Source organism: Oncorhynchus kisutch, linkage group LG28, assembly GCF_002021735.2.
Source record: "Oncorhynchus kisutch isolate 150728-3 linkage group LG28, Okis_V2, whole genome shotgun sequence".
In the NCBI taxonomy this organism is placed as follows: Eukaryota; Metazoa; Chordata; class Actinopteri; order Salmoniformes; family Salmonidae; genus Oncorhynchus; species Oncorhynchus kisutch.
The window spans coordinates 41,250,446-41,321,669 of NC_034201.2; the positions used below are offsets into that span (position 1 = coordinate 41,250,446).

At 43.1% G+C, this 71,224-nt stretch overlaps 4 protein-coding genes across 7 annotated transcripts; 2 read left to right on the forward strand and 2 right to left on the reverse strand.

Annotated features, from left to right (window-relative positions):
- Window positions 1–1,975: 1,975 nt before the first annotated feature.
- On the reverse strand, window positions 1,976–5,552 carry LOC109873140 (PLAC8-like protein 1). Of its 2 annotated transcripts, XM_020464703.2 has the most exons (5): window positions 5,462–5,552; window positions 4,958–5,178; window positions 4,558–4,802; window positions 4,071–4,207; window positions 1,976–3,345 (listed from the first exon to the last, which is right to left on the reverse strand). In XM_020464703.2, exons 2-5 carry the CDS (start codon window positions 4,990–4,992, stop codon window positions 3,214–3,216), a joined length of 549 nt encoding a protein of 182 aa, XP_020320292.1. In that variant the 5' UTR covers window positions 4,993–5,178; window positions 5,462–5,552; the 3' UTR covers window positions 1,976–3,213. The 2 variants fall into 2 exon arrangements, with proteins under 2 accessions (XP_020320292.1, XP_020320293.1); XM_020464704.2 differs by having other exon boundaries at window positions 4,958–5,480.
- Window positions 5,553–8,011: 2,459 nt separating this feature from the next.
- On the reverse strand, window positions 8,012–34,091 carry LOC109873366 (leucine--tRNA ligase, cytoplasmic). Its single transcript, XM_074933797.1, is given in 37 exon segments — window positions 8,012–8,258; window positions 8,663–8,797; window positions 9,175–9,259; window positions 9,261–9,292; window positions 10,730–10,766; window positions 13,176–13,291; window positions 19,169–19,184; window positions 20,863–21,031; window positions 22,677–22,727; window positions 22,945–23,027; window positions 23,515–23,715; window positions 25,666–25,711; window positions 25,714–25,803; window positions 27,078–27,255; window positions 28,425–28,478; window positions 28,480–28,506; window positions 28,589–28,669; window positions 28,671–28,720; window positions 28,806–28,860; window positions 28,998–29,035; window positions 29,038–29,073; window positions 29,549–29,606; window positions 29,608–29,638; window positions 29,773–30,017; window positions 30,240–30,278; window positions 31,112–31,144; window positions 31,146–31,176; window positions 31,258–31,366; window positions 31,687–31,852; window positions 31,969–32,041; window positions 32,043–32,100; window positions 32,144–32,213; window positions 32,256–32,262; window positions 32,327–32,401; window positions 32,498–32,585; window positions 32,588–32,618; window positions 34,083–34,091. Coding segments are annotated over 37 exon segments (2,931 nt in total). The 3' UTR covers window positions 8,012–8,030.
- A 70-nt stretch (window positions 34,092–34,161) lies between these two features.
- On the forward strand, window positions 34,162–50,967 carry rbm27 (RNA binding motif protein 27). Of its 3 annotated transcripts, none has more exons than XM_020464067.2 (21): window positions 34,162–34,421; window positions 35,302–35,420; window positions 35,575–35,702; window positions 35,792–35,874; window positions 36,139–36,329; window positions 36,579–36,866; window positions 37,621–37,851; window positions 38,476–38,637; window positions 39,343–39,489; window positions 41,075–41,219; window positions 42,245–42,428; window positions 42,591–42,815; window positions 42,976–43,107; window positions 43,233–43,361; window positions 43,531–43,605; window positions 45,150–45,320; window positions 46,920–47,024; window positions 47,903–48,115; window positions 48,323–48,406; window positions 48,517–48,636; window positions 48,758–50,967. In XM_020464067.2, exons 1-21 carry the CDS (start codon window positions 34,360–34,362, stop codon window positions 48,845–48,847), a joined length of 3,084 nt encoding a protein of 1,027 aa, XP_020319656.1. In that variant the 5' UTR covers window positions 34,162–34,359; the 3' UTR covers window positions 48,848–50,967. The 3 variants fall into 3 exon arrangements, with proteins under 3 accessions (XP_020319656.1, XP_031663941.1, XP_031663942.1); XM_031808081.1 differs by having other exon boundaries at window positions 42,979–43,107; XM_031808082.1 differs by lacking the exon at window positions 38,476–38,637.
- A 4,279-nt stretch (window positions 50,968–55,246) lies between these two features.
- pou4f3 (POU class 4 homeobox 3) lies at window positions 55,247–57,767 on the forward strand. Its single transcript, XM_020463790.2, has 2 exons — window positions 55,247–55,475; window positions 55,790–57,767. Exons 1-2 carry the CDS (start codon window positions 55,356–55,358, stop codon window positions 56,684–56,686), a joined length of 1,017 nt encoding a protein of 338 aa, XP_020319379.1. The 5' UTR covers window positions 55,247–55,355; the 3' UTR covers window positions 56,687–57,767.
- Window positions 57,768–71,224: the final 13,457 nt, after the last annotated feature.

The following is a 71,224-nucleotide window of genomic DNA, read 5'->3' on the forward strand; positions in this document are numbered from 1 at the left end:
AAGAGCAGCAACATCAACGGGACCAGGACCTTATGAATCCTGTATGTAGAGCTAAATTAAAAAAACACTTCAGCTTGGAGGTGTGAGACAAGATGATGCAGAGAAGGGATAGACAGATGGGGTCCTTTCTAACCAACTACTGTAGCCATGCCTGTTCTCCAATCCCTTCGTAAGGCTGGAGGAGGGGAGAGGAACCAGAGGAAATGGATTCCACAAGGAAGCAGCAAGGTCATGCCCCTAAGCCAAGACTGATGCAGTGGACCATGGCAGAGGAACACAGAGGACTAGCCCTCAAAAAGCATGCCAGCGGTAAATAGACTAAATAATGACCATCACCCCCTAACTGCCTTGGGGCGGCTGTGACTGACTATACATGCATCACTAGACTATACACACACACCCCACCCCAAAATATTCAACAAATGTAAATCCCCTCCACTCCTCTTGCCATGTATACAGTATACAGAAGTTGCTGGCTGCCAGGCTCTTAACATCTGAACAGTCCTTCCCGTGTTTGTGTGTGTGTGTGTGTGTGTGTGTGTGTGTGTGTGTGTGTGTGTGTGTGTGTGTGTGTGTGTGTGTGTGTGTGTGTGTGTGTGTGTGTGTGTGTGTGTGTGTGTGTGTGTGTGTGTGTGTGTGTGTGTGTGTGTGAATGTGTATGTGTGTGTGTGTGTGTGTGTGTGAATCTGCCTGGGAAGCGAACTCTGTTATGTAAGCCCCAGGTGGCCGTTGTTGTCCTGGACAGAGTTATCACCAAGGGGACAACTTCCTAGGTCCCCCTGCACCACACCTCCTTTTCATCCCACGTCATACGCTTGTGAGAGGCTGAGCGACTGAGACATGCTCTGTAGGAGGGATGGTATGGCAGACAAGAGGAGTGTAAGAAATGTCAATAAATCCAGGGGCCAACTCCTCTTAAAGCATCCTTTAAACTGAATACCTAGAAGCTGGAACGGTTATGCCAACAACAGAAGCCGTCACAATGGCTTCACTGCATGGAAGGGAAACGATGAGACAGTGGGTGTAAAATACAAAACTCATTACTTAACAAACCTACCACAGTGTGAATGTATGAGAAGAATACACAGGCAGGCTGGGTATGCATCTACATTATCACCCCTGTTGTTGTTTTTTCCCCCTTTCCTCTCCTCCCTCTCTCTTCTCCTCCCTCCCTCTCATCATATCCTGGGCTCTGCAGTGGTTTGGCTCCAGCAGTCCCGCCCCCGAGGGGGTCTCACCACAGACCAACAGCATCATCTGCACACCTGGTGCACCAGGCGGGAGGAACACGCAAGCAGCTTTCTGGTCCCTGCAGAAGCCCAGGAGGCAGCAAGAGCAGCAGTACTGCAGTTCAGGCAACACTGCCATCTACTGGTAGACATATGTAAATGGAGCTGGGCTGATGACACGGTCACTAAGGCTGTCCATCTGGTTAGAACCAGATTGCCATTAGACAGAAATATTTTTCCATAATGAGAGCATGATGCTGATTGTTCTTAGAGAATACATTCTGATGAAATCACAATACTGTATTAGCTACCATGCTACTATCATCAAGCTACTATCACCATGCTCCTAGCTAGCCACCCTCTTCACAGGTTGTCATTCATGCATATTTCATCTGGGATCATACAGCATACAAAAGTCAGGGGTCAAGAGGTCAAGCAAGGACTGCTGTTCTACAACAGGGAGATTAAATGTGAAGGATTGTTGGAAACTCACACTACCTCTTATGAACTCACTCAGTTGGATCAATGTGCTTCTAGTATAGACTCTAAAACAACTGTGTTCTGTATTTGATGGATAATGCTGAATTAAGCAATAAACAGCAGTTAACAAATTGCATATTCAGCCTTTGGATACATCCTGGCTTGGTGTTGGTTGGCATTTGCGTTTCAGAGAGGGACGTGCAAAATTAGCTTACTGTGATTGTCAGCCGCAGGGTAAGGTCAGAAATAGAATAATACAATAATAATACAAATATGCAAATAGGTTTTATTATTTAATGGCTTAGCCTACATGGACTGTTTCATACAATTGGTTAGGAATTTTATTTTACTTTGCAAATATTTATGAAACATTGTCTGGTAAAGTATCACTGATGTTCCACATCCTACACAGGCTCAAATACTAAGCCTAAGTCCCCATCCCCAAATACATTCTTAACTTAAATAACTTTATTTTACATATGCCGACTCATCTTAAACAGGGATGTCCTCAGAAACCCTAGAATGATCACTAGGCCTCTCATAAGACACCAAACGGGAACCTGTAGTATGATGACCCCCATAGAGACCTGTAATAATCACTATTTAGACGGATGTGGCAGTAATCTGTAATAGTAATCATCTATCCATCTGTGACATAGTAATCATCCACCTGTGACATAGTAATCATCCACCTGTGACATAGTAATCATCCATCCATCTGTGACATAGTAATCATCCACCTGTGACATAGTAATCATCAATCCATCTGTGACATAGTAATCATCCATCTGTGACATAGTAATCATCCATCCATCTGTGACATAGTAATCATCCATCCATCTGTGACATAGTAATCATCCATCCATCTGTGACATAGTAATCATCCATCTGTGACATAGTAATCATCCATCCATCTGTGACATAGTAATCATCCATCCATCTGTGACATAGTAATCATCCATCTGTGACATAGTAATCATCCATCCATCTGTGACATAGTAATCATCCATCTGTGACATAGTAATCATCCATCTGTGACATAGTAATCATCCATCTGTAACATAGTAATCATCCATCCATCTGTGACATAGTAATCATCCATCCATCTGTGACATAGTAATCATCCATCTGTGACATAGTAATCATCCACCTGTGACATAGTAATCATCCATCCATCTGTGACATAGTAATCATCCATCCATCTGTGACATAGTAATCATCCATCCATCTGTGACATAGTAATCATCCATCTGTGACATAGTAATCATCCACCTGTGACATAGTAATCATCCATCCATCTGTGACATAGTAATCATCTATCCATCTGTGACATAATAATATGCAAATATCAGTGATGCACCAATGAAATGACATGAGCCTCTGAAGGTTCTATACACAAGCGAAGTTTGCTAGAGGTACCAAGGTTAGATCATGAATATTGTAATATGAATAAGATGTGGTCCTGACCTGGATGAATGAATCAAACACACAGACAGACATGTTGTCAGGAACACTGTAGTGCAGTGGATACCTTGTAGGTTTGGCTCTTCATCCTCCTCTTCATCTCTCGGATCATCTGACAGATGGCCAGGGGGTAGCAGCAATACACTGTAGTCCAGTCCTCACAGACGCTGCCCTGCGCGCACACGAACACACACACACAGCACTCAACAGGGGAAAGTTCACATCTGGTCTCAGACCAGTCTTTATTTCTATCTGAAGCCTGGCTGCTGAACTAAATTAGTCTTTACATAAAATATCAGAATGAGTCTTTACATAACAAATCAGAATGAGTCTTTACGTAACAAATCAGAATGAGTCGTTACATAACAAATCAGAATGAGTCTTTACATAACAAATCAGAATGAGTCTTTACGTAACAAATCAGAATGAGTCGTTACATAACAAATCAGAATGAGTCTTTACGTAACAAATCAGAATGAGTCGTTACATTACAAATCAGAATGAGTCGTTACATTACAAATCAGAATGAGTCGTTACATTACAAATCAGAATGAGTCGTTACATTACAAATCAGAATGAGTCGTTACATTACAAATCAGAATGAGTCGTTACATTACAAATCAGAATGAGTCGTTACATTACAAATCAGAAACAAATTTCCCACCGCATGCAATACAAAATAAAATATGGTGCACAGCCACGGATGCAAAGTAAATGTGAAGGAGTGAGTGACACATCATTTGTTGTACATGATGTGCAACCTACATCTCTTGAAATAAATTGTGATACCGAATTGCTCTGAGAGAGCATTGCTTTGGTCCCCATGACACCAGCAGGTCGTTAATGGATTCTAATAACACCCATTAACCCCCGTCATTATTGCGTAACAATCCTCACCTGTATCTTGTATCTCTCCCTGATGCCCACCCGCATGGCAAATGTGGAGCCAGGGAGCAGACACAGACACAGACACTCCCCGTACTGGTGGGCCAGACTCAGGTCCAAGCAACAGGCCCCAATCTCCCCTAAGAGGCCTGGGGAAAATGAGAGCGATACAGGGCTTAGGAAAACTAATTCTCCACAAGATAGTAGCAGTCGGTTATGGAAAACGTTTCCAATTTGAATACATGTTTAGCAACCCTACAGAGTATTGTAGATTGATATGGTATTATGCAAGAGAATCGTCATCTTTACAAAGTATCCTCTCTTTAACATTGGGTAACATTGAATGTCCTTAATTAACATAGGTAGAGCGTAAGAATGTAAGATAGCAGGATAGTCATCTACCATCTGACTATGTCAGTTACTCAAACTGACAACTGTGACTTTTACACTTGAGTGTGTACAATGCAGTGTAATGAGCCCAATGCTCTGTCTGCCTCACATGTGGTCCTGTCTCCACACACGTTGAACAGACTGCTGCTCCAATCCCCTCCCGTCTGAGTGATGGTGGTCACTGTTGTCGTGGTTACCCCCAGGCCAGGCTGCGTGAGCACAGGGAGTTTCATCGCAGCAGAAGCGGCACTCTGTGTGTTCCAGCTTTCTGTTCCTATGTCCCAGCCCCCGGCTTCCTCGTCCTCCTCATCACCTGGGGCCTGCTGCTTTGCAGCTTTGGTGACTGGTGCACAACTGAGATAAACAAGAAAGGAACTATAAAATGTAGAAGTGAATGTAGGCTTAGCTGTGTTGCAATGCTGCTTAAGAACATCAGGCTTAAGAACATGTTGGAATGATTCATTACACCCAACAATGGTGATCTCTACTGATAAGGGCCTAACACTTACTGGACTGTGGTGACTATGGCTGTGGTATCCTCCATGCTGACGGCTGCTCCCAGCCAGGGAAGGAAGGGGAGACTGGTTGAGTTTCCCACTGAGACGGGGTGTACTACTCCAGAGAGGGCTGGAGCTCAGCGGCTGCTCCCAGCCAGGGAAGGAAGGGGAGAATGGTTGAGTTTCCCACTGAGACGGGGTGTACTACTCCAGAGAGGGCTGGAGCTCAGCGGCTGCTCTGGGAAGATAAGACATTTTGGGCCTCCTCTTCTAGGGGCTCATAACACCCTCTTAGTACAGCATGTGCGCTGCCACAGCAAACAAGGACAGAGCCGGCCTGTTTAAGACTGTCTGGAATGGAGCCTCTAATTCAAAGCGCAAATGCCACATTTCCACAGTGTAGGGGCCAAGGCCAAGGCAAGCCAGCGGATCAGTAAGTTCATACTCCCAACACATGCATAAACGGGCAGCAGTGACAATGAGAAAATCATTGTCAAATTAAGAGGCAACACTTACCCGAATCACAGACAACAGCAAAGTGCTACCGCTTAGTCCTGGACACAAGTGAGCTGTCTGGCACACATCCACCTGATCACTTCTGCTTTTTGGTGCACAGTGTTGGTATGAGAATCGGCTGGGGGAGGCTTGTGGTAAAATAAGAAACATCTCACCCGGTTTCTCTGAACAGCCGAGGACATTTCCTGCTGAGTGAGAGCAAAATGAAGAACATCTATTGTGTAGTGTTTATAGAAACAGAGGCAGACTGGGTTTCAACTGCATGACTGATTTACAAGGGGGATTTAATTAGCAGTGCTCATACTGCCAGTAGATGGCTACAGTCCATTACAGAGATGTTTTTCATGTGATTCACGCCAAACTGGTAACCTAGAAGACCACTGCAGAGGGAGTTTAATGTGGCCGTATGTCGCAATATGAAGGAAAATAAAGAAATGCACCACCCAAATACATAAAAATGTGTTTATTCAAACTTTGACAATTATGCCAGAATATTTTTTGTTTTGTTGACACATTTGTGGAAATTATTAATTGTATACGGTAGTTACTGGACATATAAGTACCACTGAAGAGATGTTCAGAAGACACCTTTGCCTGGAACCCCTCAACATATGAATACAAAACATATGGCTTGTACCTAGTGGAAAGAGACCGTAGGCAGAGGGCTGTACAGGTAGAGAAGCTTTATTCCGTCTGTACTTTAGCACATAATGGCAGACACTGAGCCGCTGAAACAACATAACTACATTTCATTTCACATAAGATGAGAGGATGAAGGTACACATTCTATGGTACAACCACTTCAATAGAAAAGGTAAAGGCAAAGGACTTGTGCCTGTGTCACGACTTCCGCCGAAGTCGGCTCCTCTCCTTGTTCGGGTGGCGTTCGGCGGTCGACGTCACCGGCATTCTAGCCATCGCCGCTCCATTTTTCATATATCCATTTGTTTTGTCTTGTTCCCTGCATACCTGGTTTTCATTCCCCAATCTACCTACATGTATTTATTCCTCTGTTCCCCATCATGTCTTTGTTTGTGTTACGTGTGTATTGTTGACACGCCAGACTGGCTTGTTTTTCCGGGTTATTTTTCACAAAGATGTTTATTGTTAAACTTTTTTTTTTTTTTACTGTTTTGGCCATTTTTCACTTTTGCCTAAATAAAGTGTGCACCTATTCACAATTCTCTGCTCTGCTGCACCTGACTTCGCTACCAGACGCACACATTCTGACAGCCTGGCTATACGTCACAGAGCTGTGCATGTTATCTACATAGACCTCAGACACAGCAGGAAAATAGTGTCTTGTCATTCTGCTACAGCCCCAGCGGTTCAGTCCCACCCCTCTACACAGAGAGCAGGGCCCTGTTCAAATACTGTTAACATGCATCCTTCCTACCTTCCTAGAAGGTAATCACTGATATCTATGAGACTAGATGATCCCTTGTCAGACCAGTGATAGAAGTAGTAAAACAAAATCAAATCAAATTTTATTTGTCACATACACATGGTTAGCAGATGTTAATGCGAGTGTAGCGAAATGCTTGTGCTTCTAGTTCCGACAATGCAGTAATAACGAACAATAACGAACAAGTAATCTAACTAACAATTCCCAAAAAACTACTGTCTTATACACAGTGTAAGGGGATAAAGAATATGTACATAAGGATATATGAATGAGTGATGGTACAGAGCAGCATAGGCAAGATACAGTAGATGATATCGAGTACAGTATATACACCAAGTGGCGTAGTTAAAGTGGCTAGTGATACATGTATTACATAAGGATGCAGTCGATGATATAGAGTACAGTATCTACGTATGCATATGAGATGAATAATGTAGGGTAAGTAACATTATAAGGTAGCATTGTTTAAAGTGGCTAGTGATATATTTACATCATTTCCCATCAATTCCCATGATTAAAGTGGCTGGAGTAGAGTCAGTGTCATTGACAGTGTGTTGGCAGTAGCCACTCAATGTTAGTGGTGGCTGTTTAACAGTCTGATGGCCTTGAGATTGAAAAACAGCTTCTGTCTCTCGGTCCCAGCTTTGATGCACCTGTACTGACCTCGCCTTCTGGATGACAGCGGGGTGAACAGGCAGTGGCTCGGGTGGTTGATGTCCTTGATGATCTTTATGGCCTTCCTGTAGCATCGGGTGGTGTAGGTGTCCTGGAGGGCAGGTAGTTTGCCCCCGGTGATGCGTTGTGCAGACCTCACTACCCTCTGGAGAGCCTTACGGTTGAGGGCGGTGCAGTTGCCATACCAGGCGGTGATACAGCCCGCCAGGATGGTCTCGATTGTGCATCTGTAAAAGTTTGTGAGTGCTTTTGGTGACAAGCCGAATTTCTTCAGCCTCCTGAGGTTGAAGAGGCGCTGCTGCGCCTTCCTCACGATGCTGTCTGTGTGAGTGGACCAATTCAGTTTGTCTGTGATGTGTATGCCGAGGAACTTAAAACTTGCTACCCTCTCCACTACTGTTCCATCGATGTGGATGGGGGGGGTGTTCCCTCTGCTGTTTCCTGAAGTCCACAATCATCTCCTTAGTTTTGTTGACGTTGAGTGTGAGGTTATTTTCCTGACACCACACTCCGAGGGCCCTCACCTCCTCCCTGCAGGCCCCAGACCTGTGCTATTGTAACATTGTCTGTCATGAGGACCTTCCTGTTGGCCAGGCTGATGCTGAAGGAAGACTTGTCAGAGATGGGCAGCTTACCCTGCTCCTCCCTCCCCAGGTTGGGCACCTGGCGAGGCCCCAGGACAGGTTCCTCAAAGCACATCAGCTCCACTTTGGACAGGTCGGCATGGGGACCGAGGTGACATGTAGGAGGTCAGGCACCATGGTTACATTGCAGGGTTAAACAACAATAACCTTGTCGATGCCTCACTTCAGTCAGGTCTGCAGGACATAACAGGGGACGTGTGTTGAACTGCAGCCTAAAGCAACCTCATTCTGCTGATTGTATGATCAAAAGTTACTGTGTGAAAACTAAGAGCAGAGTACTCGTCTAAATGACTACTAGACACAAACTATTTGTACATCTTAAATACAACCCTCAGTAAAACTAACTTTTACATTTAACTAAGGGAATGGCAATAAGCCAAGGCAGGCAATTCAAAAAACATGATCAAATATGGTTAAATTATACGCTATCAATAGGAAAGCATTGAAGTCGCAAGGTCTTTAGGGGATTAGAAATATACCTTTAATTAGCCTGATGGCTTTGGATAGTCTGCAGATGATGTCGTCTCTGCTGTCGCCCTGTCAGATGTTGATGGTGATGGTAAATAGACTGTTGGATGGATGGGGGTTGACGAGGAACACTGCCACACCAAGCTAGGAGACACACACAGCTCACTGGTCTGAACTATTCTCATAATTCATAAAGTGTTCAAATCATTTTACAGACAGACATACATGTTGTCATAAATAATATGTTGTGTCAAGTGTCAAGTTATTATTTATCAGCGCTTTAAAAATGTTTAAGTAAACATTTAACATGGACTGATTGAACACGTTTAGTGGTAGTGTTTTCAAGATAAAATAATTAATAATAAAGAGGTCTCTCTGGAAACTATGTTGATGTTACTATAATTATTCTAATAGCATCTAAAATGTCCTGTCTGTTTCTGTGTGGGGGGCTGATCAAGCAGAAATACAAACTAGTGAAACAACCGACAGGAGCGTCTTTGTGGCAGAATGGCAGCTCAAACAAGAGGATGTGTCTGTCCATCTTCCTCAGATCTGAAGACACTGAACGGTTTCCCAAGGCAACAGTCCTCCTTTATTGTGTCATCTCTCTGATGTGAACACAGCATCTATCTGATCAAGCTGGGGAGAAAAAGAAAAAGGAGATGTAGGACAGGGTGGAGAGAGAGATAGGGAGAAAGATTGAGGGAGAAACCATTAACACAGTAGTTTAATATTTGATAGGGTCAGTGTGACATGCAGAGTGTTTGGAGCGTTGTGAATTCATACTGTGGGGAACAGGGGAGATGGTTGGCATTAGCCTGAAATCCTCATGCGATTGGTGCTGCTGAAAAGCTACCCACATTACACATTCAAGGCAACTGTTGTTGTTTCAGTATAATTAAGACTAGAGGGTTAGAGAGGGTATTAGAAACTAGATACAGTTAGTTAGACAGGCCTGGTGTGCCAGCAAATGCCCCAAATAAACATCACAGGCTGGCTGAATCACTATGGTCGCTATGGGAGTTATGTAAGGGATAATCAACAAGGGGCTATGCGTTCTATGGTAAATAATGAATGACGTGGAAAGGGTGTTCCAAGATGTTTTAGCAGAGTGCCGCCAACCTTCCATGGAGTTGCATTATTTTCCAGAGAAAGCATAGAGCCATGGTATAATATCACAGAACTAATAACATAGGTGAGATGAATAAAACACATTGGGCTGTATAGATGGACAATAGTGCTCTTAAAACAGATAGAAAATAGCTGTATTCAACTCTGGAGGTGGAGGACAAACTGAAAGTCAAACTGAAAACAGTCAATTGGGAGAAGAAAAAGAAAAAAAAGAAACGCTTGATAGATGTTTCAGAGATTACCAGGGGGCGGAGTTAAGAGAATGAATGGCAGGTTGTAGAGCCTATCCTTCACAACTCATTCCATGAAACTGTTGTGCCCTTGAGTGAGGACCCAAAAGCGATTTAACAAAAACAGAGTCCTTTAATGTAAAAACACAGGGAAGACATAGATCCTCTTCAGATGTAGAAAATGGCAAAATAGACAACCCTCAGAGAGGGCGACAAATGAAACAGAAAGTCCTTCTGATATTTACAAAAGAGTCCCCTTCTTAGCAGCAGAGGAGAATAGCTGGGTTGCGGCGACAGACTGCTGGTCTCTCTGGGTAGGCGCGGGTCGTAGCGGACAGAGGTACCTGATCACACGTAGCATCAGAAGAACAGGCAGATTCCGACAGGATGGGACAAGGGTGAAGCAAACAAGACGATAGTTTGGTTCTGGCATGAGAAACTCAAACGAGAATCTGACAAAGAAAGAAGCAGGAACAGAGAGATAAATAGAGACCTAATCAGAGGGAAAAAGGGAACAGGTGGGAAAAGGGTGAACGAGGTAGTTAGAGGAGATGAGGAACAGCTGGAGGAGGAGAGAAAGAGAAGGTAGCCTAATACGACCAGCAGAGGGAGACAGAGTGAAGAGAAAGAACAGGAACAAGACATAATATGACAAGACATGACAGAAACATGCATAGCTGGGAGAAAGTGAGGGAAGAGTGTTTGGTGTAGCTACCTCCAGAGAGTTTGTCAAACTATGTTCTCCAGGAGCACTGCACCCGGCCATTCAGGTCAGAGTGTTCTCATCGTCCGTAGGAAGAAGACGTGCATTTCTCAGGACTTTTTATTGTCGACATTAACACCAATGTCTGAATGTTGTGCGGGGGGCTGTATGGCTGTATGGCTGTTGCTATTCTCATTCATGTTAGATTTGCCAATACTGCTCTGCTTGTTGTTTATCTATGTAGTATTATTCCATACTGCCATAAGCGTTATTATTCCATTAGTTGCACAATTAGGTCATTTCTTTTCTCTCTTTTGCACAGAAGTATCTCTTGTACATCATCTGCACATATATCACTCCAGTGTTAATGCTAAATTGTAATTATTTTGCCTCTATGGCCTATGTATTGCCTTACCTCCCTAATCTTACAACATAGATTTTTCTATTGTGTTATTGGCTGTATGTTTGTTTACCCCATGTGGAAACTGAGTTGTTGTTTTTGACACAGTGCTTTGCTTTATCTTGGCCAGGTCACAGTTGTAAATGAGAATTTGCTCTCAACTGGCCTACCAGGTTAAATAAAGGTGAAATAAAATGTAAAAAATGAATTGTTGTATTGGTAAACATAGTATTTTGCATGCACACGCTACCACAGTGTTTTCCATAGTGGCTTTTATTAAGGCGTTTTATTGGGCTGCCATGTGCGAGCTTCTAGAGTCATACCAGAGGGTTCTTGGAGCTTGCTCATACGACCCTGTGGTGCCAAGACATTTCTGATAAGAGCTCAGCCTGGCAGAGAGAGGGTGTCATAAATATTGACACTTTGTCAATCCAAGTAATTTGTTTATCTCTCTCTCCAAGAGGTGAATGTTTAAGTATATCTTTATATTGATGCTGTGTTTATAGCCCTTTATAGACTTGTTGTAATTGTAATGCCATTTGTCATTTATTCATGTACATATATGTATATTTCATATTGATAACCCTTGCTGTTTAAATGTGTGCATATATTTTCCTTATAGAACCACAACAATAAGATTACCAAAATCATACAAACATCTTCAAATGGAAACAGCTGTGTCTGTGTGTGTGGTAGTGACTTTCAGCACCATAGTGGGCTAAACCAAACCATTAACTATATAGTGGGGGAGGGCATTCACAGCCGACCACTCAGACGGGTGAGGGCATAAGAGTGGCCTAAGAGCCTTGATGTTCACAGCTATTTAGATTGGACATATACAGTAGGGTTTTACAGTCCCAACACAGGCAATCATCTGGCTTGGAATATATTGTTTGTTGGATATTTGATCACTTTGATGCAGTCATACCTCTAGCAATACCCATGCTAAGCTCTGAACCACTGAGAAAGGCTATCCAATATTGATCACTGTGGTGCTGGCGCGGTAGTGAATATGGGTCGCGATGGCCAGGTAGTGAATATGGGTTGTGATGGCCCGGTTGTGAATATGGGTTGTGCTGGGCCGGTAGTGAATATGGGTCGTGCTGGCCCGGTAGTGAATATGGGTCTTGATGGCCCGGTTGTGAATATGGGTTGTGCTGGGCCGGTAGTGAATATGGGTCGTGCTGGCCCGGTAGTGAATATGGGTCTTGATGGCCCGGTTGTGAATATGGGTTGTGCTGGGCCGGTAGTGAATATGGGTCGTGCTGGCCCGGTAGTGAATATGTCCTCAATGTGCTTACCAGCTGTACAGAGCCATATATGTTTTTAAAAAGAATGCAGAGAGCCTAGCAGAGGTCAGCCAAGGGTCGTGTTATAGTGAGGCCCTGGCCCCCACCACAGAGACAGACCAGGGCCCTGGGGGGTGGAGAGGGGCCAACTCTCCTGTCCTCAGCCTCACCTTGATCACAGCAAGGAACAGTATACCTCTCTCCATCTGTTTCTAGAGCTCTGGCAGGGCACCCAGCTCCATGGCAATGACCTTGGTATCAGGCAGAGTGCCCTTGTTGCTCTGAGAACACACATCCAGGGAAGAACAACACCCCCCCCCACACACACACACACATACACACACACTACACGTGGGAGTGTCAGTCTATCATCAGGGGGATTCCAGGCCGTCAGCAGCATAGCGACTTTCTCTGCCTGTGGGCGGATCACAGCTCACAGTAGGGTCTCTATATTCTGTAGCCACTCCTCCCCAAAACAACAGGAGGGACAAGCTGAAATACAGATACGTTTCAGAACCATCTATTTCTGTGTCTCAAATTGCACTCTATTCCCAAGCTGCATTTATTGACCAATCAGATCAGCTCTTCAGTCAATAATTGGGCAAAATAAGCACAGCAATAAATTCAGCCATTGTGCACTACGTTTGACCAGAGCCCTATAGCACACTATTCCCTATATAGTGCTATTTGGGACATAGAGTCAAGTTCATAGGCTCACTCGGTCTTCCCGGTCTGATTCCCAAACAAGCAGATTCCTGGAGGTTAGTACTTGTAGTGTTTTCCCAGCAGAGAGAAGGCATTGTGCTGCCAGGAGGGGTACGTCTTCTTCTGCACCACGTAGATGGTGCAGTAGAAGGGCTTGGCCGGGGGTTTCACGTCACTCTTCTGTAAAGGGAGGGAGGGAGACGGAGTAATAGACAGAGAAACAGACAGACAATAGAGAGATCAGTCAGTCTGCAGCCTGCTAGCACAGCAGTAGTGTTAGCCTGGCTGTGATGCTCATCAGAGGAGGAAGTCCTGACCCAGCCAGACGTCCATTAGCACCTGGGCTAACATGACATGACTGAGAAATGTCACTCTCTAGTTAATGCTGCCAAGTCTACTGTGTTATATAAGATCCTAAACCTATCTGGAGGATGAGTATTCATTGTCCCCCCTCTAAGAGCTACTGTGTGAACTAGTCTCAGTGCCAAGTGGAGCCGGGCATCCGTGAACTCATTTAACATGACAGCTGTCGACTCTCTTCCAGTTACCACACGGGACACTGCCGCCACGTTCATTTTTCTCTCTTCTCAGAGTAGTGGAGGGTGTGTGAGCCATACATTAAAGATGCTGTCTAGTCCCTATGGCAGAAAGCTACAGCTAGGCTAATGGTCTGTAAATAGGTCTCTTTGAAGAAGAGCTGTTTTCACTGACTGTTACCAACTATCCTACTCATAGGGGATGTGTTATAGCCGTGTCTATGTTTTCTATGGAACAAAATAATTTCTCTTTACTACATGCACCCAAAAATATAGACAGTGACTGAAGAGCCATCTGTCGAAGCTGGCAGAATACAGCCTCACGTTGTCAATACACTCCTCGCCTTAGAATTACATGTGGAACCATCTATGGAGATGTACACAAGATAGGCTACAAGATCAGAGTAGTATTTTAACTTCTATCTAGGACCCCAGCCACTTGACTGAGAACTCATTGGTCTCTGTGATAACATTAGAATACAATGAGACCTAAATGTCACCATTGGGTAATTCCTGTACAACTTAGTGACATACGTCTCTATGCAAAGCTGCTTGGTATTTTCAGGGTTTAATGAAGAGACTTGTTTTCTGGCTCACTGTGCTGTGTGAAAGGGAGAGGATTCCGCAGGACCATTATGTCCCATCTAACAATTAAATTCATCAACATTGACCACAAAGGTACATTTCAAACTTAGTTCAGCTCCATTAACCCTTTATACTCGTGGGGAATTGGCCTACATAGAGAGAGCTAATTTGAAATGTTTCTTACAGAAGAAATATGAAAAGCATTTGCATAACTATGGTAGCAATTGAAAGGGAACAGTTTGGAGATTATGATGAAATTATTAGACCAAAGTTTAGGACACAGAAGTTCACCTGACAGAAGACTGAATCCAAACAAGACACTGTTGATTTGGTGTGCATTTTAAAGTGATTGTACTTTTCGCCAGCATTTGTTGATAACGAAATCAGAAAATACTCTGGATACATTCAGTAACCTGATAAGAATATTCCTGGAAGCCTCCCGGGTGGCGCAGTGGGCTGATTCAGGGTTCGGGCCCAGGCTCTGCCTCAGCCGGCCGTGACCGGGAGGCCCATGGTTAGGCAGGGTTTGTCCGGCAGGAATATCCTAGTCTGATCGCGCACTAGTGACTCCTGTGTCGGGCCGGGAGCAGTGCACGCTGACCAGGTTGCCAGGTGTACAGTGTTTCCTCTGACACATTGATGCGGTTGGCTTCCGGATTGGATGTGCATTGTGTCAAGAAGCAGTGTGGCTTGGTTGGGTTGTGTTTCGGAGGACGCATGGATCTCGACCTTCGCCTCTTCCGAGTCCGTACGGGAGTCGCAGCGATGAGACAAGACTATAACTAACCAATTGGATACCATGAAATTGGGAAGAAAAAAGGGGGCTAAATAAATAAAAATAATCCTGGAAAATGTGGTTTAGGTGCAACATAAGACAAAAAAATGACAAGGGTTTGAGTGAGAGGACTACTGGTGTCTCCAAGTGGCCACACACATCTCCAAAGTGTGCAGAGCTCCTAAGTAATTTCAATGCACTTTTATGACTCAAAGAAGAGTCTTCAACTGCAGTTGAAGTCGGAAGTTTACACACCTAACCCAAATACATTTAAATTCAGTTTTTCACAATTCCTGACATTTAATCCAAGTAAACATTCCCTGTCTTAGGTCAGTTAGGATCACCACTTTATTTTAAGAATGTGAAATGTCAGATTAATAATAGAGAGAATTATTTATTTCAGCTTTAATTTCCTTCATCACATTCCCAGTGGGTCAGAAGTTTACATACACTCAATTAGTATTTGGTAGCATTGCTTTTAAATTGTTTAACTTGGGTCAAATGTTTCGAGTAGCCTTTCACAAGCTTCCCAAAAGAAGTTAGGTGAATTTTGGCCCATTTCTCCTGACAGAGCAGGTGTAACTGAGTCAGGTTTGTAGGCATCCTTGCTCGTACATGCTTTTTCAGATCTGCCCACAAATGTTCAATAGGATTGAGGTCAGGGCTTTGTGATGGCCACTCCAATACCTTGGCATTGTTGTCCTTAAGCCATTTTGCTACAACTTTGGAAGTATGCTTGGGGTCAATGTCCATTTGGAAGACCCATTTGAGACCAAGCTTTAACTTCCTGACTTATGTCTTGAGATTTTGCTTCAATATATCCACATAATTTTCCCTCCTCATGGTGCCATCTATTTTGTGAAGTGCACCAGTCCCACCTGCAGCAAAGCACCCCCACAACATGATGCTGCCACTCCCATGCTTAACGGTTGGGATGGTGTTCTTCGGCTTGCAAGCCTCCCCCTTTCTCCTCCAAACATAACAATGGTCATTATGGCCAAACAATTCTATTTTTGTTTCATCAGCACAGAGGACAAAAAGTACGATCTTTGTCCCAATGTCCAGTTGCAAACTGTAGTCTGGCTTTTTAATGGCGGTTTTGGAGCAGTGGCTTCTTCCTTGCTGAGCGGCCTTTCAGGTTATGTCGATATAGGACTCGTTTAACTGTGGATATAGAAACTTTTGTACCCTGTTTCTTTCAGCAACTTCACAAGGTCCTTTGCTGTTATTCTGATTTGCACTTTTTGCACCAAAGTATGTTAATCTCTAGGAGACAAAACGCGTCTCCTTCCTGAGCGGTATGACGGCTGCGTGGTCCCATGTGGAGGTCTACAATTTAGACTTGTGGAGGTCTACAATTTATTTTCTGAGGTCTTGGCTGATATATTTAGATTTTCCCATGATGTCAAGCAAAAAGGCACTGAGATTGAAGGAAGGCCTTGAAATACATCCACAGGTACACCCCCAATGGACTCAAATGATGTCAATTCGTCTATCAGAAGCTTCTAAAGACATTACATAATGTTATGGAATTTTCCAAGCTGTTTAAAGGCACAGTCAACTTAGTGTATGTACATTTCTGACCCACTGGAATTGTGATACAGTTAATTCTAAGTAACAGTTGCTCAGGCCCTGAAGCTGGGATATGCATATAAGTGGTACCATTGGAAAGAAAACCTTCACACTCTGAAGTTGCGGAAATGTTAAAATAATGTAGGAGACTATAACACGATAGATATGGTAGGAGAAAATCCAAAGAAAAATCTGCCAGAATTTATTTTGAGAGAGAGCCCATTACAATGGAGTAAGACAAGTAAGAATAATGAGTTTTAGTACAACGACATCTGCTTGGAAATTCGTGTGACCACGCACCATGAAGACAACGCGCACCTGCTAATATCGCTTTCCTATTGACATACTTATTTCCATATGAAAAATTATAGTTTGATTACATTTTAGGGTATTTGAGGATTAATTAGAAACATATTTTGACTTGTTGAAACAAAGTTTAGTGGTAGATTTTCGGACTCCTATCTTGTCATGTTGAATGAGTGGATCCCTGAAATCGATGGCGCAAAATAAACAGACTTTTTGGGATATAAAGAAGGATTTTATCTAACAAAACGACACTATATGTTATAGCTGGGACCCTTGGATGACAAATCAAAGGAAGATTTTCAAAAAGTAAGTGAATATTTAATCTCTATTTGTGAATTTATTAAACCTTTGCTGGTGGACAAAATATTTTCAGCTTTCGCTGTAAAGCCTACTGTAAATCGCACAGTGCTGTTAGATTAACAAGAATTTAAGCTTTCAACCGATATAAGACACTTGTATTTACCTAAATGTTTAATATCCACAATTATTATGATTATTTATTTGAATTGCGCGCCCTCCAGCTTCACCAGAAGTTGTCCCGCTAGCGGGTATGCCTTTTTAATGACTCCAACCTAAGTGTATGTAAACTTCTGGCTTCAACTGTATAAGCTTCTATTTTGAGCCAATGAATTCTATGCATTACAGCTGGATGAGTCAACAGACATGGCAGAACTGGCACAGCCCTGGTATACCTCCGTTACGTTTACGGGGGTTCAATTAAGGAAGACATCCTCTTCTGCAAACCACTGGAAACCAGGACATCAGGAGAGGATATGTTTAAAGTACTGGACTTTGGTAGTCAAGATGTGTTGGTATCTGTACTGATGGCGCAAAAGCCATGACAGGGATGACATAGTGGAGTGGTAATATGCGTGCAAGCAGTTGCTCCCGACACCATTTGGGTACACTGCAGCATCCACCTAGAGGCTCTTGCTGCCAAGAGAATGCCTGACAGATTGAAAGACGTTTTGGACACTACAATGAAAATGGTTAACTTTGTTAATTGAAGCAAGGCCCCTGAACTCTCGTGTATTTTCTGCACTATGCAATGATATGGACAGTGACCATGTAATGCTTTTACAACATACAGAAGTGCGCTGGTTATCAAGTTTTTTAAATTGAGAGACGAGCTTAAACTTTTCTTTACTGACCACAATTTTCACTTGCCTGACTGCTTGCATGATGACGAGTTTCTTACACGACTGGCCTTTCTGGGTGATGTTTTTTCTTGCCTGAATGATCTGAATCTAGGATTACAGGGACTCTCCGCAACTATATTCAATGTGAGGTTCAAAATTAAGGCTAGGATTAAGAAGTTGCAAGGACAACACACAGGTCTTTCCATCATTGTATGATTTGTTTGTGTGCAAATGATTACGTACAATGTTAAATGTGATATAGCGAAGGACCTGAGTAAGTTGGGAGTGCAATTACACAGGTACTTTCCCGAAATGGATGACACAAACAACTAGATTCATTATCCCTTTCATGCCCTGCCTCCAGTCCACATAACGATATCTGAACAAAAGAGCCTCATCGAAATTGCAACAAGCGGTTATGTGAAAACTGAATCTAATCAGAAGTCACTGCCAGATTTCTGAATTGGGCTGCGCTCAGAGTATCCTGCCTTGGCAAATCACGCTGTTAAGACACGGATGCCTTCTGCAACCACGTACTAATGTGAGAGTGGATTCTCGGCCCTCACTAGCATGAAAACTAAATACAGGCACAAACTTTGTGTGGAAAATGATTTAAGACTGAGACTCTCTCCAATACAACCCAACATTGCAGAGTTACTGTATGTGCATCCTTTCAAGCACACCCTTCTCATTAACCTGTGGTGAGTTATTCACAATTCACAATCGATGAACAAATAAAGTTTTATATGTAAGACGGTTAAATAAAGAGGAAAATTATTGATTATTTTTATATTATTATTTATGCCCTGGTCCTATAAGAGCTCTTTGTCACTTCCCACGAGTAAGGTTGTGACAAAAACTCACACTCATTCTTATGAGTGTGAGATGTTGTTACCTACCCTCACCACCTGGGGGGCGGCCCGTCAGGAAGTCCAGTACAACTGGGTACTGGACTTCCTGACGGGCCGCCCCCAGGTGGTGAGGGTAGGTAACATCATCTCTACCCCGCTGATCCTCAAGACTGGGGCCCCACAAGGGTGCGTTCTGAGCCCTCTCCTGTACTCCCTGTTCACCCATGACTGCGTGGCCATGCATGCCTCCAACTCCAATCATCCAATCATCAAGTTTGCAGACGACAAATTACCTGCCCCCCAAGACACCTACACCACCCGATGTCACAGGTAGGCCATAAAGATCATCAAAGATAACCACCCGAGCCACAGCCTGTTCACCCCGCTATCATCCAGAAGGCGAGGTCAGTACAGGTGCATCAAAGCAGGGCCTGAGAGACTGAAAAACAGCTTCTATCTCAAGGCCATCAGACTGTTAAACAGCCACCACTAACATTGAGTGGCTGCTGCCAACATACTGACTCAACTCCAGCCACTTTAATAATGGAAAAATGTATGTAAAAAATGTATCACTAGCCACTTTAAACCTACATTACTCATCTCATATGTATATACTGTACGCTATACCATCTACTGCATCTTGCCATCAACCCCCTTGGGTTGTGCCATGGCGGAGATCTTTGTGGGCTATACTCGGCCATGTCTCAGGATGGTAAGTTGGTGGTTGAAGATATCCCTCTAGTGGTGTGGGGGCTGTGCTTTGGCAAAGTGGGTGGGGTTATATCCTTCCTGTTTGGCCCTGTCCGGGGGTGTCCTCGGATGGGTCCACAGTGTCTCCTGACCCCTCCTGTCTCAGCCTCCAGTATTTATGCTGCAGTAGTTTATGTGTCGGGGGGCTAGGGTCAGTTTGTTATATCTGGAGTACTTCTCCTGTCCTATTCGGTGTCCTGTGTGAATCTAAGTGTGCGTTCTCTAATTCTCTGATTCTCTCTTTCTTTCTCTCTCTCGGAGGACCTGAGCCCTAGGACCATGCCCCAGGATTACCTGACATGATGACTCCTTGCTGTCCCCATTCCACCTGGCCGTGCTGCTGCTCCAGTTTCAACTGTTCTGCCTTCTTATTATTCGAACATGCTGGTAATTTATGAACATTTGAACATCTTGGCCATGTTCTGTTATAATCTCCACCCGGCACAGCCAGAAGAGGACTGGCCACCCCACATATGCTCTCTCTAATTCTCTCTTTTTTTTCTCTCTCTCGGAGGACCTGAGCCCTAGGACCATGCCCCAGGACTACCTGACATGATGACTCCTTGCTGTCCCCAGTCCATCTGACCGTGCTGCTGCTCCAGTTTCAACTGTTCTGCCTTATTATTATACGACCATGCTGGTCATTTATGAACATTTGAACATCTTGGCCATGTTCTGTTATAATCTCCACCCGGCACAGCCAGAAGAGGACTGGCCACCCCACATAGCCTGGTTCCTCTCTAGGTTTCTTCACAGGTTTTGGCCTTTCTAGGGAGTTTTTCCTAGCCACCGTGCTTCTACACCTGCATTGCTTGCTGTTTGGGGTTTTAGGCTGGGTTTCTGTACAGCACTTTGAGATATCAGCTGATGTACGAAGGGCTATATAAATACATTTGATTTGATTTGATTTGATTTATGTAATACATGTATCACTAGCCACTTTAAACTATGCCACTTTTATATGTTACATACCCTACATTACTCATCTCATATGTATATACTGTACTCAATACCATCTACTGGATCTTGCCTATACCATCACTCATTCATATATTTTTATGTACATATTCTTCATCCCTTTACACTTGTGTGTATAAGGTAGTTGTTGTGAAATTGGTAGGTTAGATTACTCGTTGGTTATTACTGCATTGTCGGAACTTGAAGCACAAGCATTTCGCTTGGATGATGATTCCACACTCTGTTAGATTCAATTATCTCATTGGATATTGCAAACTACCTGGCGAAAGCTGGCCCTTTCCTCAGGTTGTTCTGATTGGCTATCATCTCCTTGAAACACTCCACCCAGGTGTAGAGGTGCAGGACGCCAGCATCGGCCATGGCCTCCACAAAGTGTCCTTTGTGTCCTCTGGACATCCATGGGCAAGGACACAGACAACATGACAAGGCTGTGTTTTACACTCAGGACACTCAACATGGTAAGGCTCTGTTTAACACTCAGGACACACAACATGGTAAGGCTGTGCTTAACACTCAGGACACTCAACATGGTAAGGCTGTGTTTTACACTCAGGACACTCAACATGGTAAGGCTGTGTTTAACACTCAGGACACTCAACATGGTAAGGCTGTGTTTTACACTCAGGACACTCAACATGGTAAGGCTCTGTTTAACACTCAGGACACACAACATGGTAAGGCTGTGCTTAACACTCAGGACACTCAACATGGTAAGGCTGTGTTTTACACTCAGGACACTCAACATGGTAAGGCTGTGTTTAACACTCAGGACACTCAACATGGTAAGGCTGTGTTTTACACTCAGGACACTCAACATGGTAAGGCTCTGTTTAACACTCAGGACACACAACATGGTAAGGCTGTGTTTAATACTCAGGACACTCAACATGGTAAGGCTGTGTTTAACACTCAGGACACTCAACATGGTAAGGCTCTGTTTAACACTCAGGACACTCAACATGGTAAGGCTGTGTTTTACACTCAGGACACTCAACATGGTAAGGCTCTGTTTAACACTCAGGACACTCAACATGGTAAGGCTGTGTTTAACACTCAGGACACTCAACATGGTAAGGCTGTGTTTAACACTCAGGACACTCAACATGGTAAGGCTGTGTTTAACACTCAGGACACTCAACATGGTAAGGCTGTGTTTAACACTCAGGACACTCAACATGGTAAGGCTCTGTTTAACACTCAGGACACTCAACATGGTAAGGCTGTGTTTAACACTCAGGACACTCAACATGGTAAGGCTGTGTTTAACACTCAGGACACTCAACATGGTAAGGCTCTGTTTAACACTCAGGACACTCAACATGGTAAGGCTGTGTTTAATACTCAGGACACACGACATGGTAAGGCTGTGTTTAACACTCAGGACACTCAACATGGTAAGGCTGTGTTTAACACTCAGGACACTCAACATGGTAAGGCTGTGTTTAATACTCAGGACACACGACATGGTAAGGCTGTGTTTAACACTCAGGACACACACACGCACACACCATATTACAGTGGCACTGGTAGAAACAAAGCATTTTGACACTAAAAGCATAATTTTTGCAATTAGTATAATGATGCATAATGACAGCCTTACATAATCCCTCATCCATCCCCACCCCTGTCTTCTACAAAAGTACGTGAAGAGAACAGTGCATTTAGGCAGTCCCACTTCTTCATAAATAACCAGAAGGAAGCAATCAGCCAGAGGAATGGCATCAAATCAGCATGACTAATTTACTACCACCACTCTGGGCCAGACCATGGTGTTTATTTCTACTCTCCAAGTAGGAAGAGGTGGTCAGAAGGAATGCAGGAAACGCTATCTCAATGCTCTGCTACCCCTTCCAATTCTATTTCTGTTTCCCAAATAAAGCAAACCCACCCTTCCATCAGAGGAGAAATAGCAGGAAACTTTTAGCCATCAAGAAGTAAAGAATGACTAATTGATTATGCTAATAACTTCTGGAGCAAAGGCCTGTAAAATAATGACTGTTCCTCTCATAAAGCTTCCTAGTAATTAGGAGATGTTGAGTTAAGAGACTGGAAGGCTTATAGGGCCCTACTTACCGTTAGCAGAGAACTTGGAGATGGCGATATTCAGAATGAAGATGTTGCCATCTGATGAATATGAACAAAGACTGTCAGCAGGATCGCACACAAACACACACACACACACACACACACACACACACACACACACACACACACACACACACAGTATTTGTGCATGACACTTGGCGTCTTCAGACCATATCAAACACAAAGGTCCCATGATGCCAGAGCAGGCGACAGAGGAATTTCAGTGCATCGGTGACTTGTTTGTAGTTAACAAAACCTCTTTCAGAGAAGGGAAAACATGCCTTTTCAGAGTTGAGTAACAGGTGACCATTCACCCGGACTGCCTGCAGCCATTTTCTGCTGTGTACACAAAGATAATCTCCTTCAAAACATGGGAATCTCCAGAGGGGTTGTCTTCCCATCCGTACCATCTGCACAGTGCCATATCCCATAGCTGGTTACACCCTGCAGTAATTAGGCTTATCCTGACAATCCTTTCAAATAATAGAGGTATGGAACTGCATAATTATTCTACACTATTCTACATATCTAATGTATGTGGACATTAGTCTTATAGTATGACAAGAATAGGACGTACAAGTTCACCCAAAACTGCATAAATCAGAAAAGACAAACAAACCACTTCCAGATATCTTTAATATACAGCACTCACACCCATTTCATCATAAAATGAAGGCTCAAATACCTCAATCAATACAGCATTCCAGCATTCAATATAGCAAAACAACATTCCCATAAAGCCCAAATAGCTTGTATCCCTGTAGCAGCCCCGTAGAGAGGTAGGCCCGGCAGACAGGCAGGTGGCCAGGCTGGGGGTTCATCTCACCTGGCATTGGGCCACACGGCCACGTGGTTGTACAGGTGGTTGGGCACCAGGTCATTCCCAGACACACGGGCATCCATGGGGTACAAGTACTCAAACCCCCTCCTCAGCCTCTGCAGGTTTTCTTTGGGGATATCCATCTCGGGGAAGAGAGAGCTCTTAAAGAAGATGAAGTCCCACACCTCCCTGCTCATCTGTTCTGGCCTGACAGACAGAGAGAGACAGGGAGAGCACCAACACAGAGACTCAGATTGTAAAGTGGCTCCACTATATATATCCATAACCAACTATTGGGATTTAAAAAGCTCTGGCACACTGCTTTCTTTCTCTTCCACAAAATAAGGTTGAAGTCGGAAGTTTACATACACTTAGGTTGGAGTCATTAAAACTCATTTATCAACCACTCCACAAATTTCTTGTTAACGAACTATAGTTTTGGCAAGTCGGTTAGGACATCTACTTTGTGCATGACACAAGTAATTTTTTCAACAATTGTTTACAGACAGATTATTTCACTTATAATTCACTGTATCACAATTCCAGTGGGTCAGAAGTTTACATACACTAAGTTGACTGTGCCTTTAAACAGCTTGGAAAATTCCAGAAAATGATGTCATGGCTTTAGAAGCTTCTGATAGGCTAATTTACATAATTTCAGTCAATTGGATGCGTACCTATGGATATATTTCAAGGCCTACCTTCAAACTCAATGCCTCTTTGCTTGACATCATGGGAAAATCAAAAGAAATCAGCCAAGACCTCAGAAAAATAATTGTAGACCTCCACAAGTCTGGTTCATTCTTGGGAGCATCTTCCAAACACCTGAAGGTACCACGTTCATCTGCACAAACAATAGTACGCAAGTATAAACACCATGGGACCACGCAGCCGTCATATGTTCAGGAAGGAGATGCGTTCTGTCTCCTAGAGATGAACATACTTCGGGGGGGAAAGTGCATATCAATCCCAGAATAACAGCAAAGGACCTTGTGAAGATGCTGGAGGAAACAGGTACAAAAGTATCTATATCCACAGTAAAACAAGTCCTATATCAACATAACCTGAAAGGCCGCTCAGCAAGGAAGAAGCCACTGCTCCAAAACTGCCGTAAAAAAGCAGACTACGGTTTGCAACTGCACATGGGGACAAAGACTGTACTTTTTGGAGAAACGTCCTCTGAGCTGATGAAACAAAAATAGAATTGTTTGGCCATAATGACCATTGTTATGTTTGGAGGAAAAAGGGGAAGGCTTCCAAGCCGAAGAACATCATCCCAACTGTGAAGTTCGTGGGTGGCAGCATCATGTTATGGGGGTGCTTTGCTGCAGGAGGGACTGGTGCACTTCACAAAATAGATGGCATCATGAGGTAGGAAAATTATGTGGATATATTGAAGCAACATCTCGATACATCAGTCAGGAAGTTAAAGCTTGGTCGCAAATGGCTCTTCCAGATGGACAATGACCCCAAGAATACTTCCAAAGTGGCAAAATGGATTAAGGACAACAAAGTCAACGTATTGGAGTAGCCATCACAAGGCCCTGACCTCAATCCTATAGAAAATGTGTGGGCAGAACTGAAAAAGCGTGTGCGAGCAAGTAGGCCTACACACCTGACTCAGTTACACCAGCTCTGTCAGGAGGAATTGGCCAAAATTCACCCAACTTATTGTGGGAAGCTTGTGGAAGGCTACCCAAAATGTTTTACCAACGTTAATCAATTTAAAGGCAATACTACCAAATACTAATTGAGTGTATGTAAACCTCTGACCCACTGGGAATGTAATGAAAGAAATAAAAGCTGAAATAAATCATTATTCTATTATTCTGACATTTCACATTCTTAAAATGAAGTGATGATCCTAACTGACCTAAGACAGGGAATCTCTACTAGGATTAAATATCAGGAATTGTGAAAAACTTAATTTAAATCTATTTGGCTAAGGTGTATGTAAACTTCCCACTTCAACTGTGTATGCATGGGCAAAATAGTACATTATAATCATATCTCCAACCATTACATTACAAACTTTCTCTATTGCAATAATGTGTTGAAAAGGTCATATTAAGGAGTTATAAAGCCCTCAGTCTGCATCTACAGAAGCCTATTCCCAATAAATGAAATGACCATGTGAGAGTAGAGAGTGGTGCATACTTGATCCCTTGAGGCGACGGTCCCTGTCCGTTGAGCACTCCCCCTGGAGGAAGTGAGCCATGGTGTCGTAGGCCATGTAAATGATTGAGTCAGACAGGGACTCGATTAGCCACTGCTGGTCCCATGGCAACCTTGTTCCTATAGCAACAAGCACACCGGACAAAAAAAAAGACCAAGAAAGAAAAACAATCAACCACCTTCTAGTGTGAACGGTAAGGGATATGCTTATCATATAATTACTGTGGTTTTACACGCTGGGTCCTCCATTGAAATGGAAAACTGATCATTAAGCATGTGAAACATGTTTCCTTCCTGTAGTTTGGCACATTATCTACTAAAACATGCTTCCTTATTTTGGGTATTTTGCCTCCAAGCAAATTTTACACCATCCCAAAATTCCCCAATGCCTCTGGTCTCAAAAGATGTGTTCCCGGACGTGAGAGGTTATGTTCTGGAACCATTACAAGCCCCCATCTCATTGTCATCTAATTATTAGAGATATACACATGTTTTTGCACCCACCATGTGTCATGTCCGTAATGGTTATGTGAGGTGAAATGTATATATTTTGGGATGTGAACACTCAGTGTGTTTGACCTGACGAAGTTACGTTTCGGGCCCAGAGTTTAGTCAGGCTGTATGTTACTGGTAGAACTAGGCCCAGAGTTTGGTCAGACTGTGTGTTATAGGTAGAACTGGGCCCAGAGTTTAGTCAGACTGTATGTTACTGGTAGAACTAGGCCCAGAGTTTAGTCAGACTGTATGTTATAGGTAGAACTAGGCCCAGAGTTTGGTCAGACTGTATGTTATAGGTAGAACTGGGCCCAGAGTTTAGTCAGACTGTATGTTATAGGTAGAACTAGGCCCAGAGTTTAGTCAGACTGTATGTTACTGGTAGAACTATGCCAATAGTTGTCAGGTCACATGGTCAGTAAAAATCCTGGCCCTGCACAGGATATGCTTTGCTGTGACACCAAACTAACTCCACTGATTCTGTCCCATGTCCCCTGTCCAAACCATCTCCACTAATTCTGTCCCATGTCCCCTGTCCAAACCATCTCCACTAATTCTGTCCCATGTCCCCTGTCCAAACTAACTCCACTGATTCTGTCCCATGTCCCCTGTCCAAACTAACTCCACTGATCCTGTCCCATGTCCCCTGTCCAAACTAACTCCACTGATCCTGTCCCATGTCCCCTGTCCAAACTAACTCCACTGATCCTGCCCCATGACCAAACTAAATCCACTGATCCTGCCCCATGTCCCCTGTCCAAACTAACTCCACTGATCCTGCCCCATGACCAAACTAAATCCACTGATCCTGTCCCCTGTCCAAGGTAACTCCACTAATCATGTCCAATCTCCAAACTAACTCCACTGATCCTGCCCCATGTGCCTGTCCCCCTCCTTACCCAGGGCATAGGTACGAGAGCATGCTTGCTCCTGGAGCCAGTTCAGAGTGGCCTCAAAGCTCTTCCTGGTCTCATCACAGAACCTAAAGAGTGTGTGGTCACAGAGTGCCACCACACACTCATCTGCAGAGCTCACCATCACCTGCTTCTCTGGCTCCATAGAGATCAAAGCTTGGCCCTGGAACATTAGTAGAGGTCCAGGTTAGAACACACTAATGCACAACAAAGAAACGTATCAAACACATCAGTGAAGAGCCCACGTCAACAACAGTAGCAAACAGCCCACGTCAACAACAGTAGCAAACAGCCCACGTCAACAACAGTAGCAAACAGCCCACGTCAACAACAGTAGCAAACAGCCCACGTCAACAACCGTAGCAAAAAGCCCACGTCAACAACCGTAGCAAAAAGCCCACGTCAACAACAGTAGCAAACAGCCCACGTCAACAACAGTAGCAAACAGCCCACGTAAACAACCGTAGCAAAAAGCCCACGTCAACAACCGTAGCAAACAGCCCACGCCAACAACCGTAGCAAAAAGCCCACGTCAACAACAGTAGCAAACAGCCCACGTCAACAACAGTAGCAAACAGCCCACGTAAACAACCGTAGCAAAAAGCCCACGTCAACAACCGTAGCAAACAGCCCACGCCAACAACCGTAGCAAACAGCCCACGTCAACAACCGTAGCAAACAGCCCACGTCAACAACCGTAGCAAAGAGCCCACGTCAACAACCATAGCGAACAGCCCACAGTGTAAACAAACAATATAGTTAAGAAGCATAAACATGAACACAATAAATATAGATTGGTGTCGTATCTGTGGCAGCGTGAGAAGCATGGGCATAGGTGAAGGAGTCCCAGTACAGCACCATGGACAGCAGCACTCAGTTCAGCACTGCGGAAGACTGCACTACGTTCAAAACCAGGCCAGCCGAAGACAGCTCCACAACTCCTCTCACCCAACACACATGGTACAAGATTACTAATCAGCACACCTGCAAGGCATTCCTTAATCAACTGACTGGCACAAGAGCGCAGGCTGGACCTCACTCAGCTGGAGCAGTTAGGAAGACAGCCAGCCTACTCACACTGTGTTTTCGCTCTCCTGCCACAGACTCTGCCAGTGAGGCCATATCGCTGCAAGAGGCTACAGGTGGCCGCCATATTTAACCACCCTCTTTGCCTGAACGGCTTGTGGACAAGAACTCCAGAGACACTGAAAGCTAGAGTAAAAGCTTATGAACCTTGAACTCTGTTGTTGTGTTTACTCCTTTTCCACTTGTGTAGTCGGGCACACCCCACTCTTCCCGACAGTATCAAATAATGGATTTCAACCAGGGTACCTTCTCCTCCATCATTGTCTTCTGGATGGGTTTATTGACGTCCTGCAATTTTTCAGCCCTTCTAGCCTTCAACCTGCATGATCTGAGAAAATAAGACAGTTCATTACAAACTATGTTGTTGACTTTTTTAAATATTATTCTAGGTTGTTGTATGGGTCTGCTGCACCTCTGTAGCCATAGCTGTCCTACGTGGCCTCTGCCAGCTTCTCAAGGTCATTCTGGCTCGGGATCGTCAACTGGTCACAGAACTGGAGGAGCCGACAGGTTCCCATAGCCAGGGATCTCAATGATGGGCAGATGGAGTAGAGCAGCGTGAGTACAAGGCACACAGTACACTGTCTGGTCATTTATAACCAAATAAAGGTTGCGAGAGGCAGCTTACCAGCTCAAAAGGTAAGACCATCTTGTATTTGATTCCATGTTTTTCTCTCAGGACCTATAAGAGGAATCCAAGTTATCTCCAATGACTTCATTGACCAAAACCTATTTTGCGATGCATAGGTTAGCTAATATAGACCAGAAGCCACAAACAAGCACAAAGTAAATCATTAAGTAGTACAGTTAAAGCATCACCTGTTTCTTTTTTATATCCCTGAGGGCAGCGATGTCATTGGTGCATCGGACGGAACGCTGGTGACAATTCCAGTGCCTGGGTGTCACAAAGCAAGTAGACCAAAGTCACATGAGAAACACAACCAACACCCAGAGGCACAAAAATTCCCCTGCGGTGTCCGCTGAGAATATTTTCCCTCATTGCCTTCTCTACCAAACACAGGACATTGTGCATCAGCGAGAGAACAAAGCCATAGACATCTGCATTCTGACGTTTCAATTTAGTCAGACCATTTCAATGCAGATGTAAACCCCTGGAGCAAAACAGACCAAAGTAATTCACTGTAATGACTCATAGCAAAAGAGGCAATGCTGTGGGAGTTGTGTGTAGCATCCCCTCAGGTCCTAAATCAGTAACCATCATCGTTTTACTTGCTCTACAATGACTTATGCCTCCCTCACTTTAGCTCTTCAAAAGGAGGAAGGCCTCAAGCCCGATCTTGACGTGCTGGAGCAGAGACATCATGGAAGCAATTAAGTGGTATTTGGAGCATTCTTGACTATTCCAATACCATTGTCCTGCTTGATGGTGAGCATAGGCAGAGCATAGATGGTCTGGTAAGATGGCAGCAGGGGGACTAAGAGCACATCCCAAGAATATCCTACGGAGAGAGTTAAACGTGAGTGTGTGTGGTCACATGAGATGTAGTGTGTGTGTATGTGTCAGGCTCACATAAGTTGCAGTGTGTAAGTGTATGTGCAAATACTTAAACATAAGGATGGCATTTAAATGTACATCTCTTCACCCAGAACATCCATGATCCCTGTGACCTTGCCGTTCTTCTTCGTGAAGCCCTGGTAAAACATGTTCCTAGTAGACCTCCGTGTGTTGATGAACACGTCTCCACTGGCCGTCTCGAAGGCTAGGTACTTGATGTCAGGATGGACCCAGCAGTTAGTCTAGCCAAACATGCTCTCTGGTCTGAGAGTAGCTACCACCAAGAATATGCTCAGATTTTTAAGGCCACTCCAGGGTTAGGGTTACCAGGAAAATAAGTGTTCAGACGAGTGCAAAACAATTATTGTATTCTCAAGCAGCACCCTGCAATAATCAGCTATTAGGACAACCAACTTGCACCTTATGTCACAATTAACAACACAAAATTGATTGGTTACATCAATGAAAAAGTTGTTCCGAGTCTCATGCTACTAAATAAAATACAGTGTGTCGGGTTCACATAGAGTAGTAACTTAGTTTGCACGGTAGGGCTCGGCAACCTTCATCTTAATGAGGGTGTAACCCTGTGGATCCCTAGAATGTAAAAACATGATGATTTTTTTTTTTACTTCACCTGTATTTAACCAGGTAGGCCAGTTGAGAACAAGTTCTCATTTACAACTGCGACCTGGACAAGATAAAGCAAAGCAGAGTGACAAAAACAACACAGAGTTACACATGGAATAAACAATCGTACAGTCAATAACACAATAGAAAAATCTGTATACAGCATGTGCAAATTAAGTAATGAGGTTAGGCAATAAATAGTCCAATAGTGGCTAAGTAATTACAATTTAGCAATTTACACTGGAGTGATATATGTGCAGATGAGGATGTGCAAGTAGAAATACTGGTGTGCAAAAGCACAGAAAAACAAAAACAAATATGGGGATGAGGTAGGTAGTTGGTTGGATGGGCTATTTACAGATGGGCTGTTTACAGCTGAAGCGATCGGTAAGTTGCTCTGACAGCTGACGCTTATAGTTAGTGAGGGAGATACAAGTCTCCAACTTCAGTGATTTTTGCAATTCGTTCCAGTCATTGGCAGCAGAGAACTGGAAGGAAAGGCAGCTAAAGAGGGAGTTGGCTTTGGGCTGACCAGTGAAATATACCTGCTGGAGCGTGTGCTACGGGTGGGTGTTGCTATGGTGACCAGTGAGCTAAGGCGGAGGTTTACCTAGAAAATACTTATAGATGACCTGGAGCCAGTGGGTTTGGCAACGAATATGTAGTGAGGACCAGCAAACGAGAGCATACAGGTAGCCGTGGTGGGTAGTATATGGGGCTTTGATGACAAAAGCTGCAGAGCTGTAGTCACACAACTCATTGAGATTATGTAGTGGTAAAAACATTTTACCTCTCCAGTCTGCCTGTCGTGGTCCATACACAAGCTTTCCATCTTTCGGTGATTAGATGAAAGACCTGCAAAACGTAATGGCATGACAATGTAATAATGCTACATGGAAAATGCAGGGATATTTATAACCATTTCCAACAGCTTACCTTTTACCAAACTTTAATTTATTCCTCTCATTTAGGGCGATAAACTGCCACCTCACAAAGGAGTTGTAGAAAGGCTTCACAACGGTTGTGATGAAGGCGCGTCGCCAGTACCACCTGTGATATAATCACCTTTTTTTAAAAACATTGTCAGCACCTGAAATTCTTTTTTGAAAGTGAACTAAAGCATGGTTGTTGCTCTGCACATTCAGGTCTGAATCTTAACTTGAGATCCACACACTTAACTTAGAATTATACATTGATGTAAATGCGAGATTTGCAAGAAAATGTAAGTTATTAGCACAAATCTCGAGTTAGGAATCAGATCTCATGAAACAAATGTATGTCTATTGGTTAACATCAGGCTTCCTGGTACGGAATAAAATAAAATTAAGAAACAAGCTCAGTTTGATGGTTTCTTGTCATAATCAGTCACCTATACACCCATCCTCTTTTGGTCTTTCACGGCCTGGGGTGAGAAGTTCTCCAGGCAGTGTTCCATGTTGGCAAACGACACCATCTCCTTGTCACTCTACCCCAGAGACCACATAATGTCCCATTGGAACTTGGACTCTACAGCCTTTGCCACTGCTTTGCTCTGAAGATCACACACAAGAGAGAAGTTACATTTTGAATTGTGCATTAAAGGAAACAATTTTCCCCAAGCTTACAAGTAGTGCAGGGGATCAATTGATATTTGCATAAAATGTTCACCTCTATGCCCTTAGATTTGTCTTTAAAGATGAACTCATCTGCAAACTTGGGGTTCTCTTCCTCCTCATCAGGGAACCTCCATCTCTCACTTCAGCTTGCTTGCACAGGCCTGTGAATTAAGAAGAATGTAACCTACTTAAATAACAGCTGATCATGTATGATGTGCACAGCAAGCTTCCTGTACAATGCAACCCAAATGGAAATAGGCATTGCTTCCCTTTCAAGCAATGGAAACCAACAGCAAACTACAACGAAATAAAGAGCAATGTGTAAAATACATTTTTCACAGAGAATCTTGAACGTAATAAGACCTACACTTACTTAGTACATCTACAAGTCATATCTCTATATATCTTACTTCGAAAGGCAGAAAGTATGACTGAGATGCAGCCTTCCATTCAAGTAGGGGTGGGTGACAAAGTACTTGTTTTTGCTGTGAATGAAAGGGTGGTACATTAGGTTGGGAAAAGTGGCCGTGAAAACTAAAGTAGGGCATGGATAATCATATTAACGGTCCAAGTAGACTTACAATGTGCTTTCACAAATAGTGGTGGGTGAGTCACAATCAAGCCTTCTTTCCTTCTCCCATTTCTGTTGGATTCCCCCCTCTATCTTTTGAGAAAGTCCAACTTTGCTGTTCCGTTTCGCTCCTAAAATTAATATGTATAATTCATTTAGATTGAAGAACAACAACATCCTCGTTCCTCATCATTATTGCTGCAATCAGCAGTTTAAACAATAACAACGATAATTCCCAGGTAAAAAAAGGTAAGGGATGGGGCTGGAGAAATGTAGCCGCTCTCATATTCATAGACAGGCCTATGGATGCAAGGGCTGACCATCTAAATTATAGTTTTAACCATGTTTTGAAGCTATATAGTATATGTTTAGATTTACTTTGTTTATAAACATTGGAGTAAAACGAACCTTCAGCACTTAGCTGTTGACATCTACAGCTCATTCACACAGCGTAGACTTCTGGGAAATGTAGTATAAGTGAGGGGCTCTTTCACAGTCAGGGCTAGAAGGGATCAGCTTTTGTCAAATGAACGTAAACATTTTTTTTGCATTTAGCTCATTTTAACTTCATTCTCCTGACCTGCTACGTTAATTACCCTAACCTGCTGCGTAATTTCTCCTAACCTGCTACGAAAAGTCCAATCTGACATGAATTTGTCAAAAACTGGATTTCTTCTGGCCATGAACCTCTTTCGCAGCAGAAGAAAGCAGCCTACTGTACTTTCTCTGGAGTACGAAAACACAATCAGAATATTCCACACCAATATTTTTTATTTTTTTATTTAACCTTTATTTAACCAGGTAGGCCAGTTGAGAAAACAACAACACAGAGTTACACATGGGATAAACAAACGTACAGTCAATAACACAATAAAAAAAGCTGTATACAGTGTGTGCAAATGAAGTAAGGAGGTAAGCCAATAAATAGGCCAATAGTGGCAAAGTAATTTGTTATATGTGCAGATGAGGATGTGCAAGTAGAAATACTGGTGTGCAAAAGAGCAGAAAAACAAATATGGGGATGAGATAGGTAGTTGGTTGGATGGATGGATGGATGGGCTATTTACAGATGGGCTGTATACAGCTGCAGAGATCGGTAAACTGCCCTGACAGGTGACGCTTAAAGTTAGTGAGGTCTCCCTAAGTAAGTCTCCTACTTCAGTGATTTTTGCAATTCGTTCCAATCATTGGCAGCAGAGAACTGGAAGTAAAGGTGGCCAAAGGGAGTGTTGGCTTTGGAGATGACCAGTGAAATATACTTCATATACCTATCATTGGAAATATATATTTATAGATTATAATTGACATTGTTTCGATTTTTTAAAGGAGTGAAAAAAAAAGATTTGATATAAGATTTTAGTTAAGAGTCAACCCTTGCCTGAAGTTTGTTCAAAGAATATTGAAACTTCGACATTAATTAAAATGTTAAGTAGAGCTGCAAAACCAGAGTCTCAGGATTCAGTTTCAGGGTGATTGGTTACTGGTTACTTAGGGTCAGTGCTATCGGGATTCCTTGGGACGTCCCTACCCTAAACCCTAACATTAACCTTGCCCAGTTAAATAAAGGTTTAAAAATATATAAAAATAAAAAGTACCTTAACCATTTTAAATATAAACTTCAATTGGGGGTAGGGACGTCTTAAAGATCCCGGATAGCACTAAACCCCAATCTTAGTGTGGCCAGCTGATCGGTTTACGACATTGCCAGTTAAGTTGCCATGCCTCTGTGTTTGAACGTAAAGCAATTCGTCCGACCTGCAAGTGGAGTGACTATTGAAGGCCTAGCTAAGCCTAATATACATTTATAGACGATGAAAGGAGGAATATCACAACGCACATTGAACTTGTAGTCAGTATTGTTAAGTCGTTTTCATGATGATCATAGAAAATGTGGAAGCTTTGAAGTCTTGGCTGGCAAAACTCCTGGAGCCAATGTGAGTGTTGATTAATTGAATTGACATTTAGCTAGATTGCACGAGTTAGCACTAGCTACGCCACCGCTAACGTTAGCTCGTTATATTGCAATAAAAATACACATTTAACGTTTGTTCTGTCAATTATGCGACGTTACACATTCTGCATATCGGATTTGTTGGATAAATTGCCGACACTAAACTGATTATGACATTTTAGATATGTGTTTTGCTGCCGCAATTTAGCTAACTATTTAAGTAGCTAACGTTACAGTAGTTAATTTGGCCAGCTAACTAAAAGCTAGCTTGCTCAACTCAATCAACATCGTCCCAATCAAGGTGAATTCTTTATATTAATGGCTGCACATCACGTTTGGCTTGTGATGAATGGGTAACTACTTAGTCTACTCATAGTTTGTTTAACATCCTATCATAAATTGAGTGGCTAAGTTAGCTGCATCTACCCGGCCTTAGACAGTGCTAGCAGTGACGTCTAGCATTTAGCCAACCAACTAGCTAACCAGTTAATTCAGAAGCATGTCATCCAAGTTGATGTAACTACGTGTGTGTTGTCATTTGCAGCATATGTGTTATGTAGCATGAGATTAGGGTCTAACCTTCTGCCTTAACCTCAACTTTTTCCTTACAACTCTCTTGGTTACAAATGAATGATTCTAGCTAGATATTGTCTAATGCAGTGTTTCCCAACCTTTTTCGGTTACTGCACCACCAACTGAATTTTGCTCTGCCCGGAGTACCCCACATGGGCATTTTACAAGTATCCTATGGTCTTCTAATGTACCCCATGTGGATAGGGAAAGTACACACAGGTATCCTAGTACCTCTGGTTGGGAACTATGCAAACCCTGTTGAGTAATATGGATAATGTTTGCTTTTGCAGCTGTGAGGCCGACCCCTCTGCTTTAGCCAACTATGTTGTGGCTTTGGTAAAGAAGGACAAACCTGAGAAAGAGTTAAAAGCACTTTGTGCAGATCAACTGGATGTCTTTTTACAAAAAGGTAGGCTACGTAACTCCTTAATGTCAGTGTTGGTTTGCATCTCACCAACTAATGTTAGTATTTTCGTTGTGTAAACATGTAGTTGACTGACTGTGAAATCATTTGAGAGAAATGTTTATAAAGGTCTTATGCCTCGATGCTTTCCCTATTGCAGAAACCACTGGTTTTGTTGATAAGCTCTTTGAATGTTTGACCACCAAAAACTACTTGGGGAATCCACCTCCTAAGGAAGTTCCCAAAGAGGAGCCCAAACTCCCTGTGTTAAAACAGGAGGCTGTGGAGGTAAGGGCTTTTTTTGAGCTTCCTCTGTCTTATTATGTCAGTCTTTGATAGTGGGGATATACCTAGCTAACTATTGTTGTTTTCTCAAGGCTGAAAATGTAGAAGAGGATAGGGGGGATAACAGGAGGCGGAGAAGTCCACTGAGAAACCGCTCTGACTTAAATGAATCAAGGTGAGGCTGGAATCTATATTTTTGTTGTTTCCTGGTGTTCTCAATTGAGTTCCTCTTGACAGTGATGTAGCTCTCTGGGGTCAAGGTGTTAGTTTGATTAGGCCCTTTTAATGGACTGCACCTTTGACACATAATTTAGTTATTGTTGTTGAAATGCTAGTCACATCAATAGTACAGATTACCACAAAGACAGGAAACTCCTTGAGTTCCGGTGCTGTATTAAAGGTGCTGCTAAATGACCAACCTACATACCTGACCTCACAGGGGACGTGGTGACCGCAGACGAGACGACCGCAAGCGGCGTGACATGGACCGCCATGGTAAAAGCACCGATTCCCACCGGGAGAGGCATGACCGGCACGGAGGCAACTCTCGTGGGCGCAGCTACAGTCGCAGCAGGAGCCGAAGTGGGAGCCGAGGCAAGAGCAGGGACAAGGAGCACAGCCGTGGGAGAGGTGAGACTCACAGGGGCACGGACATGGACATTTGCTTTACTTCAAATGTTTAACCTGACAGGTTGAAAACAAATCTTTACTAAGAACAAGCAAAAGACATTAGCGTATTTATTGGACTTTTACTCGGGGTATCCTTAAATGCCCCCTGTGGTGAGAATGTTTCCTAAAGTGGGTATTTTTTTCCTGGGTTATGTTGCATTTTGTGTCCTTTTAGGTTCAAGCTTTTCTGTGTGTCTGTATGTTAAACAGATTACAGGTCAAAGTTTGAAGTGGAGAGAAAGGAGCCCGAGAGTTTCAACTCCACCTCTGGGTCCCTGGTAACCCACCAGCATCCTCCGCCCCTCCTACCTACCCCCCAGCAGCACCCATTTCCCTCCTCCGGGGGCCAAGCAGTCCCCAACTCTGTTACCGTGGTAGCACCCGCTCACTTGCCCGACAGCACTACAGAGAGCTGGTCTAATTACTACTCTAATCACAGGGAGGGCAAGCCGTTCAACAAGGTCACTTCAGTCAAGCACCGCTGCCGTGACTATGACGGTAAGGGCTAACTAAAATGGTCTAATTTCAGTCTGGTCTATATTATGATACAAGATGTTACAGATTTGCTGTAAATGTAGCAACAATATCTGGGTTTTATTTTTGCCAGGTATGTCGTTCAGGACACTTTCTCTTTTACAATAACCCTTTTTTATGTAGCTAATCAGCTTTATCTTTTTGTGAATGAAAGGCACTTATCCATAACCAAAATAAGTTATAATGTAATGTATGTACTTGCAAAAATGTGTAAAAGGATGTTGAATATGGAAGCAGGTGACCTCGCATGGCCTTCTAATCATTGTGTGCTTCAGGGTTCATATCTGTTGACCGTTAAGCTTATGTCTACTCTATTCAAATTGTACAAATATTTAGTAAAATACCAGTCGATTGTGTTTTCTTTATGGATTAAATGCAATCGGTTGTGTGGTATTCCAACCCTCAGTAGGGTGTTTTCCTGGTTTAAAGCAGCGCTAATGACCCAAGTTGAACATCTTTCCCCTGAGGGACACTGTTTATATTCATCCAACAGTCGCAATGACATTTCACTCCACCCCACCTTGAGGGTTCAGAGATGAGCCTGGATCTTGTCAGGAACTGTAAACAAAGTGTCAAGGTTGCCAAACCGATAATCTCATTTGAGCTGATTGATTTTTTAAAGCTATTATTGGCAAGCATCTTGCTGAGTGCATTTACAGTAAGAAAGGACATTTTTATTTTTTTTAATGAAATTTTGATCTGTCTCTGTCTTCCACAGAAAAAGGTTTCTGTGTGCGTGGTGACCTCTGTCCCTTTGACCATGGCAATGATCCTCTGATCGTGGATGACGTCACGCTGCCCGCCATGATTCCGTTTCCTCCACCTGGCATGCCTCCACCGGCCCGCATGGCCATGCCCCCCCACGGCCAGCCACCCCCGGCCATCAGGATGCCAATGCCCCTCCACGGCCAGCCACCCCCACCGGGCATCTTCCCTATGCCGCCTCCTGGTGAGTTATCATGTGTCTCCAATTAGGAACTCAACCTGGAATGCTCACCAGTCATTGTTTGACATAGGCTAAGGCCAAGCGTTTTTCCTGGTCAGTCCACGTGATTAAGAAAAACCTAGGGCCCTAGCTTTAGTTCCTGATGTGGTGAGAGCCTAGAGATGGAGGACTCATCATGGATATAACCCGTTTTAGCGTGGACATTGCCATTGAGGGCTTCCACCATTTTTAAAGTAGTCAACTAGGTGGGGATTCCTATGGGTTGTAGCCTCAATGTGCATTGCCCATGCTGTCACAGATGCTACAATGGCATAAAGACAAGTTCTGTGGATGAGTCATTTTAGGGTGCATGGATGTGTGTTTGTATCAATGAGAAGAAAGCTGTTTCCCTGTTGTTCAAGGCTGGCCTGTTCCATGGAGAAATAGCATGTTATAAGGACTGTTGTGCTACATAGAAACACACCTGAGGGAAACGGCTGTCTTTGTTGTCTTACCCTCACTAGTACTCACACAATACTTAATTTTTATGTCTGTAGTACTTTACCTAGCCTATTCTGTTAAGGAGTTTAAGTAAATTACCAGTGGCTTTTATCTACTGGGTTCAGCTTGGAATTTTATCTCCCATAGGGCCCCCATTGATACCAACAAGTGGGATAGAAACTCCCAACCACTCAGGGACGAGTTCTGCGTCCTCTCTAGGACCGCCTGGAGTGGGACCTCCTCCTCTTCCTCCACCACCACCACCTCCCTCTTCTGTCTCGCTACACCCCCAATATTCTCAGTCAGAATGTAAGCAACTATGCTTTTCTCAATAAGCTTGGCAAAGTGCTACTTTTATGAGCATAGCTCTCATATTGTTCACATTTTTGTCAATTTGTTTTCTTTGACATACACTGACTTTCAAATCCATGTGAACCAAATGGTATTGTTTGACTGTAGTGAGGAAGGACATAGAAATGCTGTTGTCTTAAAGTATTTATGTTCACATGGTTCATTCATGTGTTGCAAAATATTTCCTTTTTGAGTGAGGGTGTTAGTTTTGTTTTTGTGCTACTGCCTGGCCTGCATGAGCTAGTTGTTTCTTTAGGGTGCAGTAGCATCTTTTGACCAGAGGGGTGCACTGTTGATGAACTAAAGTCCACTGTTCCTGTAAGCTGCACATTAGACAGTGCAAAAACTCTATTTTAGTAGTCCTGCCCACATAAGAGAGGAAATTAAAATGCAGTGTGTTTCACTTCTCAATTGAAATGTTATTTTTAGTTGCTCTAGTTTAGTGCATGCATTATTGAGTCCCAAGCCATTGAACATTATAGAGCAAAAGCAGACGGTATAATATTGAGTTCAATACTAGAACTGTATTTTCTTTCTCCCTGTAGTTGTAGTGTAGCCATATAGTTAAAGTAGGTGTTGTGATGGATAGGCCTATTTGGGTATTCTCACTGTGTAAAACACCGACTTCTTCTAATGTTTGTCTGTTCTCCCTTGTGTTGCCAGATAATTATGACCCAGAGGGTTACAACCCAGAGTCTCCAGGCATGACAGCAGCCGGCCGGCCCCAGTACAGGCAGTTCATCCCCCGCATCCAGACCCAGAGGCTCAACCTGATCGGCCTCACCTCCGGGGATGGCCAGGGATCCAGAGGTATCACATGTGGGTCATACTTTGGTGGTTTAGTTTGGGCTTTCTTCCTGATCCTAACCTATAGTAAACATGAGGACTTCTGTATTTAGGGTGCTATGAAATCTTTTTTTTTTTTTTTTTTTTTTTTACTGGATTCCATTTAGATTTTCCCAAAACTAAATTGGATGTTCTAAGTTCACAGCAATGCTTAAATCATATCCGTAGACCACTTTTGAGGTCAGGGTAAAATATTTGATTTTGGGGTGTAGTTACTGTAATTGAATTGTGCACCTATCCAAGAGGCTGTTTAGCAGTGTTTTTTAGCATGTTTTAGCATGTGATGGTAGAGTTTTCAAAACAAATACCTACTGGACTGATTAACATAATCCTGATATAATTCTTCCAGGTAAGTGTAGGGCCTTGTGAAATTATGCAAATTATATCCTGAAGTTTGTCGTTAGCATTTAATTGAGAAGGTTTTTGGGAAAGCCTTTCCATCAACCAGAAGATTGTTTTCATTAGCTAGCATCATCGCTAGCATCATCGCTAACAGCTACACAGTGGTAGAGATGTGCACCACAGACACAGTGGCATTCTTTTTGCTCTTCAGAAAGTTGCAGGAAATGCGAATGACTGATACGCTCTATTCATGTCTTGTGATAAACTTGGGCAAATTAATTAATGTTCAATACATTTAAACTGAACAAGAATATAAATGCAACATGTAAAGTGCTGGTCCCATGTTTCATGAGCTGAAAAAAAAAAATCTCCATATGCACAAAAAAAGCTCATATTTTGTGCCCAAATTTGTTTATCCCTGTTAGTGAGCATTTCTCCTTTGCCAGGATAATCCATCCACCTGACAGGTGTGGTATATCAAGAAGCTGGTTAAACAGCATGATCATTACACAGGTGTAGCTTGTGCTGGGGACAATAAAGGGCTACAAACGTAATGTTAGAGAATTTGGCAATAAGTTCAACCGGCCTCACAACCGCAGACCAAGATACTCAAAGCATATAAACCTTTATTATTCAAAAACATAAAATTGGAAAAATATGGTATTTTTCCATCTCGCCCAGCCCCACTACCATAGCCATTTGATCTTTGATATTTTTGAATGAGCTGATGTAATGTTGCAATGGTTTACATAAAGGGTGGTTAACCATCCTCCAAGCTTTTATTCCAGTCCCCCTTTAAACTACCCACATTTTATAAATGAGCTGCTCAACCAAACCTTGATAAACTGACTGTCGGAGCAGGGCTGGATCAAAGCCTGCTCACGAAGTAGCTCTCCAGACTGAGGGTTGATCACTTTTTAAAATGTTTAAATACAGTTGCCTAACAGGTATTCTACTTTGTGGTGTTTAAGTGCCTTGCACAATGACAGGAGATGGTACATAGCATCAGAGAGCAGTCACTCATGCTTTTTTTTATACGTTCGTAGACTACACCAATTGTTGGTCATGGGGAATTTGGTGAAAAGTCACAATACCATCTGTCAAAATGTGTATGAATCCTGCCTTTACGTATCCTCCGTCTCATCCAGACACAGCGGTCCAGATTCGAACTGTCATTATGACTGACAATGTGTTTCTCCTGTCCCAGCGGCTAACATCGTGATCCAGACAGAGCCGGCGGTGGCCAGTGTCCCCAGCAGTGTGTGTCGCTACAGCAGCACAGAGCATGAGGGTAGGAAGAGGCCCCTGGGGCCCACAGAAGGTCCACCGCCCAAAAAACCCTGGATGGACAAGTAAGAACATTGTAAAATTGTATTTGCCACATGTGCCGAATACAACAGGTGTAGACCTTACAGTGAAATGCCGAATACAACAGGTGTAGTAGACCTTACAGTGAAATGCCGAATACAACAGGTGTAGTAGACCTTACAGTGAAATGCCGAATACAACAGGTGTAGTAGACCTTACAGTGAAATGCTGAATACAGGTGTAGTAGACCTTACAGTGAAATGCTGAATACAACAGATGTAGTAGACCTTACAGTGAAATGCTGAATACAACAGGTGTAGTAGACCTTACAGTGAAATGCTGAATACAGGTGTAGTAGACCTTACAGTGAAATGCTGAATACAACAGATGTAGTAGACCTTACAGTGAAATGCTGAATACAACAGGTGTAGTAGACCTTACAGTGAAATGCTGAATACAACAGGTGTAGTAGAACCTTACAGTGAAATGCTGAATACAACAGGTGCAGTAGACCTTACAGTGAAATGCTGAATACAACAGGTGCAGTAGACCTTACAGTGAAATGCTGAATACAACAGGTGCAGTAGACCTTACAGTGAAATGCTGAATACAACAGGTGTAGTAGACCTTACAGTGAAATGCTGAATACAACAGGTGTAGTAGACCTTACAGTGAAATGCTGAATACAACAGGTGTAGTAGACCTTACAGTGAAATGCTGAATACAACAGGTGTAGTAGACCTTACAGTGAAATGCTGAATACAACAGGTGTAGTAGACCTTACAGTGAAATGCTGAATACAACAGGTGTAGTAGACCTTACAGTGAAATGCTGAATACAACAGGTGTAGTAGACCTTACAGTGAAATGCTGAATACAACAGGTGTAGTAGACCTTACAGTGAAATGCTGAATACAACAGGTGTAGTAGACCTTACAGTGAAATGCTGAATACAACAGGTGTAGTAGACCTTACAGTGAAATGCTTACTTACAGGCTCTAACCAACAATACAGTTTTCAGAAAATACCTATTAAAAAATGTAAGAGACGAATAACTCATTCTCTTCCAGGCCCAACTACCAGGCCAACAACCAGCTCAACTTCCCCAACAACAAGCCCCAACACGGGGGCTACCCCAAGAAGAATCACTACGTCAACACTAAGCTTGAAGTTCGCAAAATCCCCCGAGATCTCAACAACATCACCAAATTGAATGAGCACTTTAGCAAGTTTGGTACCATCGTAAACATTCAGGTAAGAAATCTGACAATTCCTTGAAACGATGTGTACCACTACAAAAATGTCTTAGATCAATAAATGTTAGTGCGTGTACATGCGTTTTACTTTGGAGGGTGAATAAGGGACATAACTTCTGGCCTTCCTGTTTACTACTTTCTGACCTGTCTCCTCCAATAGGTGGTATTTGGTGGCGACCCCGAGGCAGCACTGATCCAGTACACAGCCAACGAGGAGGCACGGCAGGCCATCTCCAGCACTGAGGCGGTGCTCAACAACCGCTTCATCCGTGTGTACTGGCACCGTGAGGCCAACACCCAGCAGGGACAGGGCATGGGTCAGGGCCAGGGGGACGGACACGGACAGAGCTCTGCTATGGGGCAGCAGCACCTCAGCGTTCATAAGGTGGACAGAGCACTTCTGACTACTGCTAAAACCTTTTTAGCTGGCCAAGAATTTATTCATTCGAACAGTCGTTTTGATTTTGAATGGAGAGGTTCTAAGTTCCAGGTTAGATGTGATCAACATTTCTTTCATGACTCTTATGTATCTCTGTATAAACCAGCAGGTGATCAAGCAACACAATCCCGGAGCCTATGTGCTGAATAATAAGACGTTGTCCAAACATGGCCTTGGTGTTGGGGCTGTGGCCGGAGGCAAACTGGACGTCTCGCACCCCAGCGCAGACCCTGCAGCGGTAAGCCGTCAGCTCCTATGCTCTCAGAGTGCCCCTATGCAGAGTTACAGCATGGTGTTGTATGATGGCAAAGAGAGTAGACGGGGTCAGGTAGTAATCAAAGGGTCTGTCTCTTCCTGACCTAGGCACTCTTCTCTACTTCTGTGGCCCTTCAGAAGGGGCCCTACAGCTCCACAGTCCACAAGGGAGCGTCCAAGTCACTTGGTAAAACTGCCAAAGCACTTGAAGCACAGGAGATCTTGAAAAAGAAGCAGGCAAGTAATTTTTGCCAGCTGCATTTGGAATGACTTTCATAGTCAGTCATTACCTTTCATAGTCAGTCATTACCTTTCATAGTCAGTCATTACCTTTCATAGTCAGTCATTACCTTTCTATACACAAATCAAAATGACACTATAAATAATTGCTTTATTCTTGTTTCAGGAGACATTGAAGTTGCAGCAGGACATGAGAAAAAAGAAGCAGGAGATGCTAGAGAAGCAGATTGAATGTCAAAAGGTATGATGGTTGCTTATACTACATACAGTTGAAGTCGGAAGTTTACATACACTTAGGTTGGAGTCATTAACTTGTTTTTCAACCACTCCACAAATGTCTTGTTAACAAACTATAGTTTTGGCAAGTCGGTTAGGACATCTAATTTTTCTAACAATTGTTTAGTCAGATTATTTCACTATCACAATTCCAGTGGGTCAGAAGTTTACATACACTAAGTTGACTGTGCCTTTAAACCACTTGGGAAATTCCAGAAAATTATGTCGTGGCTTTAGAAGCTTTTGATTGGCTAATTGACATAATTTGAGTCAATTGGAGGTGTACCTGTGGATGTATTTCAAGGCCGACCTTCAAACTCAGTGCCTCTTTGCTTGTCATCATGGGAAAATCTAAAGAAATCAACCAAGACCTCAGAAAATAAATTGTAGACCTCCACAAGTCTGGTTCGTTCTTGAGAGAAATTTCCAAACACCTGAAGGTACCATGTTCATCTTTACAAACAATAGTACGCAAGTATAAACACCATGGGACCACGCAGCCGTCATAGCACTCAGGAAGGAGACGCGTTCTGTTTCCTAGAGATGAATGTACTTTGGTGCGAAAAGTGCAAATCAATCCCTGAATAACAGCACTTTACTTTTTGGAGAAATGTCTTCTGGGCTGATGAAACAAAAATAGAACTGTTTGAGGGGATGCTTGCAAGCCGAAGAACACCATCCCAACCGTGAAACACGGGGGTGGCAGCATCATGTTGTAGGGGTGCTGGCATCATAAGGTAGGAAAATTATGTGGATATATTGAAGCAACATCTCAAGACATCAGTCAGGAAGTTAAAGCTTGGTCGCAAATGGGACGACCCCAAGCATACTTCCAAAGTTGTGGCAAAATGGCTTAAGGACAACAAAGTCAAGGTATTGGAGTGGCCGTCAAAGCCCTGGCCTCAATCCTATAGAACATTTGTGGGCAGAACTGAAAAGGCGTGTGCGAGCAAGGAGGCCGACAACCTGACTCAGTTACACCAGCTCTGTCAGTAGGAATGGGCCAAAATTCACCCAACTTATTGTGGGAAGCTTGTGGAAGGCTACCCAAAACGTTTGACCCAAGTTAAACGATTTAAAGGCAATGCTACCAAATACTAATGAATGTATGTAAACTTCTGACCCAGTGGGAATGTGATTAAATAAATAAAAGCTGAAATCATTCTCTCTACTATTATTCTGATATTTCACATTCTTAAAATAAAGTGGTGATCCTAACTGACCTAAGACATTACTTTTTTTACTCGGATTAAATGTCCGGTATTGTGAAACTGAGTTTGAATGTATTTGGCTATGGTTTATGTAAACTTCCGACTTAATTTAAAGGATGCCACCATCACCACCTTTCATTTTAGTCGCAAATAAACCACATGCTGTGATCATCATCGTGTTGTCCTTTACCTATCAAAACAAGGACACCTCTAGACCAAGAGACCCTGGGTGTTGTCCTGGATACCCTGCTCGTCTTACATTGATTAGTCAGTTCATCTCATGTCCTACCTGCTATAGGCTTTGATCAACAGACTTGAAAAGAACAGGGCCACATTGAAGCCAGAGGAGAGGGCCAACATTATGAAGACTCTGAAGGATCTGACCGACAAGATCTCCCAGCTTCAGAACGAGATGAACCCAGCCTCCCATTCCACAGCCAACACGGCTCAGTCCAAGACTAAGACCGATGTAAGTCTACCTACCATATCATATTCTGTGATTTGTTGAATCAACTCAACTGACATTACAAAAATTACATTCCATTGCATGCGCTTGGTCAGTTACAAAATGTGAATGAACATTAACATGGAAATGATTGCATCACAATACCAGGCAGCCATTGTAAACCCATGAGTTGACCAGTCAAATTGTCAGGGTTAATTAAGCTCTATGTCCACTGGCACTTGAAATTAGGGCATATTTGAGCTGGCTCGAATAGAATTCTCAAATTCGAGCTGGGTCGAGGGAAACCCGGGCCAGCGCCCCCCAGTTTCACAACTGGTGCCAGCTCTATTAGAGTTCGAGCGGGTGACGACGTTACTATGCAACCACCAGATAGCTAATTAATCACTGCAGGATGCTGACACATTTAGCTAGCTCGTCTGGGCTTGTCCATGTGCTAGGTAACAGCAACAAGCAGTATTGTAACAGTCAGACATTACACAAATTACCACCATAGCTGGATCCTTCATTTTGGCGCTACACAAACGTTTTTATAAGAACAGTTAGCCTTCTAATGCTAGCTACCAAACGTTAGCTAGCAAATCAGTTGAAACAAGCTAGCAAGATACAATTCCTGTTCTCAAGTTATCTGGCCAGGTCATTAAAATCTAGCTTCGCATCAAACCTGTCTGGTTTGCTTGGTTAGCTAGCTAGCTAATAACCAATGTCATGGCAAGCAAGGTAGCAATTAAGCTAGCTTGTAATGCTAGCGACTACACTAACCGTTTTGGTAGCGTTAGCAAATTAAATACATGGCTATGATTCTGGCTGGCACTGGCAGGAGTATAGGGTGCTAGATTGCTAGCAACATTAGCAAAAGCCACCTGCACAGTCACAAATTGGCTACCCAGCAACATGACATTTCTAATTCATGGAGGCACTGGAAATGCAATTTGAGCTAGCCCACCAAGGCCAGCCCAACCTGGGCAACTGGGTTTCAGAGGCTCCAAGCCCCTTCTGTACTCTGTCTATTTACGTCATAAGAAGGAATTCCCCTTGACCACGCCCACAAATTGGGGAAAACAATCATTATTTCCCATTGACCCCCCCCCATTGTAAAAGAGTCAACTATATTGTTGATTTAAAATATATATATATAAATAAATAAAAATGTTTAGTTCTACAGAAACAACAAAACATGGCAAAGATGTGGAGTTCAATATACATGTAACCTGGTCAAAAATCAGACTGCATGTAGGGAAGCCTGCCAGAAGAGCCCTCATGTGGCTACTAGCTTCATTTGAAAGGCGGCATGAGGGAAGCCCTTTAATATTACGCTTTTTCTAAGTGGTGAGAACACTCTGGAGCAGGCAATGTTGAAAGTAATCTTTAGACATGTTGTACTTTTCCTAAATGTATTTTTGCAATTGACTAAAACAAGTAGACAACAAGAACATTGTTTTGAAAAGGGTACAGTTTTTGCTGTGAGCCAGTGGGGTGACCTCAGGTTGTTTTCCCCCACAGCAGTGGGCCAGAACATTCAGACTAATACCAACTGGGAGTATTCATTCTATTTCTATGGAGCATGCATTTTGGAAATCCCAAAATAATGGTGCTCTCCCTCAGGCACAAAAGGAGCTTCTGGACGCAGAGCTTGATTTCCACAAGAAGATGAGTTCTGGAGAGGACACGACAGACCTGAAGAGGAGACTGGGTCAGCTGCAGGTTGAGGTGGGTACACAGGGCATCCATCATTTGGGAAGTGCTCTCTAGCATTAATGAACATCTCTGGAATGTGGCAGTTTTCTGGCATACTGAAGGAGGAGTGGCAGCCTCGGCACCTCCAGAACATGTGTACTGTTGGTTAAAATGCAACCTTTTCAAGAATGGTCTGAAGTGAGCAGAAAGGCATCACCTTGGAAGTGAACATATTCCTTGTCCCACAGCTGTTCTGTCTGTCGCTAGTCACATTATGTCATAGTTGATGTCAGAGGATCAGGCTGAAAACAAGAAATGTATTTTTGTTAACAGCCCTCTGCATTGCTTTTCCAGCATGGTGTGCTTAAATTAGCCCCCATGAAATATGCATGGCTTTACCCCTCTTCTGCACATTAAACTGCAGGCACTTACCAAGCCCAGAGGACACCCACTAATGAATCCTAACCAAACAGAGATCCTACATTGATGCATCTGATGTCATTAAAGTTTGAGATTGTGTTCCTTGTAAGAAAGTGGAGGGATGACAATTAGGATGAGGAGTGTTGGTGCTCTGCTCCAAGCCATCAGGGCCACCACAGTCAGTCTGCTGGTACATGTTCCCTTGGACACATTAAATATGGATACCAAGCCTGTGGGGACACTGGTTCTCAGTAGCACTACATTTTCTTCCTGGATACTGATGCTGCTGCCTGGCACTGTTTGGTGAGGACATGCCAGGTAGCGCCATCTCCACCACCTTGGTTTGGGGTCTGGTGACACAGCCAGCTGTCTTGGTTCCACATGTGGATCTGTGGCATCACCTTAGTGTCAGCTGGCACCTCGTGCTGTGTTTTGTTGAGAAATGGAAGTTAGTTGTGGATCTGATGACCTTGTTGATTGTGTTCCCCCAGGCCACCCGGTTGGGCCTGATACCAACCGGGCGTGGGAAGGTGGGCGACGCAGCAGGCGTCAGGGGCAGGGGCCGAGGAAGGGGCAGGGGACGGGGACACAGAGGAGGTGGCAGAGGAGGTGGCAATCACATGGTGGTGGACCACAGGCCCCGAGCCATCGCCATCCTGGGAGTCACACAGGAAGAGAAGGAGGAGCTGATGCCTCACTTTGTGGTAAGGAAATACACCCTTATCAAATCCAGCTAGTTGTATAATTTTCCCAAAACATCTTATTTGAATATTGAAAGGTCTGTGTTAGAACTCAAGTGGTACAAAGCATGAATCATTATAGTTGTAAAAACAGTGCTTCCACCAGAGAGATGTGTAAAGGAGTTTCTACAGGTACTTACGGCTGTTTCTGTATTCTTGTCCTTGTCACAGAAATTTGGTGAGATAGAGGAGCTCCGTGATCAGGATGCTACCAGTGTTGTCATGACGTTCAAGACCCGGAGCGACGCGGAGAATGTATGTCCTGCAGATGGCATGCATACAGTAACATTTTGATGCCTTTATAACCGAGAAAGTTCTCAAGTTTTAATTGAATTTTACCATTCATGATCATTTTCACATTATAGGCTGCAAACCAAGGAGCAAAGTTCAAAGGTCGCGTTCTACAGATTGCATGGTTCAAGCCGAAGACACCATCCGTATCCACAGAACCTGAGGAGGAGGACTCAAAGGAAGAGGTCAATGCGGTAAGTTACTGTACTTCTCTCCCTATTTCCTGTTTTCTTATAGCATTTTGGAAAACCATGTAAAATCATCACTCAATGAACCGCTTGATCTAAAGATTATTATTTCATTTGATTCCTCCAGGAGGAAGTCAGCCCCTACCTGCTTATGGAGGAAGAGGAGGAAGACGACGATGAGGATGACGAGTATGAGAGTCGTTCATGGAGGCGATGAAGGCAATACGAACGTCACACTTTTTCGTGGGAAGGACTTTGATATATTTTTTAAACTAATTCAAGCAGATTTGACGGAAATCACTTCTTTAGGTTTTTTTTAGACCAGCTTCAAGTATTTTGAGACTGAAGAAATAAGGACTAATATGAGAGTCTATACTTTAATGATACGTGTGAAGCTTGAAAGGGCAGACTGTTTTCTCTTGAAACATCTGAATAATTATTAAAATCTCACTTTTGCTGAGATAAATCTAAACCGTTATAAATAAATGTATGTTTCGATGTGGTTACCAGATAATATCAGTACAACATTTATGACTACTGTGAATAGGTATTTTTATAAATATTTAAGCTATGGTTTCATCCTCTCTTATTTGACTGATGTTGTCTATAATTACGAGGCTCAAGGTCCAGGGATGGCTATGCTGTCACAGCTACAGATTACAGAATCAGCGTCCCCTGTTGAAATGTAAATTAGATACAGCCTCCATCTTGGATTCAAAGAGAGACACTTGATATTTCACTGAGTATTTTGTTGTCGACTAAATGTGTGGTGCCACTTTATGCACATATGAACACCAAGACTAATGTTACGCACTTTTGAGATGGTGTTTAACAACTCTATTTTCTCTTTTCCCGAGTCATCTCTTCTGTCATCTGAGACCAAAGACATCTTTGGATGAGGATCTAGTCATCTATTGTCAAATTTGTTTGAGATCTGTAGACAATGGTGTTTGAATGTATACTGAGCATTTGGTTTTATATATAATTTTGCCTTACATAATCAGAAGGCTGCATTTTTATGAGATTTGTTATTTTTCTTGCAATAGGAATTACTTTGTTAATATTTTTTCAGTTTGTCATTTGAATGAATGTTGAAGTTGTCAGGAAAAGAGGGCCCATTTTCTTTTCAAGCAAGAGTACTAAATGTCCCTACTTAAGGTAGGTTTGTGTTAAACCAACTCTTGTGGCGTCACTTCACAACACATTCTTACCAGCTCATGTCTGCCAGGATTTAGCTGCATGGTTTTGAGAGCTGACAAGTAAACCAGACATTTGTAACAGATTTCTCCATGCACAGTTTCTGATCTTATTTTACAGTAGCAATATTCGGCAGCAGTTTAATCCATTCGGTGTGAGGCACTTAAGTGTTAATGAGTGAGGACTCCCTGCAAGTCAAGAAGCATTGTGTTGGTGGCTATGAAATGAGCAAAGTAACATCCTCTTTTGAATGTGTATACTTGATGAAAAAACGTGTGTATTATTTGTCCTTACATACTGTATTTACATTTTGTCAGGAGAGGAAAAATGAATCCTGTATTGCTGCTGCTGATCTACAGATATTGAACTCTAGAGCATGTTCTTCTTTCATATTTGGCCAGGTTCTCGCTAACTCAAGACTAGACCATTTAATTCAACGTTGAGTGCAAAGGAAAAACAGTTTTATGTTGCCGTAGCCCTAACAGATTTTTGATCCCTGTTCATTTTGCAGTCCTATTGAAAGAGTTAGATTAGAGATGTGGAAAGTTGGAGGCTTACTCTTGGACTCCTAGGCTTTGCCTCATCTCCATCAGTGAGGCTTGGTGTTACCATGTAACAGACATCAGCATGACACTTATATCATGTGGCAATATATTTAGTTTTGGAAATAAATAAAATGCCCATTGAAATGTGAGAAAGGGATGGAAGACCAGAAGGAAAAGGCTAAAGAATAAGATATTTTTCACTGCACAGTACCCTCACACTTGTTTTGCTATGTGCTTTTATGAACAGTCCTTTTCTTAAATGTCAGTTATGGACAGGACTATTACATGTCAAAGTGGGATTTCAGAAATTGCTTTGAGAAACTTGTACACTTGTTTGTACTGCAATGTGGATGCTACTGTGACATCGTAGTTTAAAATGCAACTCCTTTATTGGAAGAATCATTTTGGGATTTGTTACTGTTTATATTTGTGGGATGTGGGTGTATTTTTGATTTATTCTGTTTGTAAAATGGATTTCTAACTCACTAGCATGTTTGCTTTTACCAATAAAGATGGAGGAATGGGGTGCTTGGAAGAGAAACAAAATACAAAATATAAACAATTTGAATTTGACACCAGCAAAAAAAAAAAAAAACATTCAAATTTCTACCTGGGTGGGAGAACATTCCAGAAGAATATTACCTTCAAAACCTGTGTTGTCATTCCTTTAGTATTGTCTTGCTAACTTTTTCACCCATCATTCATGATTATCCATAATTATGGTAGCACCCGCATTCGTGTAAAAGTGTTGACAAAAGTCATTATGACACGATACATTATTCACCATTCACTTCCTATTGTAGAAAACATAATCCGAAACACAACCAAAACAAGCTGTAAATGCATCGAACAAGTTTGAAGTAGTTATTGTGTGCAAGAAATATGTGACCAAATACTAAACTTTCTCCAACTTGAATACACCAAGTGAAATTTGTCCAAATATTTGTGAAATCTTCAAATCGGGGTACTAGATATATAAAGTGCTTTCATTTATTAACACTAAATCTGATGTATGAAAATACCCTAAAATAAAAGGTTACATTCTGTACTGTTACCTCATGAAACATTTGATCTCAAATCCAAAATGATGGAGTGTAGAGCCACAAAATGTTTTAATTGCTTCACTGTCCAAATACATATGGAGAGGAGCTGTACCGGCACATAGTTTCATTTGTATGATGATGGGAAAGCAGGGTCATTCTCGGGTGGGCTTCCTCCATGGCACCCATCCCACCCACCAAAACAGGGTCATTCTCGGGTGGGCTTCCTCCATGGCACCCATCCCACCCACCAAAACAGGGTCATTCTCGGGTGGGCTTCCTCCATGGCACCCACCCCACCCACCAAAACAGGGTCATTCTCGGGTGGGCTTCCTCCATGGCACCCATCCCACCCACCAAAACAGGGTCATTCTCGGGTGGGCTTCCTCCATGGCACCCATCCCACCCACCAAAACAGGGTCATTCTCGGGTGGGCTTCCTCCATGGCACCCATCCCACCCACCAAAACAGGGTCATTCTCGGGTGGGCTTCCTCCATGGCACCCATCCCACCCACCAAAACAGGGTCATTCTCGGGTGGGCTTCCTCCATGGCACCCATCCCACCCACCAAAACAGGGTCATTCTCGGGTGGGCTTCCTCCATGGCACCCACCAAAACAGGGTCCTTCTCGGGTGGGCTTCCTCCATGGCACCCATCCCACCCACCAAAACAGGGTCATTCTCGGGTGGGCTTCCTCCATGGCACCCATCCCACCCACCAAAACAGGGTCATTCTCGGGTGGGCTTCCTCCATGGCACCCATCCCACCCACCAAAAACAGGGTCATTCTCGGGTGGGCTTCCTCCATGGCACCCATCCCACCCACCAAAAACAGGGTCATTCTCGGGTGGGCTTCCTCCATGGCACCCATCCCACCCACCAAAACAGGGTCATTCTCGGGTGGGCTTCCTCCATGGCACCCATCCCACCCACCAAAACAGGGTCATTCTCGGGTGGGCTTCCTCCATGGCACCCATCCCACCCACCAAAACAGGGTCATTCTCGGGTGGGCTTCCTCCATGGCACCCATCCCACCCACCAAAACAGGGTCATTCTCGGGTGGGCTTCCTCCATGGCACCCATCCCACCCACCAAAACAGGGTCATTCTCGGGTGGGCTTCCTCCATGGCACCCATCCCACCCACCAAAACAGGGTCATTCTCGGGTGGGCTTCCTCCATGGCACCCATCCCACCCACCAAAACAGAATTCCAACACAGAGAGGAACTTAAATTGGCTTCAGTGACTTTGACATATTCAAATGTTGATAAATAATGCATGAACATTCCTTACTTTAGGAAGTGAAGTGAAAAACACTCAAGAGTCTATTTGATTTAATGCAAGCGCTGTTGGGTTACCCGTGGGACGAAATGTCAACCACAGCCACTCGTCCTCACATCCCCTGTCGCCCAGGTGATGAGCACTACGTGCACGCGCCACAGATCCCAAAGTGGAGTCAGACAACAATTGGAGGGTCATTTGGTGAAGGAAATCTTATGAGCTGTACACAGGCTAGGGAGATGAGTGCTGCTGTCACATCTCGATACAAACAAATCCATAAAACATGTCAGATGCAATCTTCAGAATGGGAATGCACACAGATGACAAGCCAACAATGACCACTGAATTATACATACTGTTATTAAGAAGTCTAAGAATAAGAGTTCATGTGAGCAGGAGAGAGAAGGACATTATACTTAATTCAGGGTAAAATATTGAATGGAATAATACATGACATAGTTTGTTTCTCAGTTCTGAACATCTTTGCAGCCCAGCCGGGCAATGAGTCGGACATCCATTAAAGTATAGGCCTACTGTACAGTATACAAAAAGTCTACCCTGACAAGATGTTCTCTCTCACTCACTCAACAGGTCCAGTGGTGAGAAAAGACCTTGCCTGTTTTAATCTCTATAATGAATAAGGACATGCCAATGTGGTAATGGATGCCTGCCACCATGCTGCTGAATTATTCACTGTCTGAGGAACCGGAGGAGAGGTGGCCAGGATCAGATGGAAGCGCTGTGTCACTGGCCTGCCTGGCTCCTCTTTCTACTGCTGGGAGAGGCATTCAGCCTGCCACATGAGATCTAATGCACTGAGGACAGGTGCTCTGTTCACCTGCATGGGGAGGGAGACGAGAGCAAGGCCCTGCCCTGACCTGCTCCAATTATATTCAGCCAATATTGCTGTTGTGTGTACTGTAGGTGTCTTATCTACAAGATCCTGTAATCAGATTTGGCCAAAGTCGATCATCTTGAACTGACCCTATCCCAATGCAATGATGGGAAGGATTAAGATCAGGAATACCTGTAAAAAAACAAGTCTATGTCGTTTTGGATGTGCAGCATTAAAGTGATCCCTATTTCAGTCAGTCCCGATTCAACTAACATACTTTTGGCTTTAGCCTGGTGCTATATGGGGCATATGAGCCGCAGTTTTAGAATAATTTTGACAATCATATTTTTTCATTACTAATAAAAACAATTTTTTACTTTTTGCCCTTTTTCTGCCCAATTTGTAGCTACAGTCTTGTCCCATCGCTGCAACTCTCGTACCGACTCGGGAGAGGCGAAGGTCCAGAGCCATGCTTCCTCCGAAACACAACCCGCCAAACCGCACTGCTTCTTGACACACTGTCCGCTTAACCCGGAAGCCAGCCACACCTATGTGTCGGAGGAAACATCGTACACCTGGCGACTGCGTGAACATGCATGCGCCCGTCCCGCCACAGGAGTCGCTAGAGCGCGATGGGACAAGGACATCCCCGCCTGCCAAACCCTCCCCTAACCCGGACGACGCTGGGCTAATTATGCGCCGCTTCATATTCTCCCGGTCGCGGCCAGCTGAGACACAGTCCGGTATCGAACTCGAATCTGCAGTGACGCCTTAGACTGCTGCGCCACTCGGGAGGTCTTAACAAATAATTGTAATATGTTTTATTTATCAGTAATTGCTCGAGAGATAGACATGGGATTAATAAATTACCCAAATCATATTTTCAAGAGAAATCTTATTATAGATTGCTCTTTCGTTTTTGATAAAGTATGAAGTACGCTAGTTCTTTATCTATACATTTTTAAATCAATGTAGGCCTATAACGTTACTTAATGTTGATAATTTTTCAAGGATTTTTCTTTTTAATATGACCACGTTTTTATTCATTTCTGTTTCTTTTTGAGCTACATTTGTTTCTTTTTTGCCTCTTGAAAAAATGTTTGTACATAAATCAAGAGTGGTGTCATATTCTATTTGAAGGGAATGAATCTATTGGTATATTTCATCTACACATTTTATAATTTCATTAATGGTATAGAATTTGTGTGGAATTAGATTTCACGTCTGCTATTCATTTGCCACACCCTCTGATTGCTGAAGACTGGCCGAAGCACGGTTCCCTCATTTAACTGAGTGGGAATCACCTGTCGCCTCGAGAAGCCAATACTGGAGCTGTCCATGCTGCTGAAGCTAACCACGCTCCTGTTTTACCCTTGATGAGGATAAAACTGCTAAAAAAAAACATGACAAATGAATAAAAATAGACTGCACACATGTGTTCATTATATTACGTCTGGAACCACAAGTTAATGCAGCAGAAATATATAGGCCTATAGTAGTTTATTGAGAATATGAACAAACAATTGTATAGGCCTAATCATATTTATAATCCATTATCACATGTTATGTATAGCTGATAATGAGCCTCATTGTTTTTAGTTTCATGGGCAATTTAATTGCGTTCACTTTCAACGGTGCATCACGCTTGCGCACAGCACCCAGCCCATTCCCATGACTTGTAACTTGTAAGTTGAGTAAAGGAGCAGGTGGGGTGAGAGAGGCAGAACGGGAGGCGCTGCCAATGGAAATAGCTCACTAACAGCAACGAGCCAGAGAACCGAGCCTGCCTCTATGTCAGGGCCACTTACCTGCAAGGTGCGCATCGAAGATGATGACCATGAACGGAAAGCAGCATTTCTCTATGCACCCTGTGCTGCAGGAGCCCAAATACTCTGGCCTGCACGCGAGTTCGGAAGGCATGCGCAGAGTTTGTCTGCCTGCCCCGCAGGTATGTTTCTCAGTCAATTATTTGAGGCACAAATGTATGAACAAATATCAATTTAAGACGTTTTAAGTGGATCAGAAAGGACTTTGTTTTATCCACTCTCGTACTCGTTCTTTCTTTCGTTCTCCCTCACAACCCCTCCCCCCCCCCTCTCTTTCGCTCTCTCATCATCTCGTCTATTCAAGCAAAGCTGCTGCTTTCATATTAATGTTTATGACCTGTGCTTTGAGGAGGGTTCTCCCTGTGCTTAACATTTATTTGAATCCTGAGTTGACAGAATTCCCCACTGATTCCAGTATGCGCACTCTTGCTTCCAGCTCCAGGGCAATATCTTCGGTGGCTTTGATGAGAGTCTACTGGCACGCGCGGAAGCTCTGGCGGCTGCTGACATAGTCTCTCACGGCAAGAGTCACCATTTCAAACCAGACGTGACTTACCATACCATGAGTAGTGTCCCCTGCACCTCCAACTCCTCTACGGTGCCCATCTCCCATCCTTCCACCCTGACCTCTCACCAACACCACCACCACCACCACCTCAACCAGAATTTAGAGGGGGATCTTCTGGATCACATCTCGTCCAGTCTCTCAGTGAGCGGGATGGGGGCTCCGGATTCCTCTATGATTACCACGCACCAGCACCACCTCCAGACCATGGGTCATCTCCACCAGGCTATGGCCATGGGTCATCCGCACTCTCTATCTGTGCACAACGGAATGTCGTGTGTCAACGACGTGGAGTCAGATCCTAGGGAGCTGGAAGCCTTTGCGGAGCGATTCAAACAAAGGAGGATAAAGCTCGGGGTGACCCAGGCGGACGTTGGCTCAGCCCTCGCCAACCTGAAGATACCAGGGGTGGGCTCTCTCAGCCAGAGTACTATCTGCAGGTTTGAGTCCCTCACCCTCTCTCACAATAATATGATTGCGCTAAAACCTGTCCTCCAAGCCTGGCTCGAGGAGGCCGAGGCTGCTTACCGGGAGAAAAACAGCAAGCCAGATCTTTTTAATGGTAACGAAAGGAAACGAAAACGCACTTCGATAGCCGCACCCGAGAAGCGCTCGTTGGAGGCATATTTTGCGATCCAGCCCCGTCCATCTTCGGAAAAAATTGCTGCAATTGCTGAAAAGCTGGACCTTAAAAAAAACGTGGTTCGTGTGTGGTTTTGCAACCAAAGGCAAAAACAGAAAAGGATGAAATATTCTGCTGTGCATTAGTTAATTAACATTATGCATAAAATACGACATTTTGAAGAGATAACAGGGATCTATCAACATTTCATCATGTCCGACTGGAATTTACAACCGAGACTCGAGATTTATTTAAATGTTCATTATGTTGTCTCGTTCACTTTTTGTCCTCTAACGGGCACATTTTATGTTGTAGATTGGAATGAAACGTGTTGTGCTAAAGGTCTCTACTGCATATCACAACTCTCTTCAATCACATAACTATAACAAATAGGCCTATAGAAAATGACCTATCTCTATCATGTGAGATGTCCTGTTGAATGCTCGTAAGTTCGGTTAGTTGTTTGGACAATTTAATCAATTCCACAAACATTTTCACATTTACTGTATGTCTCGGACTGTTTGGATTCATACTTGTATAGGATGGAATTAATGTGTTTTCACTCTATCGGTTTAACCCCCCCCCCCCCCCCCCCTTAAAAACATATTGCAAATTAATATGCTCTCTTTGTGAACTAGCTGAACTTCGTTGACAAATTAATTCACAGTTGTGTGCAAAAGAGGAAAATCACATTTCACAATATTAACGACACAACACGAGTTGATTTTCTTTAGTCATTTTCAAAATGTCACTATTTTAACTAAGGCACGTCAAACGGGCATGGAAAAGCTGCTATGTTTTGACATTACGTATTTTGATGTGAACATGTAAAACAGTTTGGAGTATCACTGAAATATTGTTAGTATTTTTCTTCACTCTTGAATTTTACTTGACAAAATGTGTGAAGTTGAAAATGAATGAATAAATCATTGAATATTTTATACAATTCAATTGAATCAGCAATTTATTATTTTGATTACATTGGACATGCTTAATTTGTGTTTTTGTCAGTTGTAGATAATTAGACCTAGCATTATCACTTCATTTAAAGACAGGAAGAAAACGTTTATCTAGGCTTAAAGTCATTTTGCTATTTGTGTGAGTCTATGTTAAATACAATATCTCTTTCGTTTCTGGGGTTGGGGGGAAAATTGACTCAGGGTTTGTTCTTCCGTGGTCTTTGAATAAATCATGCCTCAAGATACAGATGGGCAATAAAATCATTGTATAACCTTGAGTTTCACAGAGAACTTGACGTGTTGTATTTATGAATTCCCAATACTCTGCTACGATTTAAAAGGAATCATATAGCACATAAATATAGAAGAAAAACAATGATTTTCAGTGCTGAATTTATAAACCAAAGTCAAACACCATGTAACACCACGCAACAATAACAATAAGAGACCCACTTTATGTTTTCCTTTTCTTTGACGCACTGTTACCAGGATCTTGGTCCTAATTAGATCTGTTTAAATAACGAATGCCCGTGTGTTACTGGGGTATATCGTGGGTTTTCAAATTATTAAATAATGAAGATGCAATATTAATTATATAGGCATAAAATGAGGATTGTTGCTGTGCGGAGGGCTGAGAGTGTGGGAGCTCGTGACTCGAAGGATAGAGGCTTGTGACTCTCACAATTTCAGGTAAGGTTTTGAAGACTTCTATTTATCTTTTAAACCCATGCGAAAATAACAGATTTTTTTCACCCCTTTCATCTGTGTGTACTGTGTAGGTTTTTTACCCCGTCATTTTAAATGTGTGATTATCTAACTGACTATTAAGGGTATAGCTATGTTTTTTTTTTCTCCAAAATCGTTTCGATGTTTTTATATCTTTTATATAAAGGAGTTTTTGGACTCAAGTTGAACCTGTTATTATACGAATAGAAATGCAACAATAGAATTCTGAAATAGTTTGTCAATCTGTTATTAGTATTATTTAAACTAATAACAATAATAACTCACTTCATTGTAATTATATTTAATCTCTTCGTGATTAATAAGTACTGCTGTATGAGTAATTTAGTATTGGATATTTTTTGGTAAAAGTGGAGCAGGAGGTCTATAGGCTTTAAATAAATACAAATTTGGTTCGATTTGTGTAAATTCGATGCATGTAATAAGGGGAAGTGAAAACAAAAACAAAATATTGTTGATGAAAATAGAAAACAATATACTGTAGGGTGAATTAGGAATAAGTGGGACACTTTGCATTTTCGTATTCTGTAACCTCTTTCAACGTCTATCCAACATATTAGCCCAACACATGATACATTTCTGAAATCCTCAAGATGTGTCCTAATCACACACACACACACACACACACACACACACACACACACACACACACACACACACACACACACACACACACACACACACACACACACACACACACACACACACACACACACACACACACACACACACACAAAGCATATTGACAGGAGGCATGACACACCCATGTGTGTACACTGAGTCAAAACCATATTTTCAGTTCTCATTTGGTAGGTTATAACTTGGGACAGCAGGTTATAACTTCGGACAGAACTTTAAACTGGGACAGCAGTTTATAACGTGGGACAGCAGGTTATAATTTGGGATAGTGGGTTATAACTTGGGACAGCAGGTTATAACTTGAGACAGCAGGTTATAATTTGGGACAGCAGGTTATAATTTGGGACAGCAGGTTATAACTTGGGACAGCAGGTTATAATTTGGGACAGCAGGTTATAATTTGGGACAGCAGGTAATAACTTGGGACAGCAGGTTATAGTTTGGGACAGCAGGTTATAATTTGGGACAGCAGGTTATAATTTGGGACAGCAGGTTATAGTTTGGGACAGCAGGTTATAACTTGGGACAGCAGGTTATAATTTGGGACAGCAAATTATAACTTGGGACAGCAGGTTATAGTTTGGGACAGCAGGTTATAATTTGGGACAGCAGGTAATAACTTGGGACAGCAGCTTATATCTTGAGACAGCAGGTCTCACTTTACAACACAGTGTCCCACTTTACAACACACTTTAGCAACTCCATGTTGTCACACATTAGCTACTCCATGTTGTCACACTTTAGCTACTCCATGCTGTCCCACTTTACAACACACTTTAGCTACTCCATGTTGTCCCACTTTACAACACACTTTAGCTACTCCATGTTGTCCCACTTTAGCTACTCCATGTTGTCCCACTTTACACCACACTTTAGCTACTCCATGTTGTCACACATTAGCTACTCCATGTTGTCACACTTTAGCTATTCCATGTTGTCCCACTTTACAACACACTTTAGGTACTCCATGTTGTCCCACTCTACAACACACTTTAGCTACTCCATGTTGTCCCATTTGACAACACACTTTAGCTACTCCATGTTGTCCCATTTGACAACACACTTTAGCTACTCCACATTGTCCCACTTTACAACACACTTTAGCTACTCCACATTGTCCCACTCTACAACACACTTTAGCTACTCCATGTTGTCCCACTTTAAAACACACTTTAGCTACTCCATGTTGTCCCACTCTACAACACACTCTAGCTACTCTATGTTGTCCCATTTGACAACACACGTTAGCTACTCCACGTTGTCCCACTTTGCAACATACTTTACCAACTCCATGTTGTCCCACTTTACAACACACTTTAGCTACTCCATGTTGTCAAATCAAATCAAATCAACTTTATTTATATAGCCCTTCTTACATCAGCTGATATCTCAAAGTGCTGTACAAAAACCCAGGTTAAAACCCCAAACAGCAAGCAATGCAGGTGTAGAAGCACCCACTCTAGTATTCCATGTTGTCCCACTTTACAACATACATTAGCTACTCCATGTTGTCCCACTTTACACCACACTTTAGTATTCCATATTGTCCCACTTTATCTAGCTATAGTTGGTAAAGCGTGATAAAAAAAGACTGAATTACAAAATGTAAACAACATTGGCAACTTGTTTCTGTATTTTGATGCACCAGTACATAGTATACACATTTACATCACCATTTGGCACAGTGAATTATTTATGACAGTTTCATAACCTAAACATCAAAACAGAAGAAAATATATGTCACTGATCTTACCACGTGCTTTGCGGAGTGAGCTTCCAGTTTGAAGCTTACTCTGTGCTCCTCTATGATGTCACACAAATGAGCTGATGAGATTTTGATCATGTGGTTTCTCTGCAAGGGCTTAGTAACAATAGTTTAGATTTTCTCTTGTCAGACCAAGAAATAAACACTTCAAGATTAAGCTGCCCCAGTTTTTGAATTCACCCTATGTTATATGTCAATATAACCTGCAGTTATGCTATTTTCCCAAGTGTGATCAAGGCTCTCTCCTGGATATTTTAGCCCGAGGATCAATATTTTGCAAATGAAATATATTCTCTTTGATCTTGAGATATAATTAATTGCTTAGGCAATGTATAATTTACGGCGATAAAGAGGAATTTGAAAGAGTGGCAAAAGCAATGCAAATATATAATTGTCTGCTTGCTCATTATGATAACCTAATGGACACAATTCTCTCTCTTTTTCTATGTCTTGGGCTCATGTGATATGTGGCTACTACAGAGACCGTTTTAAATTAGGTTAAAGGCGTATTGTAGACGCTTTTATCTCAATATCAAATCAATTCTTGGTAACAATTAAGTACCTTAGTGTTATTTATTTTATTTTATTAAAATGGTCAAAATGAAACAAAAATAGCTTCTTAGCAAAGAGCTATTTCTCGAGCAAGAATTTAGCAAAGAGTGTCTGTGAGTGGTCTGCGTGATGGGCCTAATTGGTTGAGGCTAATGGGAGGGATCTGTAACTTAAAAACGAGCTGTTATTGGCAGAGAGGTTTTCAACTCTTTTTGTTATTGGTCTATAAACTTACAGTGCATTCTGAAAGTACACAGACAGACCCGTTGACTTTTTACACATTTTGTTACATTACAACTGTCACCGCCTGGCCTTAGTTATCTTTGTTTTCTTTATTATTTTGGTTAGGTCAGGGTGTGACATGGGGGATTTATGTGTTTTGTCTGGTCTAGGGGTTTTGTATGTTTATGGGGCTGTTTCCTTTCTAGGTAGTTTGTATGTCTATGGTTGCCTAGATTGGTTCTCAATTAAAGGCAGCTGTCTATCGTTGTCTCTGATTGGGAAACATATTTAGGCAACCATATTCTGTGGGTACTTTTTGGGTGGTTGTCTTCTGTCTTTGTGTCTATGCACCAGATAGGACTGTTTCGGTTTTGTCACATTTGTTGTTTTGTATTTTATAGTGTTCACGTTTATTGTCCTTATTAAATATGTTGAACTCTAACCACGCTGCATTTTGGTTCTCCTCTCCTTCAACGGAAGAAAACCGTTACAACAGCCTTATTATAAAATGGATGAAATTGTTTTAAACTACACACAATAGCCCATAATGACAAATCAAAAATAGTATTTTAGAAAAAAAATTATATGCAGACGTCACCATTCTGTATACATCTGGCCCTTCTTTGGACACTGTGCTGACAAACCTCCAAACAAGCTTCAATGCCATACAACACTCCTTCCGTGGCCTCCAACTGTTCTTAAATGCTAGTAAAACTAAGTTCATGCTCTTCAACCGATTGCTGCCGGCACCCTCCCGACTAGCATCACTACTCTGGACGGTTCTGACTTAGAATATGTGGACAACTATAAATACCTAGGTGTCTGGTTAGACTGTAAACTCTCCTTCCAGACTCACATTAAGCATCTCCAATCTAAAATTAAATCTAGAATCGGCTTCCTATTTCGCAACAAAGCCTTCTTTACTCATGCTGCAAACATACCCTCGTAAATCTGACTATCCTACCGATCCTTTACTTTGGCGATGTCATTTACAAAATAGTCTCCAACACTCTACTCAGCAAACTAGATGTAGTCTATCACAGTACCATCCGTTTTGTCACCAAAGCCCCATATACTACCCACCACTGCGACCTGTATGCTCTCGTTGGCTGGGCATCACTACATATTTGTCACCAAACCCACTGGCTCCAGGTCATCTATAAGTCTTTGCTAGGTAAATCCCCACCTTATCTCAGCTCACTGGTCACCATAGCAACACCCACCCGTAGCACGTGCTCCAGCAGGTATATTTCTCTGTTCATCCCCAAAGCCAACATGTCCTTTGGCCGCCTTTCCTTCCAGTTCTCTGCTGCCAATGACTTATATCTCCCTCTCTAACTTTAAGCATCAGCTGTCAGAGCAGCTTTCCGATCACTGTAGCTGTACACAGCCAATCTGTAAATAGCACACCCCATATTGTTACTTATCCTCTTGCTCTTTTACACCCCAGTATCTCTACTTACACATCATCATCTGCACATCTATCACTCCAGTGTTAATGCTAAATTGTAATTATTTTGTCTCCATGGCCTATTTGTTGCCTTTACCTCTCTACTCTTCTGCATTTGCACTCACTCACACATATTTTTCTATTGTGTTATTGACTGTACGTTTGTTTATGTGTAACTCTGTGTTGTTGTTTTTGTCACACTGCTTTGCTTTATCTTGGCCAGGTCGCAGTTGTAAATGAGAACTTGTTCTCAACTGGCCTACCTGGTTAAATAAAGGTGAAATAAAAATTAAATAAAAATAAACTTTGTTGAAGCACCTTTGGCAGCGATTACATCCTCGAGACTTCTTGGGTATGACGCTAAAAGCTTGGCACACCTGTATTTGGGGAGTTTCTGCCCATTCACCTCTGCAGATACGCTCAAGCTTTGTCAGGTTGGAAGGGGAGACGTCACTGCACAGCTATCACAGAACTATAACAAATAGACCTATAGAAAATGGCATGTCTATATCATGTGAGATGTCCTGTTGAATGCTCAAGTCCAGTTAGTTGTTTGGACAATTTCATTAATTACACCAACATTTTCACATTTATGTCTCAGACTGTTTGGATTCATATTTGTATAGGATGGGAATGAATGTGTTTTCACTCTACAGGTGTAACACACCCCCTTAAAAGACATATTGCAAATGAATGTGCTCTCTTTGTGAACTAGCTGAACTTTGTTTAAAAATATATTCACAGTTGTGTGCAAAAGAGGAAAATCACATTACAGTGCATTCGGAAAGTATTCACACCCCTTGACATTTTCCACATTTTGTACAAAGAGATCCTTGATGAAAACCTGCTCCAGTGCACTCAGGACCTCATACTGGGGTGAAGATTCACCTTCCAACAGGACAACGACCCTATGCACACAGCCAAGACAACGTAGGAGTGGCTTCAGGACAAGTCTCTGATTGCTCAGTTTGGCCGGGCGGCCAGCTCTAAGAAGAGTCTTGGTGTTTCCAAACTTCTTCCATTTATGAATGATGGAGGCCGCTGTGTTCTTGGGGACCTTCAATGCTGCAGACAATTTTTGGTACCCTTCCCCAGATCTGTACCTCGACACAATCCTGTCTCGGAGCTCTACGGACAATTACTTCGACCTCGTGGCTTGGTTTTTGCTCTGACATGCACTGTCAACTTTAGGACCTTATACAGACAGGTTTGTGGCTTTCCAAATCATGTCAAATCAATTGAATTTACCACGGTTGGACTCCAATCAAGTTGTAGATACATCTCAAGAATGATCAATGGAAACAGGATGCACCTGAGCTAAATTTCGAGTCTCATAGTAAAGGGTCTGAATTTTTATTTTTTTATTTTACCTTTATTTTACTAGGCAAGTCAGAACAAATTCTTATTTTCAATGACGGCCTAGGAACAGTGGGCTAACTGCCTGTTCAGCGGCAGAACGACAGATTTTGTACCTTGTCAGCTCGGGGATTTGAACTTGCAACCTTTCGGTCCAATGCTCTAACCACTAGGCTACCCGCCCCGAATACTTATGTAACTAAGGTATTTTGTATATATTATTGTTTTGCAAACTTAAAACAGCAAACATGATGGGGTGTTGTGTGTAAATTGAAGATGTTTTTATTTTTTATTTAATCTATTTTAGAATAAGGCTGTAATGTAACAAAATGTGGAAAGGGCAGGTCAAAACTCCATTCCACCCAATCAGGCTGAAAGTCTTTTCAAACGTCTCTGACACTGAAAGGGCATTATCATAATTTCCACAATTTCACAGTATTATTCCAACCTCATAGAGTGGAAATATGCAGTACCAGTCTGGACAAAGTTTGGACATACCTACTCATTCAAGGGTTTTTCTTTATTTTTTACTATTTTCTACATTGTAGAATAATAGTGAAAAGACATCAGAACTATGAAATAAGACACATGGAATCATGTAGTAACCCAAACAATGTTAATCAAATTAAAATATCTTTTATATTATAGATTCTTCAAAGTTGCCACCCTTTGCCTTGATGACAGCTTTGCAAACTCTTGGCATTCTCTCAACCAGCTTCACGAGGAATGCTTTTACAACAGTCTTGAAGGAGTTCCCACATGCTGAGCACTTTTTGGCTGCTTTTCCTTCACTCTGCGGTCCAACTCATCCCAAACCCCCTCAATTGGGTTGAGGTCGGGTGATTGTGAAGGCCAGGTCATCGGATGCAGCACTCCATCACTCTCCTTCTAGATCAAATAGCCATTACACAGTCTGGATGTGTGTTGGGTCATTGTCCTATTGAAAAACAAATGATAGTCCCACTAAGCCCAAACCAGATGGGATGGTGTATCGCTGCAGAATGCTGTGGTAGCCATGCTGCTTAAGTGTGCCTTGAATTCTTAATAAATCACCCTCAGTGTCACCAGCAAAACACTCCCATACCATCACACCTCCTCCTCCATGCTTTATGGTGGGAACCACACATGTGGAGATTATTCGTTCACCTGCTCTGCGTCTCACAAAGACACGGCAGTTGGAACCACAAATCTCAAGTCCGGACTCATCAGACCAAAGGACAGATTTCCACCAGTCTAATGTCCATTGCTTGTGTTTCTTTGCACAAGCAAGTCTCTTCTTCTTATTAGTGTTTTTTAGTAGTGGTCTCTTTGCAGCAATTCGAACATGAAGGCCGGATTCACTCAGTCTCCTCTGAACAGTTGATGTTGAACTCTGTGAAGCATTTATTTAGGCTGCAATCTGAGGTGCAGTTAACTCTAATGAACTTATTTTCTGCAGCAGAGGGAACTCTGGGTATTTCTTTCCTGTGGTGGTCCTCATGAGAGCCAGTTTCATCATAGCGCTTGATGGTTTTTGTGACTGCACTTGAATAAACTTTCAAAGTCCTTGAAATTGACTGACGTTCATGTCATAAAGTAATGATGGACTGTTATTTCTCTTTGCTTGTTTGAGCTGTTCTTGCCATAATATGGACTTGGTCTTTTACCAAATAGGACTATCTTGTGTATACCACCCCTACCTTGTCACAACACTGATTGGCTCAAACACATTAAGAAGGAAAGACATTCCACAAATCAACTTTTAACAAGGCACACCTGTTCATTGAAATGCATTCCAAGTGACTACCTCATGATGCTGGTTGAGAGAATGCCAAGAGTGTGCAAAGCTGTCGTCAAGGCAAAGGGTGGCTCCTTTGAAGAATCTCAAATATAAAATAGATTTAGATTTTTTAAACACTTTTTTGGTTACTAAATGATTTTATCTGTGTTATGTAGAAAATAGTTCAAATAAGAAAAAAATATTTGAATGACTAGGTGTGTCCAAACTTTTTGACTGGTAGTGTATATAAAACACAGGAAAATCACATTTTTGACAGCACTGGACCTTTAAATAAGATTCACCAAAAAGTTAAATGCTCATATCATTCAATTGCCCTGTTTTGTTAGCATTGTTTGCATGTGTTTCTGTTGAAGTTTTACAAACTTTAGACTAGAGCATTTTCTGAATGTATTTTATCTCCCCAACACTGATTTAAGTTGTTTGGACAATTTGACCATATTAATGTTAAATAAATGACTTGGAGAGGATGGTTAAATCTTTTTTCGGCCAGGAAGCCATGTAAATTATTGATTGCTGTAATAGCTCTATTGATATCATGATTCATAACCCTCTTGCTATGAGGTAAGTTGAGCTAAAGGTTAGTGCAGACAAGGAGCGTGTGGCGAGTGAGTCCTGTTCTATTATTCATTCCCAGTTGAAAGGTATTGCAATTTCGCATTGCAATTATTGAGCTGCATCGGCTCTGTGGAACCTGTATTTATTAAACATTATGATGTGCATTTTCACTTCAGTTCATTTGCAAAATTGCGGCAAAATATGGCTGAAATAAGGCTCTGAAATCTAAGTATTAGATTGAGTATTTTTCAAGTCAATTAACAATATTTGGGGGAGAAAATGTTAAGCCAGCCACAAGAATGGTACATTTTAGGTATTGCAAAATTAAGGACATACAAATATAATAACCAAACATGACATTTTTTATTAAATGGGGAGTCATTTTCTTTCGTAAAATATTGAAGAATAAGATGCATTTTGGTTGTCAAGTCTTTTTGGGTGGTGGCCTTGATATGTCTGTATTTGTGGGTGTGAGTGTTTGAGAGAAAGAGAAGAGAGAGGGGTAGAGAGAGAGAGAGAAGGAGAAGAGAGAGGGGTAGAGAGAGAGGGAGAAAGAGAAGAGAGAGGGGTAGAGAGAGAGGGAGAAGGAGAAGAGAGAGGGGTAGAGAGAGAGGGAGAAGGAGAAGAGAGAGGGGTAGAGAGAGAGGGAGAAGGAGAAGAGAGAGAGAGAGAGAGAGAGAGAGAGAGAGAGAGAGAGAGAGAGAGAGAGAGAGAGAGAGAGAGAGAGAGAGGGAGAAGGAGAAGGAGAAAGAGAAGAGAGAGGGGTAGAGAGAGAGGGAGAAGGAGAAGAGAGAGGGGTAGAGAGAGAGAGAGAAGGAGAAGAGAGAGGGGTAGAGAGAGAGAGGGAGAAGGAGAAGGAGAAGAGAGAGGGGTAGAGAGAGAGAGAGAGGGAGAAGGAGAAGAGAGAGGGGTAGAGAGAGAGAGAGAAGGAGAAGAGAGAGGGGTAGAAGGAGAAGAGAGAGGGGTAGAGAGAGAGAGAGGGAGAAGGAGAAGAGAGAGGGGTAGAGAGAGAGAGAGGGAGAAGGAGAAGAGAGAGGGGTAGAGAGAGAGAGAGAAGGAGAAGAGAGAGGGGTAGAAGGAGAAGAGAGAGGGGTAGAAGGAGAAGAGAGAGGGAGAAGGAGAAGAGAGAGGGGTAGAGAGAGAGAGAGAAGGAGAAGAGAGAGGGGTAGAAGGAGAAGAGAGAGGGGTAGAGAGAGAGGGAGAAGGAGAAGGAGAAGGGAGAGGGGTAGAGAGAGAGAGAGAAAGAGAAGAGAGAGGGTAGAGAGAGAGGGAGAAGGAGAAGGAGAAGGGAGAGGGGTAGAGAGAGAGAGAGAAAGAGAAGAGAGAGGGGTAGAGAGAGAGGGAGAAGGAGAAGAGAGAGGGTAGAGAGAGAGGGAGAAGGAGAAGAGAGAGGGGTAGAGAGAGAGGGAGAGGGAGAAGGAGAAGAGAGAGGGGTAGAGAGAGAGGGAGAAGGAAGAAGAGGAGAGGGGTAGAGAGAGAGGGAGAGGGAGAAGGAGAAGAGAGAGAGGGGTAGAGAGAGAGGGAGAAGGAGAAAGAGAGAGGGGTAGAGAGAGAGGGAGAAGGAGAAGAGAGAGGGGTAGAGAGAGAGGGAGAAGGAGAAGAGAAGAGAGAGGGGTAGAGAGAGAGGGAGAAGGAGAAGAGAGAGAGAGAGGGGTAGAGAGAGAGGGAGAAGGAGAAAGAGAAGAGAGAGGGGTAGAGAGAGAGAGAGAAGGAGAAGGAGAAGAGAGAGGGGTAGAGAGAGAGGGGAGAAGGAGAAGGAGAAGAGAGAGGGGTAGAGAGAGAGGGGTAGAGAGAGAGAGGAGAAGGAGAAGAGAGAGGGGTAGAGAGAGAGGGAGAAGGAGAAGGAGAAGAGAGAGGGGTAGAGAGAGAGGGAGAAGGAGAAGGAGAAGAGAGAGGGGTAGAGAGAGAGGGAGAAGGAGAAGAGAGAGGGGTAGAGAGAGAGGGAGAAGGAGAAGAGAGAGGGGTAGAGAGAGAGGGAGAAGGAGAAGAGAGAGGGGTAGAGAGAGAGGGGTAGAGAGAGAGGGAGAGGGAGAAGGAGAAGAGAGAGGGGTAGAGAGAGAGGGGTAGAGAGAGAGGGGTAGAGAGAGAGGGAGAGGGAGAAGGAGAAGAGAGAGGGGTAGAGAGAGAGGGAGAAGGAGAAGAGAGAGGGGTAGAGAGAGAGGGAGAGGGAGAAGAGAGAGGGGTAGAGAGAGAGGGAGAGGGAGAAGAGAGAGGGGTAGAGAGAGAGGGAGAAGGAGAAGAGAGAGGGGTAGAGAGAGAGGGAGAAGGAGAAGAGAGAGGGGTAGAGAGAGAGAGAGAGAGAGAAGGAGAAGAGAGAGGGGTAGAGGAGAGAGAGAGAGAGAGAAGGAGAAGAGAGAGGGGTAGAGAGAGAGAGAGAGAGAGAGAAGGAGAAGAGAGAGGGGTAGAGAGAGAGAGAGAAGGAGAAAGAGAAGAGAGAGGGGTAGAGAGAGAGGGAGAAGGAGAAGGAGAAAGAGAAGAGAGAGGGGTAGAGAGAGGGAGAAAGAGAAGAGAGAGGGGTAGAGAGAGAGAGAGAAGAGAAGAGAGAGGGGTAGAGAGAGAGGGAGAAGGAGAAGAGAGAGGGGTAGAGAGAGAGGGAGAAGGAGAAGAGAGAGGGGTAGAGGGAGAGGGGTAGAGAGAGAGGGGTAGAGAGAGAGGGGTAGAGAGAGAGGGAGAAGGAGAAAGAGAAGAGAGAGGGGTAGAGAGAGAGAGAGGGAGAAGGAGAAAGAGAAGAGAGAGGGGTAGAGAGAGAGGGGTAGAGAGAGAGAGAGAGGGGTAGAGAGAGAGAGAGAAGGAGAAGAGAGAGGGGTAAGAGAGAGGGAGAGGGAGAAGAGAGAGGGTAGAGAGAGAGGAGAAGGAGAAGAGAGAGGGGTAGAGAGAGAGGGAGAAGGAGAAGAGAGAGGGGTAGAGAGAGAGGGAGAAGGAGAAGAGAGAGGGGTAGAGAGAGAGGGAGAAGGAGAAGAGAGAGGGGTAGAGAAGAGAGGAGAGGGTAGAGAGAGAGGGAGAGGGGTAGAGAGAGAGGGAGAGGGGTAGAGGGGTAGAGAGAGAGGGAGAGGGGTAGAGAGAGAGGGAGAGGGGTAGAGAGAGGGGAGAGGGGTAGAGAGAGAGGGAGAGGGGTAGAAGAGAGGGAGGGGTAGAGAGAGAGGGGTAGAGAGAGAGGGGTAGAGAGAGAGGGGTAGAGAGAGAAGGAGAAGGAGAAGAGAGAGGGGTAGAGAGAGAGGGAGAGAGAAGGAGAAAGTTACGTTTGCTTGAGATGTTTTCATGGAGCGGAGAGAGGCGGTGCTTGACAGAATGGGGATGAGAGCACTGTTTAATTGCTGCAGACTGCATCCAGGACAGTGTTCTGCACCCCACACCCCTCCCTTCCCCTCCCCTCCCCTTTGCCTACCCTGGGTGGTTGTTCAGTGTTCAGCAGTCCCTGTGAGGAGAGCGAGGGGGAGGTAGGGCGATGGCAGAACCAAGACACCACCATCTCAATTATTCATAAAGTGCCAGCAGCAACAAATGGAGAATGTGACCAATGTGGAGGCAGACAGCTACCTCTGTGCGTTTTGTTAGTCTTCTCTTATTATCGTCACATGCCAAGCCATTCCAGGCCTCAGCTCCTCCCCAGCATGTCACCGAGTCATCCCATCCAGAGGGATTCTGTTACTGGGAAACATGAGGCTAGTCACCCTTCAAACGTGAACTTCGAGCGTCCTCTATTCCTCCTGTTTCCTTCCTCTCTTTCTCTCTACCCCCACTTTTGTTTTACTTGTCTTTTCTCTCTGGTGATGAATCTTAATCGATATGTTTATCAACAAAAGTGACAAGAGGTGCGTCTGTATGACAATGGATACTTGCCACTGCTACCGTAAACACTGAGTGTACAAAACAGTACGAACACCTTCCTAATATTGAGTTGCACTTTTTGCAAGAAACCACCAATGCTTCTTACAGTTGTGTCAAGTTGGCTGGATATCCTTTGTTTGGTGGACCATTGTTGATTCACAAGGGAAACTGTTGAACATGAAAAACCCAGCTGCATTTCGGTTCTTGGCACAAACCGGTGGGCCTGGCACCTACTACCACACACCGTTCCAAGGCACTTCAATCTTTTGTCTTGCCCATTCACCTTCTGAATGGCACACATACACAATCCATGTCTCAATTGTCTCCTCCCCTTTATCTACGCTGATCGAAGTGGATTTAACAAGTGATGTCAATAAGGGATCATAGCTTTCACCTGGAGTCACCTGGTTAGTCAATGTCATGGAAAGAGCAGGTAATGTTTTGTCCACCCAGTGTAAGTTACTAACATTGCTTTTGAAGATCTTTCCCACCTTGACTACCATCACATCTGTATACATTTCTACATACAGTAGAATAGATATGGACACCAGGTTGGGATTGTTGTCACTTTTAGGCTCTCTCTCTTTACAAGGGAGGAACCTTGTTACAGAAGTATTTTAAACATTGTTCAACTGAGCTTGGGAAAATGTTTTTTTTAAACAAATACTACACTGCCCCTCTTCCTCGCTCTTCATACTAAACAATACAACCAAACCTAGCTGCCCAGAATACCTGTCTCTCCATATAGTGTCACGACTCCGAAGTTGGCTCCCGCGCCTGTTTGGGTGGCGCTCGGCGGTCGTCGTCGCCGGTCTACTAGCCAACACCGATCCC

Excerpts from the sequence above, each read along its gene's own strand:
- LOC109873140 (XM_020464703.2), bottom strand. The coding sequence starts at position 4,992 with ATGGAGGATACCACAGCCATAGTCACCACAGTCCA. Across the intron at positions 4,803-4,957 it reads GCCATAGTCACCACAGTCCA|TTGTGCACCAGTCACCAAAG; the intron begins GTAAGTGTTAGG and ends TGTTTATCTCAG. Across the intron at positions 3,346-4,070 it reads GGGAGAGATACAAGATACAG|GGCAGCGTCTGTGAGGACTG; the intron begins GTGAGGATTGTT and ends GTGTGCGCGCAG.
- rbm27 (XM_020464067.2), top strand. The coding sequence starts at position 34,360 with ATGATGATCATAGAAAATGTGGAAGCTTTGAAGTCTTGGCTGGCAAAA. Across the intron at positions 41,220-42,244 it reads AAAAAACCCTGGATGGACAA|GCCCAACTACCAGGCCAACA; the intron begins GTAAGAACATTG and ends ATTCTCTTCCAG. Across the intron at positions 45,321-46,919 it reads AGTCCAAGACTAAGACCGAT|GCACAAAAGGAGCTTCTGGA; the intron begins GTAAGTCTACCT and ends GCTCTCCCTCAG.
- pou4f3 (XM_020463790.2), top strand. The coding sequence starts at position 55,356 with ATGATGACCATGAACGGAAAGCAGCATTTCTCTATGCACCCTGTGCTG. Across the intron at positions 55,476-55,789 it reads TTTGTCTGCCTGCCCCGCAG|CTCCAGGGCAATATCTTCGG; the intron begins GTATGTTTCTCA and ends TCTTGCTTCCAG.